The 71,900-nt window shown below is 45.4% G+C and overlaps 1 protein-coding gene and 2 pseudogenes across 3 annotated transcripts; 1 reads left to right on the forward strand and 2 right to left on the reverse strand.

Annotated features, from left to right (window-relative positions):
• Positions 1-3,096: 3,096 nt before the first annotated feature.
• Positions 3,097-35,548, forward strand: LOC309654054 (unconventional myosin-XVIIIb-like; the record flags this gene model as incomplete). Its single annotated transcript, XM_082478713.1, has 6 exons — positions 3,097-7,374; positions 29,815-29,957; positions 30,791-30,891; positions 31,946-32,009; positions 34,168-34,367; positions 35,476-35,548. Exons 1-6 carry the CDS (start codon positions 7,299-7,301, stop codon positions 35,546-35,548), a joined length of 657 nt encoding a protein of 218 aa, XP_082334839.1. The 5' UTR covers positions 3,097-7,298.
• LOC309654053 lies at positions 32,395-33,968 on the reverse strand (annotated as a pseudogene). Its single transcript has 2 exons — positions 33,932-33,968; positions 32,395-33,834 (listed from the first exon to the last, which is right to left on the reverse strand). The product of its transcript is annotated as an uncharacterized misc_RNA (transcript).
• On the reverse strand, positions 34,416-37,300 carry LOC309654055 (thimet oligopeptidase-like; annotated as a pseudogene). The gene is made up of 4 exons (XR_014268296.1): positions 36,975-37,300; positions 36,533-36,804; positions 35,957-36,332; positions 34,416-35,877 (listed from the first exon to the last, which is right to left on the reverse strand). The product of XR_014268296.1 is annotated as a thimet oligopeptidase-like (transcript).
• Between the last annotated feature and the right edge of the window lie 34,600 nt (positions 37,301-71,900).

Below are 71,900 nucleotides of genomic sequence, written 5' to 3' on the forward strand. Positions count from 1 at the left end.
AAGTTTGAAAATATCTGCATTGTCAGCTGGCCAAAGCGTCCACCAGCAGGTGAAGGGGAGTGGCGCCTGGAAAAGATAGGGACTAGCCAAGGTAAGTACAGTAGCATTTGCCATGGTAGTAATGGAGAATGCCTTTTCTCCACTGGTTGGCACAGACTAGTATCTGGGAGCAGTGGCAGGGTTATTTCGGATGCTTTACATTGCAATGTAGAGTGACCGCTGTCCTGGTTTGCCAGGGACTTCCCCTGTGTGAGCACTTAAAATCTCATCCTGGCAAACCCCTTAGCCTTGGGTTTGAAAAACTTAGGGAATAACATGAAACTTAGGGGAAACATGATCTAGGTTTTGGGCAAGTCACAAGTGCTAATTAAAGCTAAGCAAGTATGGACAACATCTAGCCTTCTTTACCCCTTTGCGGGGAGGTAAATCTTGATTGGGTGAGAGGACTTATTGTTAAGAGATCTTTGTAGAAACATCCCCTTCTGCTTAGTCCGCTGGTTCTCAGTTCTGGCTAGACATTGGCATCGTCTGAGGAGAGTTAAAATGATTGTATTGGTCTAGCATGACCAACCGTCGGTGTGAGGGTTTTTAAAAAGTGCTTCAGAGGATTCTAATGTGCAGCCAAATTTAGGTGCCACTGCTTAAGCTTTTGAACCGCTGCTACGTATTTTCACCTCATCTTGCTGTGAGAATATCCAACTGTAGTTGAGGTTTGTTTTTTTTCTTTTTCTTTTTTTAACTGTCTTATTATAAGATTTACTGTCTTAAATAAGATTGAATGTACAGAAACTCCTGCTAGTCCATCTGGTATAGCTGGATACCCAGAGTAATATCGTTAAGATATGTACCATTTAAGTATTGTGACTGGCCTTTTAAAAATTAACATATGCATTAAATTAGTATTGATAGTATAGATCTCTTTCGAAGTTGTCATGTTGGGGAGCTATACCTCTAATCTGCTGCCATTGCTAAATATCTGGACACCTCTTATTAGGAATTGCTTTTAAAAATCTTTAGGGATTAAAACCAAGATTGCTGTATTATTTGTACTGGGACCACAAAAACCTCACAGAGTTCCCCCGCTGTACCTTCTACCCCCATCTCTAACCCTTGGCAACTTCTAATCTGTTCTCCATCTCCACAGTTTTGTTATTTTAAGAATAATATGTAAACATAATCATGAATTACTTAATCTTCGGAGATTGGCTTTTAAAAAATTTTCCCTCGGCATCATTCCCTTGAAGTTCATTTCAATTTTTGCATATATTAATAATTTGTTCCTTGTTGTTGCTCAGTAGTATTCTATCATAAGATTTTATCACAATTTGTTTCAACATTCACCCATTGAAAGACATTTGGGTAGTTGCCAGTTTTTGGCTATTAGAAATAAAACTGCTATGAACATTTATGTGTAAGTTTCTGTGGGAACTTCATTAAGTTTTTGTTTCTTTTGGATAAATGCTCAAGAGTACAATTACTGCATTGTAGGGTGAATCTACTTTTAGGATTAAAAGAGACTGTCAAGCTGTTTCTCAGAGTGGCTAAACCATTTTATTTTCCCACCAGTGATGTGATATAATTTTTCTACGTACTCGCTAGCATTTGATGTTGTCACTATACTTTAATTTTAGTTATTCTCTGATATCTCATTATGGTCTTAATTTGCATTTCCCTGATGGCTAACGATGTTGAACATCTTTTCATGTGCTTCTTTGCCATGTGTATATTCTTTTCCATGAAATGTCTGTTCCTGTCTTCTGCCTATTTTCTAGTTGGATTTTTTTAAGTTGTTTGGAGAGTTCTTTGTATATTATAGATACAAGTCATTTGTCTCCTATGGGATTTTCAAATATGTTTTCCCACTGTGTAATTTGAGTTTTCATCCACTTAAAAGGATCTTCTATGAAGCATTTTAAACTCATTTTGATGAGATCCAATTTATCAGTTTTTGCTTTTATTGATCATACTTTCGGTGTCAAGTCTAAGAATTATTCACCTAGTTCTAGATGCCAAAGATTTTCTCCTATTTTTTTTTCTAAAACTGTCCTGCTTTTACATTTAAGATTATGATCCACTTTGATTTAATTTTTGTGTAAGATGTGTAAGGTTTAGGTTAAGGTTCATTGTTTGTTTGTTTGTTTTTGTCGAGGGATGTCCAACTGTTTCAGTACCATTTTTTGAAAAGTCTATTCTTCCTTGATAGCTTTTGCACTGCTGTCAAAACCAAGTTAAATGTATTTGTGTCGGTCTATTTCTGGGTTCTCTGTTCCATTCCATTGATCTATGTATCTACCCTCCATCATTACGGCGAAATCTTGAAATTGGGTAGATTAATTCCTCCCATTTTAATCTTCCTTTACAAATTGTTTTAGCTATTCTTCAGCCTCTTCCTACCATATAAATCTTAGAATAAGCTTGTCTATATCCACAAAAACCTTGAGGGCATTTTAAGAGTAATTGTGTTAAGCCTGTTAACTTGGGGAGAATTGACATCTTTATTATGTTGTGTTTTCTAATCCATGAACAAGGTATGTCTCCCTATTTGTTTGGGACTTTTAAAATTTTCTTCATCAGCATTTTGTAATTTTCAGTATAGAGGTCCTATAAATGTCTTATTGGGCTTCTATTTAAGTATTTATTTAGGTCAGTTGTAAATGGCATCACATATTTTTATTTAAGCTTCTACACATTTGTTATTAATATATAATTTGATAAAATTGTGTGGATCTTGTACTCTAAAACATTTACAAACTAATATTATTTCTCAAGCTTTTTGTGGATTCCTTGGTATTTTCTCCATTTAGATTATCATCTCATCTTCAGATATAGACAGTTTTAGTTTTCCTTATTCAATATAATAAGATATATTACTATTCAACATTCAGTAGGATTTATTCCTTCCTATTCAACATAGTAGGAATAGTTCTTTCATCTTTTAAATAAACTTTTTAAAAATTTAACTGTTAAATTTATCTATTTATTTATTTTTGCTTTATTTTCTTACTAGAACCTCCAGTAATATATTTAATAAAATTGGTGAGAGCAGATATCGGTGCCTTGTTTCTGATCTTACAGAGAAAGCGTTCAGTCTTTCACAGTTAAATATAATGTCAGTATAGGTTGTTTGTAGATCATCTTTATGAGTTTCAGTATGTTCCTTTTCTATTCCTAGTTTGCTTGGAGTTTTTTTTCTTCTTTTTTTAAAATCATGAATGGGATTGGATTTTGTCAAATGCTTTCTCTGCATTAATGGATAGGATCACATGACTTTTCCCCCTTAATCTATTGGATATGGTAGATTACATTGTTTGATTTTCAAATATTTAACCAACTTTGCATAACTGGAATAAATACCACTTGGTCACGGTATATTATTCTTTTTATATATTTCTGGATTTAATTTGCTAATATTTGGCTGAGGATTTTTACAGCCAATTTCATAAAAAATACTGGTCTGTAGTTTTCTTCTTTCTATACTATCCCAGTCTGGTTTTGGTATCAAGGTAATACTGGCTTCATAAAATTAATTAGGAACTGTTCCCTCTACTTCTGTTTCTTATCAAGTCATGTAAAATTGGTGTTAATGCTTTAAGTCTTGGGTAAAAGTGAAACATGTAAGCCTGAATATTTCTTTTGGGAGTTTTTAAATGAAAAATCAGTGTTTCTCATAGTTACAGGAAAATTGAGATTGTCTCTTTCATCTTGGCTGAGTTTTGGTAGTTTTGGGTGTAGAAGCATTGGTCCATTTCATCCACATTTTTGAATTTATAGTGTAGACTTGTTCATAATAACGTGTCCCTTATTAACCTGCAGGATATGTCATGGTATCCCTGGTTGCATTTCTGATATCTGTGATTTGTGCCATCTCTCTTTTTATCTTTATCAGTCTTGCTACATCTTTCTTGATTAGATTGTTTATTTCGAAGAACCAGCCTTTTGTTTCATTGATTTCCTCCCCCCCCCCATTTTCCTGTTTTCAGTTTCATGGATTTTTGTTTCATCTTTATTATTTCCTTCTTTCTGCTTGTTTAGTGTTTTTTCCTCTTCCGTTTTTACTATTTTAATATAGAAAATTAGACTATTTCTTTGAAATATTTTCTTTCCCAATTTAGTGCTATAAACTTCCCTTTCAGCATTGCTTTCACTTCATTCCACAAACGTTGATCTGTTATATCTCCATTTTCTTTTATTCTATGCATTTAAAATTTTTTCCTTGACTTTTTACCCATGAGTTATTTGGAATTGTGATGTTTAGTTTTCATGTGATTGAAGATTTTCCTGTTGTCTTTCTGTTATTGATTTCTAGTCTGGTTCCATTATGGCTAGAGAACATACTCTCTCTGATTTTAATTCTTTTAAATCTGCTAATGTTTTTTTATCACCCAGTGTATGGTATATGAGTGAATGTTCCATGGACACTTGAATATGTATTCTGCTTTTATTGAGTGTGTTCTTTAAATGTCAGTTATATCCTGTTGATTGATGATGTTTTCAGTTCTTCCATACCCTTGCTGATTTTTCTCTCTGGGAGTTCTATAAATTGCTGTGTTGAAGTCTCAAATAATAATTGTGGATTTGAAATTTTCTCCTTTTACCTTTTTCAGTGTTTGCTTCATGTGTTTTGAAGTTCTGTTGTTTGGTGCACACACATTTAGTATCACTAGGTCATCTAGGTGGATTATTCCTGTTATCTTTATGTAATGACCCTCTTTGCCCCTAATAATTTCCTTTGCTCTGAAATCTACTTTATCTGACATTAATATAGCCATTCCTGCTTTTTCTGATGAATGTTCATATGATATACCTTTTTCATCCTTTTACTTTGAACTACCTATATCATGATGTTTAAAGTAAGTTTCTTATAGACAGTATATAGTTGGATCATGCTTGTGATCTTTTCATCTACTCTTCCAATGTCTGTCTTTGACTTGGTTATTTAGATCATTTACAGTTTATGTAATTATTGCTATGTTAAACATTAGGTCTAGCATTTTATTTTTTGTTTTGTCTTTTACCTTAGTTTCTCAATCCTGTGTTTCTCTTATTTTGCCTTCTTGTGGGTTACTTAAACATTTTTTGATAAGTCCATTTTAATCTAATTTATTTATAATCATTTGTGTATACTGTTTGTATAGTTTTCTTAGTGGTTGCTTTTGGCATTACACTATACATATGTAACTTATCATAGCCTACTGGAATCTGTCTTTGATTACTTCAAGTGAAGTTTCAAAATTTTACTTCCATTTAGGTCTCTTAATAGTCCCCAGTTTTAAAGTATGATTTTCTGTAGTATTTCCTTTATATACATTGAGAACCACATCAGATGGTGTCATAATTTTTGCTTTGACCATCATACGGAATTTAAGAAACTCATGAGGCTAATGATAGTCTCTTATATTTATCCCACTTGTTTTCACCCATTCCATTGTTCCCCTTTTCTTTCTGAAGTTGCCAGTCTTCTGTTATTTTTTTTTATGTTTGCATAACAGTAGGTGATATCTGGGCTTTCCAGTGCCATTGGATATGAGTTTCAGGAAACACTGAGCCTGGCTCACTTAATGCTACTGAGTTGGAGGGTTTGTATACGTTGGGCCTGTTGGCACAGCAGATGCTAGCAGATTAGACTAATGCTGATGGGACTAGTGCCACAGGAGGATGCATTCCCATTCAGGCTATGCTGCTGCTACAGTAGATCAAATCCCCCTCTACCCCAAGTGTGGGGCAGTGACCTGCTGCTGTCACTGCTTCTTTATTAGGCTGCTTTCGCCTCAGGTGTGTGGTGGGATCCCTTGGAAGCTGCTGCTGCTGTCAATCACAGGGTTAAATTCATTTTAGAAATACTTAAATGTAAATATATAGCCTGGCTCTTGTAGGACCTCTGTATTTGTTTTTTATTGCTTTCATACGAATTACCACAAATTGAGTGACTCAAAACATCGTAAATTTATTACCTTAGAAGTCTGACATTGGTCTCAATTGAGTAAAGTAAAAGTGTTGGCAGGATCGACAGATGAATGGATAAAGCTGTGGCACATATATACAATGGAATATTACTCAGCCATAAAAAGAAATGAAATTGAGTTATTTGTAGTGAGGGGGATTGACCTAGAGACTGTCATACAGAGTGAAGTAAGTCAGAAAGAGAAAAACAAATACCGTATGCTAACACATATATATGGAATCTAAAAAAAAATGGTTATGAAGAACCTAGGGGCAGGAGAGGAATAAAGACTCAGCCATAGAGAATGGACTTGAGGACACAGGGAGGGGGAAGGGTAATCTGGGATGAAGTGAGAGAGTGGCATGGACATATATACACTACCAAATGTAAAATAAATAGCTAGTGGGAAGCAGCCACAAAGCACAGGAGGAGTGGAATCCTGCAGTGTTTGCTGATGGTCATTTGACTGGTGTGAGCTGAAACCTTTTTGACGTTGGATTTGCATGTGGCTAATAATTCCTTATACTGAGCTTTAGGCATGTCCTTTTTTTTCTTTTCCTTTTTTTTAAAGAGTGACTACAACTTCCCTCTTCATATTGACTTCTTGATAAATTTGTCATGTGTTGAATTTTCTTGCCTATTCCCTACTCCAGGGCATTTTTTGAGGTCAGGCGTCATTTACAACCCAGCAGTCCTTGTGACTATTAAGCAACCATTAGCACTGGGTTTAAAGCTGCTGTTATGGGAAACAGCCACAAGGTGGCAGCATTATTTCGTTCTCAACTCTTGTTACTAGGGCAACAGAGTCTTCCTGGAGGTAGTGTTCCAAGGTTGTAAATTAGAGTGGAATGTGCTGGGACAAGCCCCCAGAAGTTTATGTCTCCTTACTTATGTTTGTTTTTTAAATTTAATTTCTATTTCTTATTGGAGTAAATTTGATTAGAGTGTTGTGATTGTCTGGCTGTACAGAATCTGCTCAATGATTCATACATACGTCTGTTCATCTTCAGATCCTGTTACCATGTATGTTACTACAGAATGTTGAGTAGACCTCCCTTGGTATTTGGTAGGTGTTTTGTCATTATATATTTTCTATGTATTAGTTATTATATAATTCATATAGTTTATATGTTATATGTTTATATACATTTAACATACATTAATCTATGTATGTTAGCCCCTTAGTCCTAAATTATCCATCCTCCCACCTTTCATTTTGGTTAACCATTAGTTTGTTTTATAAGTCTGTGAGTGTCTTTTTCTGTGGAAATATGTTCATTGGTAGCAATCTTAGGATAACATGTATAAATGATATCATAGGATATTTGTCATTCCCTTTTGACTGACTTAACCTAATATGATTATTTCTAGGCTCATCTGTAGTCCTGTAAACGGCATTGTTCATTTTTTTCCCGAGGCTACTATTCCATTCGGTACGTATACCACTTCTTCTTTGTCCATTTATCTGTTGATGGGCATTTTGTTTGCTTCCATGTCTTGCCTATTGTAAATACTGCTGCAGTATACGATTTTCCATCCCGTGTCTTTTGGATTCTGGCTTTCACCGGTGACAGGCCCAATAGTGGGCCTTCCAGATCATATGGTGACTCACTTTTTACCTTTAAACGCACTGCCATTCTGTTCCTATTATTGGCCGTTACCAGTTTACATCCCACTTAGACCGAGAGGTTATGCTGTTCTCCACAACTTCTTCAACATCTATTGTTTGTTGACTTTTTGCTGATGGTCATTCTGACTGGTGTGAGGTGATACCTTTGTGTAGATTGGGTTTGCATGTGTCTAATAATTCCTGATGTTTTGCGTTTATCAATGTCCTTTTCATTTTTCTTTAAGATTGAGCTAAACTTACAACTTCTAATTGCCTTCTTGAAAAATTTGCCGCGTTTGGATTTTTTTGGCCATTCCCTACCCCAGGACATTTTTTGAGGGCATGAGTCATTTACATCCCTGCAGTCCTTGTGAATATTTGTGACCATTAACAGTAGATTTGAAGCTGCTGTTTGAGGAAACGGCCTTAGGGTGGCAACACTTCTACGCTGCCAACTTTGCTTGCTAGGGAAACAGCACCTTGCTGCAAGTTGCGCTTTTAGGTTGCAGATTAGAGTGGAATGTGCCAGGGCAAACTCCCATAAGTTTTAGCCTCCTTAATTCTTGTTTGTGTCTTTAAGTTGTAGTTTTTATCAGAGCAAATTTGATTGAAAAATGTCTTTTTTTCTAGGTGTACAGAATCTTGTTCATTTACACATATACATATATCTATTGATCTTTCGGTCCTTTTCCATGTAGGTTGTTACAGAGTGTGGAGTAGACCACTCTTGGTATTCCATAGGTCTTTGGGGATTGTATATTTTATATGTATTAGTATATGTGTGTTAACCCCAATATCCTAATTTATCCATTCCTCACACCTTTTCTTTGGCTTAACCATAAGTTTGTCTTTTCAATCTGAGATTCCCTTTCTCTGTGGAAATATGTTCATTTTTATGAATTTTCAGATAACATAAGGGACATCATAGGGCATTTGTCTTTCGCATTCTGACTTACTTCACGTTGTGTGATTATCACTAGGCTCCTCTGTGGTGCTGCATATGCCACTCTTTTATTTTTTTTCGTGACTGATATTCCATTCTGTCCATTAACCACTTCTTCTTTGTCCATTCATGTGTTTATGGACCTTTTTTTTGCTTCCATGTCTTGGCTATTTCAATATTGCTGCAGTGCACATTTGCCTGCTTCTGTCTTTCCGATTCTGGTGGTCTTAGCTTATAGGCCCAAAAGGTGCCCTGCCGCATCATATGGTAGCTCAATTTTTACCTTTTAAAGCAGCTCCATTCAGTTTGTGTTAGTGCTGTTACCACTTTACATCCCACCAGCAGCTAGAAGGTACACAGTTCTGTAAGACCCCTTCAGCATTTATACTTTATAGACTTTTTGCTGATGGTCATTTGACTGGTGTGAGCTGGAACCTTTTTGGATGTTGGATTTGCACGTGGCTAATAATTCCTTATAGTGAACTTTAGGCATGTCCTTATTTTTCTTTTCCTTTTTTTTTTAAAGAGTGACTACAACTTCCCTGTTCCTATTGAGTTCTTGAAAAATTTGTCATGTGTTGAATTTTCTTGCCTATTCCCTACCCCAGGGCATTTTTTGAGGGCAGGCGTCATTTACAGTTTTTTTTTAATTTATTTTATTTTATTTTTTATTTTATTTTATTTTTGGCTGTGTTGGGTCTTCATTGCTGCGCACTGGCTTTCTCTAGTTGCGGTGAGCGGGGGCTACTCTTTGTTACAGTGCGCAGGCCTCTCATTGTGGTGGCTTCTCTTATTGTGGAGCACGGGCTCTAGGGTGCGCGGGCTTCAGTAGTTGTGGCACGCGGGCTCAGTAGTTGTGGCTCGCGGGCTCTAGAGCACAGTCTCAGTAGTTGTGGCGCACGAGCTTAGTTGCTCCGCGGCATGTGGGATCTTCCTGGACCAGGGCTCGAACCCGTGTCCCCTGCGTTGGCAGGCGGATTCGTAACCACTGCGCCACCAGGGAAGGCCAAGAAGGTGTTTTTTAACGTGTAATTTGAGCAAGTGGTTCCGTGTTATTAACATGCCCGGGGCGGGGGGGGGGGGGCGGTGTGACAGGCCTGCCCTCCCCTGCAGGTCTAGCTCCAGTCTCTGAAAGGCATTGAGGATTCTGTTTGAGGATTCTGTCTTCCTTTGTGTTTTCTGCTCCCCACTCTCCCTCCTGTAACCCCTTTCTGCCATCCCCACTCCCCCCACCCCCCCAGTCACACGTTGCAAGCCCCAGACCTGTTTTTTCCGTTGTGATTAAACCGTCACCTGAAGCCGCCTCCAGGAGCCTCTGATCTGAACCCCCTAGTGGCATTAACGTGGCCCTCGTGCTATTAACTTCAGCCTCACAGACTTTCCCCGCTGAGAACAGCTTTGCTGGGCACTGAGGGTCTGTGACTTTTATCTCAGTTAGGCCATTAAAAAACTGAAACATGGTTTAGATAAATAAATAACTCCTCCTTCCCTTCCTCCTGACTCTGAGCTTGGAGCTGGTGAGCTGTCTGGGGAGAAGGTCACGGGATGGGGGCTGGGGGATGGGGAGAGAGGACAAGGTAACCGTGCCTGACACGGATCTGTAACTACACGTGGACAGAGCTCTATACTGAACGGTGTCTGGTCCCTCCTTTGCTCCGAGGCATTCCCGTTTTCTGGTTGGTGTGAGGGGTGGGGCAGAGTGGAAGGTGGACCAAGGTTGCAGTAGCTTTGTCTGACTCTCTAGGTCTGTGACATCCCCCTTCAAGCACATCCCTCTTCCCCACTGTCTCCCCATCTCTTCCCTCCGCCCCTTTCCGTGACTGTCTCCCTGTGTTTCCACCTTGTTGCTTTTCTGTGGTCCCTCTGTTTCTCTTTCACCCTCTACCTGTCTCCGCCTTTTGTCTCCTTCCGAACCTTCCAGCATCCCCTGTGCTGCGGTTGGTGCATGGTTTGGGGGATCGCCCTCCAACGCGGGCTGCAGCCGACTTGTCAAACTGCTTTGTGAAACAAAAAAATGTAGAAATCTTTCATTTACTTGGCCTCTGAGGCTTCGCTGGGGTGGCGGGCAATTGGCAGGCCTGCCAGCTACACCCCACACTGGTCGTTGTTTCATATTCTTAGCTATAAAAGTGGGGATACAAATGGTACCTGCTTCATAAGGCCGTAGTGAGGATCCAGCAGGAAGTGGATGCGAAGCCCTGAACATAGTGATTGATTCTCAGCAGATGCTCAATGAATGAAATCTCTTAAATGAAATTGTTTATTATAAAAATTTTTAGTCCGGGGTAAAAATGGACCAGAACAATGAGCCCCCATGCATATACATCACCCAGATTCGATATGTTTCAACATTTTGTGTACCTGCTTTGTCCATCCCCTCTTTTTGTGGTTGCCGGAATATTTTAAAGCAATTAGCAAACCCCTCGTAGCATTTCAGCCCTATGTGCGTCTCTAAAAAATCTGAATGTTTTCTCATACAACCTTAAGACCTTTATGCCGACCAATGAAAATGGTGATTCTTACTTTAATACTGAGTCCATATTCAGGATTTTCTGATTAACTTTAAAATGTCCTTTTACTCTTGTGTTTTTTGAATCAGGATCCAAATATTGTTCTTGTATTGTAATTGGTAATAACATCCCATTAATCCAGAACAGCCCCCCACCCCACCCCCACCCCCAGGTAATTGACGTATTGAAGAAACTGGGCCGGCTGTAGAGTGTTCCACATTCTGGATTTCTCTGTTTGCTTTTTCGTGGTGTCATTTAAATTGCACTTCTGCTTCCTAAATTTCCTGTGAGCTGAAAGCCAGCTCCAACAGCTGGATTAGCGTGTTAGGTTCGGACTTTGTAGCAAGAGGCACGTGACACGTAGGGGCCGCTCTGCCGTCCGTCACTTCTCTAAAGTGGGCTCAGGTGCGCTCAGCTCTCCGGCTCCTCATTCAGCTGTCATCTGCCATTCGTTTCATTTTCACTGACGATCTCTGCATAAATCGATTATTTTATTAGGAAGTTAGGAAGCGGTGAGTTTGCTAATCATGCCATTCCTTCCACGTTGACTGCTTTTTACTCATCCACTTGAGCTATATATTTGCCTGTAAAGACAGTCAGGTGCAGTTGGCAGATTTCTACGACGTCTCCCGTGACTTTTAAAAGCCTCCAGGGGTTACTCCCAGGGGTAACCCGCTGAAAGAGATTTTGCAGATATAATTAAGGTTGTGTTCTGGGTGGGTTGAATTTGCTCACACCAGCCCTTTAAAAGCAGAGAATGTCCTCAGGCCGGCAGCAGAAGTCAGAGAGATTGAAGCAGGAGAAAGGTGGGACGCACCCTTGCCGACTTTGCAGGTGGAGGGGGCCCCATGAGAAGGATTGTGAGTGTGTCGAGGAGCTGAGGGTGACCCCTCCTCCTTGGCAGGCAGCAAGGGAACAGGGACCTCAGTCCTACAGCCCTCGGAACTGCATTCTGCCAACAGCATGAATGAGTTTGGGAGCAGATTCCTCCCTGGAGCCTCTAGATAAGAACCCAGGTTGCCACCACCTTGATTCTGGCTTTGTGAGCCCCTAGGCAGAAAACCCAGCAGAGCCAGCCAGGACTTCTGACCTCCAGAACTGGGAGGTATTTATTAGTGGTGTTTTTAAGTCACTGAGTTTGTGGATATTTGTTACACAGCAATAGAAGACTAATAGAGCAGGATCAATGCTTAACTTCTTTGTTTTTAATTGCCGGTTTCCAGAATAAAAAAGGTTAAGTAAATGACAGCTGCCTTTATCTTCCTCATCCTTACATAGAAATCATACGTCTTAACGGACATCAATGAAGTGGATTCCTAATTTGCTGTCAGTAAAACTTACTCATTTAGAGATTGACAAATGTCCTGGGTTTGGCTCATTGAAAGAATGGTTTTAAAGGGATACTGGTTAACAAATAGACAGTAAAATCAATTTGTCGGTTAAAATCAATTTGTATGGTTAAGATGTTTTGCTACCATTTTCTTCTGTGATATACTGAAATAATTTCATCATATGCAAGTGGGGCACATAACATTTGATAAATTCCATCTGTCTGTTGACAATCTACTCACTTCTCTGACTGCATACCCTCTCCTGTTAGAGAAGGATGTTTCCGATTATAAGGAGACTCCAAAATAGATGCTTAATTCATAAAGTATGCAAATGTTACTCTCATATATAAAGAACATCATGGTTAAAGTACTATGACGTCACATCATTATTGCCACGGAAGACATTTCATTTTCTCACACTGACTTCAGAGCTTAATCCAGAGTCTGAATATTAATCTTTTTGAATTCGTGTGAGAATTGGTGTCTTTGAAACATGGTTTTGGTCAAAACAAAATTTTGCAACTTTTACTCTTTTAAAAACAGCTTTATCGAGGCATGATATTACATGTTATAAAATTCACTCACTATGAGTGTAAATTTGATGAGTTTTAGTAAACTCTGAGTTGTGCAGCCAGCACCACAGTCTAATTTTAAAACATTTCCATGTCTCAAAGAGGCACCCTGTGCCCACTTGTAGTCACTTCCTGCTCCCATCCCCAGGCGACCAGTAATCTGCTTTCTGTCTCTATAGTAATTTTCCTTTTCTGAACATTTCATATGAGTGGAATCTTACAGGCTGTAGACTGTTAGTCTTTTGCACATGGCTTCTTTCATTTAACACCAGGTTTTGGAGGTTGATCCACGTTGTGTGTTCCGGTCTCTCATTCCCTTTTGTTGCTGAATAATATTCCATTACGTGGATAGACCACATTTTGTTTATCCCTTCGCCAGTTGATGGACATTTGAATTATTCCCACTTTTGGTCTATTACAGATGATGCTGCTGTGTTCACATTCACGTACAAGTGTGGATGTATGTTTTCATTTCTCCTGGGTATGTAACTAGGAGTGGAATTGCTGGGCTGTATGGTGAATTCATGTTTAACTTTCTAAGGAATCACTAATTGCTTTCTAAATTATACTACATTTACATTCTCACCATCATTTTATGAGAGTTCCAGGTTTGCCATAGCCTCATCAACACTTGCTGTTGTCTTTGATTCTAGCCTTCCTAGTGGGTGTGAAGTGGTGCTTCATTGGGGTCTTGATTTGCATTTCCCTAACAGTTAGTGATATTGGACATGTTTGTGGTGATTAGCCATTCTTATATCTTCTTTGGTGAAATATCTATTTAAATCTTATGCCCATTTAAAAAATTGATTGTCTTTATTTATGTTATTTATCATGTGTATAATTCACAAATACTTCCTCCCAGTCAGTGGCTTCTTTTTCATTTTCTTCATAGTGACTTTTGAAGTACAGAAGGTTTTAATTTTGAAGTCCAGTTTACAAATTTTTAGAATGAATTTTAGTGTCTTATCTAAGAACTTTTTGCCTAACTGAATTCCCCAAAGATTTTTTTCTCTTTTTCTTCTAGAAGTGTTTTAGCATTTTAGCTCTTAGATCTTTGTTTGATTTTTGAGTTGTCATGTATAATGTGAGGTAAGGGTCTAAATTCATCTTTTTTTGCATGTGGCTATCTAGTTGTCTGAAAAAAGTTTGTTTTTTTGTTTGAAGATAAAAACGTTTTCTTCCCCCATTGGATTGTCTTGGCACCTTTGTTGAAAATTAATTGACCATAAACTTAAGGACTTATTTCTGGACTCTTAGTTTTGTTCTGTTGATGTATATGTCTGTCCTTATGCTGGTCCCACAGTGTCTTGATTACTGTAGCTTTATAGTAAGTTTTGAAATCAGGAAATAAAAATCTTCTCACTTTATTCTTTTCTTTCTTTTTTTTTTCAAACTTGTTTTTGGCTCTTCTGGATCCTTTGCATTTCCATATGAATTTTAGCATCAGTTTTTCAATTTCTGCCCCCCCTCCAAAAAAAAGCCTACTCAGATTTTGGTAGGGATTTTGTTGAACGTATAGATTTGGAGACAACTGTCATTTTAACAACATTAAGTCTTCCAATCCATGAATGAAATGTCTCTACAGTTGTTTACGTCGTCCCTAATTTCTCTCAGCAGTGCTTTGTAGTTTTCAGTCTTATGTGTCTTCTTAAATTTATTCACAAATATTTTAATGTTTTTGATGCTATTATGGGTGAAATTGTTTCTTTAATTTCATTTTTGGTTGTTCATTGCTAGTACATGGAAATAGAATTGGTTTTTGTATGGTGATCTTGTATCCTACAATCTTGCTGAACTAATTTATTAGTTCTAGTAGATTTGTGTATGTGTGTATGTGTGTGAGTTCTTTAGGATTTTCTACATGTAAGATCCTGTCTCTGAATAAAAACAAATGTACTCCTTTCTTTCCAGTCTGGTGCCTTTTCTTTTCGATTTTTACTTTTCACTTTAATTTCTTAAATATTTATTAACGTTGGTCTCAAACATATTTAGCATGCTTTCAAAGAACATTCGGGTTGAAAGAATGCATAAATTATATTTGGCGTTTGGGGCTAAGGCATAAGAAATATACTTGCCATGGACTTTGAAAAAAAAAGTATGTTTCATTATAAAAAGGATACATTGGAAAGACAGAAATTGCTACCTTACAAAGTTCTTTTTTTTTTAAATTATTATTTATTTATTTATTTTTGGCTGTGTTGGGTCTTCGTTTCTGTGCAAGGGCTTCCTCTAGCTGCGGCAAGTGGGGGCCACTCTTCATCGCGGTGCGCGGGCCTCACTATCGTGGCCTTTCGTTGCGGAGCACAGGCTCCAGACGCGCAGGCTCAGTAGTTGTGGCTCACGGGCCTAGTTGCTCTGCGGCATGCGGGATCTTCCCAGACCAGGGCTCGAACCCGTGTCCCCTGCATTAGCAGGCAGAGTCTCAACCACTGCGCCACCAAGGAAGCCCCAAAGTTCTTTTTAAAAGGATTTTCTAAGCAGGCCTGTAGAAAGAAAGATGGACACAGACATGACATAGAGACCTCTTTTTTTAATTTGGTAATTATATGCAAAATACAGGACCACAGAATTACTGAAAAAAAAATAAGCGACACAGAGGAAAACATTTTAGGATTACTTTTTTGTCAGTTTCAAGGAACAAAGTTACCAGCCTATTTTATGATTATAAAATTATTGCTCGAAGTGCTCTGTGCTTCAAAACATGGTAGGTGGCTAAAATCTGCAAATACTTAACCTCTGTGCAACTTCTGACTTGAAGAGCAGAGTTAAATGATAGAACATCGAGCCCTTTTGCTTGTGGTCGTAGAGAGGGAAATCTTAACCTGGGAACCCCCCTTCAGGCTTTGTTTTCTCTTTTGTTTCCACCTTTGTTTGGAAGAGTTTGTTTGTGTCCCTGTGCAGGGCCTTCCCCAGACAAACAGCCTCCCTGATTGACAGTCACAGATGGCCCCCGTCCCACCCTGTCTGACGTGTAAAACTTCCTCCAGCTGAGAGCCACCAGCCCCAAAAGAGAAGAAAACCTGAGGCCCCATTCAACCCTGCATCAATTATCCACGGCTTTGTGGAGACTTCTAGTGAGGGAAAGAGTTAAAGATCCATTTAAACTTTCAAACAGCAGAGGTAAACACTTGACTAAGCACAGCTGATTGGATTTTCAATTGAAGAGGCCAGGCAGCCACAGGCAACGGGTGGTGAGGAACCCACAGAAATGATGGACACAGATTCTGCACTTTCAACTTGCATCTCTAGACAGAAATGCCGCCTAGAGAGGAAAGACACTGAAGAAGAGGGAAAGGCTGTTAGTCCAAACCCCACTGGTAGGCAGTCCTTTGGGCTGACTCCTTATCTGTGTTGGCTCCCACAAGCCTGGGTATTGGCGCCCCGGGTTGGAGACGCCACCTGCCCTGCCACGCAGCCTCTGCGTCTCTGAAAACTGGGGACATCTGAGAAAATTGTGGCAGCTTTCAAAGAGAGTAAAAAGGCTTAAACCAGTCCTATGAGAAATTTCGTTGTCTTTTTTGTGCGTTTATTTTAAACCAGTTTATTTGGGCCGGTTTTCCTCTTACAAGACATCATTCAGGTTCTAAGATCAGCCATGATTATCTCTTCCCAGAAAAATTCAGAAGAGCTACACTTCTGCTGGAATGGCACAATCCTTTAACATCTGCTAATCACTAGAACTATAGGAACCCTGGCATGTGACCACCAGACCCCTGATCTGCAGGCTGGCAACTCTCTCTTTGATCTTGTAGGTGGTTGCTATTTAATTTTCCCTGAGCTCTTCTGAGCCCGTGGTTGATGGGAATTACTATTGGTTTAAGACAGTGATGGCCACCTGTGTACTAAACACAGCACTAGTGTTTTCTATGCTAGTTAAAATAATGTGACCAAGCTTGCCCATCCCCCAAAAAGCAGAGCCTGAATAGGAGGTAGGCACTTCACAACTGCTATTTTCTGTCTGTCACCAGGAAAAGTTAGTGGGGAAATGAGCACGCCTCGGGGTTTTTTTTTTAATTTTTTTCTTTAAATTTATTTATTTATATTTATTTTTGGCTGTGTTGGGTCTTTGTTTCTACGCGAGGGCTTTTCTCTAGTTGCAGCAAGCGGGGGCCACTCTTCATCGCGGTGCGCGGGCCTCTCACTCTCGCGGCCTCTCTTGTTGCGGAGCACAGGCTCCAGACGCGCAGGCTCAGTAGTTGTGGCTCACGGGCCTAGTTGCTTCGCGGCATGTGGGATCTTCCCAGACCAGGGCTCGAACCCGTGTCCCCTGCATTGGCAGGCAGATTCTCAACCACTGCGCCACCAGGGAAGCCCTGGGTTTTATTTAATTGAAGTATAGTTGATAGAATGTTGTGTTAGTTTCAGGTGTACAGCAAAGTGATTCAGTTATACATATATATATATTCTTTTTCAGATTCTTTTCCATTATAGGTTATTACATGTTGTTCCCTGTGCCATACAGTAGGTCCTTGTGTTTTATCTATTTTATATATAATGGTGTGTATCTGTTAATCCCAAACTCCTAATTTATCCCTCCCCACGTTTCTCCTTCGGTAGCCATAAGTTTGTTTTCTATGTCTGTGAGTCTATTTCTGTTCTGTAAATCAGTTCATTTGTATCATTTTTTTAGATTCCATGTATAAGTGATATCATGTAATATTTGTCTTTCTCTGTCTGACTCACTTCACTTAGTATGATCATCTCTAGGTCCGTCCATGTTGCTGCAAATGGCATTATTTCATTCTTTTTTATGGCTGCATAATATACCATTGTGTATATATTGATATATACCACATCATCTTTATCCATTCATCTGTGGACGGACATTTAGGCTGCTTCCATGTCTTGGCTATTGTAACTAGTGCTGGAGTTTGTTTTTAAAAAAAGCATATAAACTATACAATTCCTAGTTAATATATCATGATACTAAAATCCAGAATTTGGGGGCAGTGCACAGGTCTCTGCTTTATGTGCTTTGTTGAATGAGACATTGAGAATCTAATATATTTTAAGTGCTCCACTGGAAATGTCTTATTAAATAAAATGGCACATAGGGGAGACTAGAACAGCGTCAGGCCACAGAGGACTTTCCACCTGCCACCAGCTCACTCTGCAAAAGGATGGATGTGAAACCCACAGACCTCTGGCATGCCAGGATCAGACAGCTGTAAGGAGTGTTTACTACTGCCCAGAAGTCTCTGAAATTCTTGGAAGGGGCTACAGGTGATGTTTCAGAGCCATGAGTTTAGATCCCACGGCAAGTGTGGGGAAACCACTCTTAGCCAAAAGGAAAGTCTAGCCAATCAGCCAACATCTGCAACTGACTCAACTTTGTAGCTGTCTCGTTGCCTGGGTCCACATAATTAAGGGAAAATACTACATGCTCTAGCAATATTAGCAAAGCTGGGGTCTTAATATATATTCCTGGAGAGTTCTAAGGACCCAGGAAACATCACCTCTACTGGAAAAGTTGACCGTCAGCTTTTTGAACTGACAGTAGAGGGATGATTGGGCGGGTTTAGGACTTTAGGAGCCCCAAACGCCTGAAATTCCAGGTGGCAGTGCACTGTCATTAATATCCCCTGGTTTTAGCTCTTTGGGAGGTACCTTTTCTGAGGGTTTTATACATTATTTTTGATTTATTTTAGTATTCCTACTTCTAGTCAAAGTCAAGACCAGGAAATGTAGAGATATGCTATGAGGTGGTTCTCGGGCTTTGTTTGAAATCTACGAAAAGTTCCGTCATTCATTCAGTAAATTTCACTGTGTACCATGCATCTGTGAATAGTACTGCTATGGGTGCCCCTATGGAGCTAACATTCTTTGTTTAATATATTTATTTAATTATTTATTTGGCTGCGCTGGGTCTTAGTTGTGGCACGCGGGATCTTTTAGTTGCAGCATGCGAACTCTTAGTTGTGGCATGTGGGATCTAGTGCCCTGACCAGGGATCGAACCCGGGCCCCCCTGCACTTAGCCACTGGACCACCAGGGAAGTTCCTGGAGCTAACATTCTACCGGGGGATTGGCGGGGGCGGGAGACAGACCAACGAATACACACTGTCCGCACAGTAGTAAATGTTGTGGAGAATTGTAGAGGCCAGAGGGGGGCAGGGCTTGCCGGTATGTGCGGCAGTTTCAAATAGGGTGTTTGGAGAAGGCACCACTTATAAAGGGATGGTTGAACAGCGTCCTGGGGAGGTGTGAGGGCTGAGCCCCTGTGTACTGGGGGGAAGTGGGTCCAGGCAGAGGGCTCAGCAGGGCAGAGACCCTAAGACTGGAACCACGTGGTGGAGGAAGAGCAAGGAGGCTGCAGCCAAGGGGCTGAGTGCGAGGGACCGCGAGACAGGTGGGGGGTGGTTGGCGAGGCTTTTTAGGCAATCACGAGGATCTCCACTTTTACTGGTCCTGGGGTGGGGCACAGGAAAGTTTGAGCACTGGGGCGGCGCACCCTGACTCAAGTGCTCATGCAGCATCGTCTCGGTGCTGTGGAAGCAAGAAGCAGGAGATGCTGCAGCGCTCAGCAAGAGATGATCCCGGCTTTGGGACCAGCGGCCAGCAGTGGAGGTGGTGAGAAGTCATCTGAAGATGGGAGGATAGATTTGCAGTGAATTGTGCTGTGGTACAAAAGCGGGTGGGAGGCACAGGGGCTTGCAGGGTACCATGTGCTTGGGTTCAGTTGGGGTCAGAAGGTGAAAGAAAGGCTCAGGCAAGAGCCTGAGGGTGTAGGGCGATGACTGTGTTCATGCATCTCGGAATTAAGGTGACTTGCTTGCTTTGCACAGTGGGCCGTCTGCTGAAGAGTATTGTCACACCCGCTCTGTGTTCTGCATGATGCTTTTAGGTCAGCCTTAGAGTTCAGAGCTTTGTCCCAACTCTGCTCGCTGATGAACAGAGAAGATTCTTGTGATTTGGTGGTTTCCAAGAGAAATCCCAGCAAAGTGTGGATGGAGGTGGGGGCAGAGAGAATTGCTTTAGTCCCTCAAAGAGACTGTTTATAACAGTAGAACACAGTGAGAGCAACTAGGACAGCTTCTTCAAGAAGCACATATTCTTTCTTCCCTTGTAAGATGCACTTACTCTCCAAAGAAATCTTTTTTTTTTTTCCTTACTGGAAATATTTCACTGCTTTGATTTTATTTTTTAATTCATTGTCTTCAAAGTTTGCTCTTTCAGAATTCATTTGCTTACCATATAATCTATGACTATTTCAGAAGATTGAAATTAGGTTTGTTTTGTGGCTTCTACTTTTAAACCAAGAAGTGGGTTCAGAATTGGTGATGGAAGAGAACTTGAAATAGGATAGCTTATTGGGAACATTGATTTGGGCCCTTTTCTTCTATTGTTACTTTTTAGCTTATCTCTTTCAGAATATGCCTGATTTCCTTCTCGTGAGATACCACATATCTAAGGATCCAGTTGTTACTTAATTTTTCTTTGTTTACTGATAAATATGCTGTATGCTTTTGTTCTTTTAAAAAGCAATTTTATTGAGGTATAAAACACTCACAATAAAATACATCCAATTTAAGTATAGAGTTTGAGTTTTGACAAAAGTGTGCACCCGCGTACCTGTTACCACGATCCATATATGGACCATTTCCATCACCTTAAAAAGTACACTCTTGGCCCGTTTCTAAATAGCTCATCCCACCCAGTCCCAGGCAAACACTGATCTGCTTCTGCTTCCAGTCACAATAGATTATATTTGCCTTTTCTAGAACATCCTATCAATAGAATCAAATCCTATGCACTCTTTTGGGTCTGGCCCCTTTGCCTCAGCACCATGTTCTTCCTTGAGGTTCATTATCATGTTGCTTGTGTTGGGATTTTTGTTTCTTTTATTGCTGAATAGTATTCCAATGTATGGACTTACTAACACACTTCACTTTTCATGGACATCGGGTTGTTTCCAGTTCAGGGAAATTATGAGTAAAGCTGCTATGGATATTTTTCATCAAGTCTTGTTGTGAACAAATGCTGTCACTTCTCTTTGGTAAGTGCCTAGGAGAGGCATTGTTGCATCTCCTGTGATAGGTACACACAGTATTTTTTTGTTTTTTGGTCGTACCATGCAGCTTGCGGGATCTTAGTCCCCCAACCAGAGATTGAACCTGTGCCCCCTGCAGTGGAAGCATGGACGCCTAACCACTTACCGCCAGGGAATTCCCAGTACACACACATTATGATTGTTATGTCATCTTGATGAATCTACCACTTTTATCATGGTGAGAAGTCTGTCCTGGTAATAATATATTTGTTCTGACGTCTATTTTGTCTAATATTGTTATAATCACTCGAGCTTTCTTGATATTAGTGTTTGCATGGTATGTCTATTCTCTGATCTCTGCCTTGTAATTAGACTATTTAGACCATTTACACTTGAATAATTACCAATTTAGTTGGATTTAAATCTCGCATGTATTATTTGTTTCCTTGTTGCTTTTTTCTTCTCCAGTCTTCTTTTGGATTGAGTATATCCTAGTAAGTTGTCATCACCACTGGCTTATAATAGCTATATAGCTCTTCATTTCATTTATTTTTCTGGTGTTTCCAGGCACCTCGTCTTCCGTGAACTCCTGGTGCCTTTGCCTCGGCAGGACCACCATGGTCTGCTTGGGTCCCCCTCCCAGCACCACATTTCAGAAAGTGCCTCCAGGCCAAGAGCTGACGCAGCCTGGGGTCCTCCTAGTTTGCTTCCCTTCTTTCAGGGACTCTAGCCCCTTCTGTGTCTGAAAACAGTTACTTTATATATTTTGTCCAGTTTTCTGGTTGTTATTGTGGGAGCTTAGGTCCGGCTCTGGTTACCATATTATGTTCTGAAGTGTAATTTTATTTTTGAAATAAAGTATTTGGTTCTTGGCAGGAAAATGTGTTAAATATGTGAAATTGGGACTACCTGTAAAACCCTAGATGCATAACACCATTGTTATGACTTCACAAAGTGATGTAAAGATGGTGATGATCAGTTTCCGGCTTACACATAGCAGCACGTGTAAACCTCAGAAGCAGAAGCTTTGAAAAGTTCTGTATCAGTCCCGTTTGAATGATAACAGCCCATAATCGAGCCCTTAGGTGCTCAGTGTTCTACATACAGATCTTTTTTTAAAAAAATCATCTTACGTGTGTGTTTTTAAAATTATTTATTTATTTATTTATTTTTGGCTGCGTTGAGTCTTCGTTGCTGTGCACGGGTTTTCTCTAGTTGTGGGGAGCCGGGGCTGCTCTTCGTTGTGGTGTGAGGGCTTCTCACTGTGGTAGCTTCTCTTGTTGCAGAGCACGGGCTGTAGGCACGTGGGCTTCAGTAGTTGTGGTGCGTGGGCTTCAGTAGTTGTGGCTCACCGGCTCTAGAGCGCAGGCTCAGTAGTTGTAGTGCACGGGCTTAGTTGCTCCGAGGCATGTGGGATCTTCCCGGACCAGGGCTTAAACCCGTGTCCCCTGCATTGACAGGCGGATTCTTAACCACTGTGCCACCAGGGAAGCCCCTGAGGTTTTAATTTAATTTCAATTAATTTAAATTGAAATAGCCCCATGTGGCTAGTGGCTGCCGTATGAGACAGCAAAACTCCAGGTAGCAAGGGAGCAGGGGTAGAAAGACAGCCCTGTGATGGAGCAGTCAGGGGAGCCTCCCAGCAAAAGACTGACCAACCTCTTGCCTCACTGTGGCAGGGGAAGCCCCAGGCTGGAAATGGCAAACACTTGGCACAGGCACCACTCCTAACCATTCCTGCGCCCATGGCAGACATTGCTAGTCAATCACCACACACTTTCTTGCTAGTTCAGCCATAGCTCAGGATCCTTCTCAATACAACACTCCAGGCAGTCCCCAACTACAGATCAGTAGATGCTAGCATTTGAGAGAAATATTACTGGTCATCCCTAGGCCAGGAGGCCCATCTGGGAGGTCCAGGATCTCACCAGGCTGTAAGGTGGCTGGCAAGGGACGTGTGGCCAACCTGGGTCAGTGAGGCAACCACAAATATGGAGAGTGGAGAGGCAATGTGCTGGAGGAGCCAAGATTTTTCTATTTCTTCAAGAAACACTCAGAGCATGATTTAGGGAGAGAGGAAGGGGGTGGGGGGAGAGGTGAAGACTTGTCAAAGCCAGCTGATGTGCAAAGCATTTGAAGATTTTTATTGAGCTGGGTGCAATATTGTGATTTATGAAGAAAAATACATATTTGGTCATTCAGACCAAAAATATATATTTGGCCATCTCCCACGTGGCCCAAAGCTTAAAATATTTACATTTTCGCCCTTTTTGGAAAAAAAAAATTTGCTGACCCATATTCTAGAGAGCGTTCTGAATTGCCCACAAAAGTGGACTTGCTGGATTAAAGGAAATATGCATTGAAAATTTCAGCAGATGCTGCCCTTCATACTTGCACTAGCAGTGTATGAGATTGCCTGTTCCCCAGTATCCTCACCAACACAGAGTAATATCAAACTTTTCCATGTGGCCAATTTGATAGGTGAAAATGGTATTTCACTATAGTTTTAATTGTACTTACCTTATTAGCAGTAAGATTTAGTATTAGGGAGTAGGTATAATAAAATATATATTTGGTCTTTGTCCCTCATTCCTGGCACAAAACTTCTAAACCCCGTGGAATTTCCAGATAGGAGTGTCTTTTGATATTCATAACAAAACCCTTTCAACCACACCTGAGTTTGTGTTAATGAGGTGACTTTTGGAAAGCCCCTAAGGAAGGGGCTGGTTGCCAGGGGAACCAACCAGAATTAGAGGATTGGAACTTTCAGTCTCTTTCACCCTCCCCCCCACCCCTTGAAGGGTAGAGGGGCTTGAGGTTGAATCAGTTAATCCTGTCTACATAACGAAGCTTCAGTGAAATTAAAAGAATGGAGTTTGGAGAGCTTCTGGATTGGTGTACACAGGGAGGTGCCAGGTGGGACAGCATGGAAGCTTTGCACCCCTTTCCCCATACCTTGCCCTGTGCGTCTCTTCCATATGGCTGTTCCTGAGTTAGATCCTTTTATAATAAACTGGTAATCTAGAAAGGAAAAAATATATATATATATACATATATATATATATATATTTGGTCATCTCATATATATTTGGCTTTCCAAAAGTCACCTCATTAACATAACAAAAGGCACCTTTTTAAAAAAATTAATTTTTATGCGAGCGTAGTTCTGCTGTACAGCAAAGTGAATCAGCTATACATATACATATATCCCCTCTTTTTTGGATTTCCTTCCCATTTAGGTCACCACAGAGCACTGAGTAGAGTTCCCTTTGCTATAACAGTAGGTTCTCATTAGCCTGGAAGGGCGACGCTGCACTCTCCCCTCCCTTGCCAGGCAGGCTGTGCTTCTGTTACTGCAGCCCAAGGCCCCGAGAGCCTGCTCTGGTTCCTTAGGGGCCCCTGGGAGGGGTGTTTGTCACCGGTCTCTCCGCAAGCCCCGTTCTCTCGACCGTGACTGTCCTCGTTTGCGGCGTCTGCTACACGGCCTGGGTCAAAGAGCCTAAAAGTGCGGGGATTGGGACCCAACCTGGTAGGAGGAACTTGAGTCCCGTGATCCCCCTAAGCCCCTGTAACCCTGCGGTGGGCGTGGGTTCCCCTCAAGTCACGCTGCCTCCCACACCCACAGCTGCCTTCTGTCTTTGGCTGAGTCCCCTCTGGTTCCTCAAATGGCCACCAGGTGGGAGCAGAGACCTGCGGTGAGGCTGGGACTGAGGCCTCCTTGAAGATGGGCTAGAAGGGGTCCAGGCAGGGCTGGGGGCCTCTCTCACTGGGGGTCTGGGCTTGCCGGGTGGCTGGGAGCTGGGTGCGTGCCTGGGGGTGCAGGCCTCTTTTGGGGTGAGTGTGCTGTGACTGCGTGGGGTGTAGATGGGCACACCTGTGTGCAGAGGCCTCTGCAGCTGTTGGGTGCGTGTGCCCTTGAGCGTGCCCGTGTGCAAGCATGCAGGGGTACCTGTGTGTGACTGCGGGGCCTGGGTCTGCAGAATCCTCCCTGTTCCCCTGCAGCCTAAGAAGGCTGACGATTGGGATAGCCTGGCCCTTGAACTTTATGTTTCCAAAGCGGGAGGTGGCTCCGAGGCTCGGACCTCAGGACCCCCTGCCCGCTGCGTTCCCTTAGGCTGTGTCCAGCCAGTGTGGCGGCCTGTCCTACTTTGCCAGGTTTGGGGTCCTGCTGAGCCTTTTTTATTTATTGATTGATTTTAACATCTTTATTGGAGTATAATTGCTTTACAATGGTGTGTTAGTTTCTGCTGTGTAACAAAGTGAATCAGTTATACATATACGTATGTTCCCATATTCTCTTCCCTCTTGCATCTCCCTCCCTCCCACCCTCCCTATCCCACCCCTCTAGGTGGTCACAAAGCACCAAGCTGATCTCCCTGTGCTCTGCGGCTGCTTCCCACTAGCTATCTATTTCACGTTTGATAGTGTATATATGTCCATGCCACTCTCTCACTTTGTCACATCTTACCCTTCCCCCTCCCCATATCCTCAGGTCCATTCTCTAGTAGGTCTGTGAGCCTTTTGATTTGTGTCAGGATGGGGACTCATTGCTGTTCCTGGGGGCCTTGGGGTAGGAAAGGCCAACAGTGCACTGGGGGTGCTCCTTAGCTCCAGGCTGGGGGTTCGGGGAGGGGGGAGGGCCGCCACACTGGAGTTTGTGCCCCTGGTCCTGCCAAGCCACTGGGAGGGTGGATGCTAGCCCACTTGTCACCCGCTTAGCATCCTGGGCTTCCAAGGTCCTCCTCCAGCCAGGCCCGTTTCCCTGCTCCCTTTGGTGCCTTTCTACTGCCCTCACTACCTCCACCGCCCTCTTCCGTTCTCCCTGAAAACCACGCTAAGCAGACATTTGTCAAGGTCACAGTGACCTCCATGCTGCCAAGCCCAGTGGACAATTCTCCGGCCTCCTCTGACTTGACCCTCAGCAGCACTTCAGGGGCTGGTCCTTCCCTCCTCCTGCCATCACTCCCTTCCGCAGCTCAGGAATTCCGCTCTCCTGGTTTTCCTTCTGTCCCGCTGGCCCTCCCTCTCAGCCTCCTTTGCTGGTCCCTGATCTCTCCAAGTCTGGGTGCCCCATCCCTACACCTCTTCTGTCTCCCTCTTTAAACGCCCGCTTCCTTGGTGATCTCATCCAAGCTCATGGCTTTCAAATGACTCCCGTTCAGTATAATTTAATTAGTTGGTTTTTTATCATCTGTCTTCTCCCAAAGGAAAGCAAGCTCTACAGGCAGGGCTTTTTTTGTCTTAAGTCAGGTTTATTAAGGTATAATTTACATACAGTTAATGTCACCCTTTTTAGTGTTCACTTCTGTAAGTTTTTGACAAACACGTATAGTTGTGAAACTGTCTCTGCCATCAATTACAGGACAGTTCCCATCACCCCCAAAAGTTCTCCATACCCTTGTGGTCATCCCCTCCCCCATGTCCCGCCCTGGGCAGCCACTAATCTGTTCTTTTGTCCCTTTTCCCTAGTTGTGCCTTTTCTGAAAAGTCATATAAATGGAATTGTACTGCATGTAACCTTTGGAATCGGCTTCTTCCACTTATCACAATGCACAGCGCATTTGAGATTCACCCATATTGTTGCAGCTGTGAGCCGTTAGTTCTTTTATTCTATTGTATTTTATTGCACAGCTTTGTTTATCTGTTCGGAGGGGGACCAGTTGTCCTGGTTTCCGTGGGAGGGAATGGTTTTTCTGGGACATGGGACTTTCAGTGCTAAAACCAGGGTGGTTGGTTATCTTAGTTCTTTAGTTGAGGGACATTTGGGTTGTTTCTAGTTTGTTGATGAGTTTGAATACCTACTCCATATAACCAGTGACAGAGGGTTTTTTGGTGAACACAAATGTCCATTTCTCTTGGGTAAATACCTAGGAGTGGGGTTGCTCAGTTGTATGACGGGTGTACGTATCACTGTAAAAGAGGCTGCCAAGCTGTTCTGCAGAGTGGCTGTATTGTGTAGCATTGTGGGAGAATTCCACTTGCTCTGCATCTTAACCAGAACTTGGTAGTGCGTCAAAAAAAATTAAAAACAGGTTTTTTAGCCATCTTAATAGGTGTATAATGATATCTCCTCACGGTTGGCAGAGATTTCCTTTATTCGCCTTGAGTAGTGTTGTGCCCCCAGTGCCTGGGTTAGTGCCTGCTATGTAGTAGACACTCAATGAATTTTTTTTTTTACTGAGTGAATGAATGTATGGATGGATGAATGAATGAAGTCAAAGGGGCTTCCGGTATCTAAATCTGTTATAGCAAATACATAGCACACGTACCGCCAATTCCCCCATGCCCCATTCTGTTTCCATGGCAGACGTCACTCATCAATTGAGCCATTTTATCCACCTGCTTCATTTCAGACAGGTACGATCCAGTCCTTTGTGTAGCAAGTGAGATGAGCCCCATGAGCTAATGCCGCTTTAGTTCAAGCCTCTCATTGGCTGAAGAAGAGGCCAGGCTCAGAGCAGGGTCCAAGGCTGCCCAAGGACTCACAGCGAGCCAGTGGCAGGACTAGATCTCCAGGCTGGGCTCTCTCCAGAAAAATGCACGACGTCTCTGACAAGGCTGGAGTAGGATGGGAGGCATGGACGTGGATCTGGGCTTGAGGCCGGGTTGGAGCATTGTGGAGTGCTCCCTGGGCCCCGGCTGGGTGGGAAGGCTGATGCCGGTGCTCTTCCTGCAGGTGCCCAGGAGCTGCCGGGATGGCCTACCCACCCACGTTGGCTCCCTGGCCCAGCGGGTGTACTGGGCTCTGCTGAGCCAGCAGAGGGACCAGAGCATCGTGGCCCTGGGCCAGAGCGGTGCTGGCAAGACCACCTGCTGCGAGCAGGTCCTGGAGCACCTGGTGGGGATGGCAGGCAGTGTGGATGGCAGGGTCTCGGGTACAGTGGTCTCCAGGTGACGTGCAGCTGGGACGTGGTGGGGGCGGTGGCATGGGGGAAGGGAAGGGAGAGTCAGAGGGGGTGCTGGGCGGCTCTTTCTTATATCTGCTCAGCTAGCGTTCACTGAGCACCTGTGTGCAGACCCTGTGCTGGCTTCTGGGCAGGGCCACCCCTAGTCTGTTGGGTACTTTTGTGTGAATTAGAAACAGGTACTCCTTGCCTAAGACACTCACTGCCACATGTGGAACAGTCGTCACGCATTGACATTGTTAGAACCAAACACTTGACCACCACGTTCTGGGCCATCATCCTAATAAGTATACAGGCCTATGGCTATCTGATATAAATGCTGTGCCCTTAGGTGTGGTGTCCTTGTGCAGCGCACAGCCCACTGGACTGTGCAGAGGACCCGATAAGTAAAAACAGAGACAAGGAGGCACTGACAGCCGGAAGGGAGACTCAGCTGCACATCTGTGCCAGACTCCGATGCTCTGCACCGCTTGCTGGCCGAGCTGGGGAGGGGAGAGGCGGAGGGAGCACAGAGAAGGGGCCGGGGGGCTTCCTTGAGGAAATGATGTTTGAGCTGGGCATTAAAGAAAGAGTTTCAACATTGTAAATCAACTATACTTCAATAAAAAATAGTGTCAGTTGGTGATAATAATTACAATATTGATGGTGATCGTGGTAAATGCTTGCTGAGGACTTACGCGCCAGGCTCTATTCCAAGCAGGTTAACTTATTTATTATTTAAAACATCCCTATAAGGTAGACGTTATTATTATTTGAATTTTATAGATGAGGCCATTAAAACGCAGGGAGGTTAACCAGCTTGCCCAAGGCCACACAGCTCATACATCCTAGCACCGAGATTCAAACACAGACAGTTTGGCTCCAGAGCTGTTACCCCTGGGCCAGTGTTCTCAATGTATTGTTGCCCCTCTGAGGAGCCTTTTTAGTTGTTCTTTCTCCTAATCGTCTCCCACCATGAAAAGTTAATGCCATAGATTCACCATATATTTGCTTATGCAGTGTGTGTGTATGTGTGTATATATATACAGACACACACAGACGTGTGTGTGTGTGTGTGTGTGTGTGTGTGTGTGTGTATCTGTGCTCTATTCTATACATAAGAAAGGAAAACTGCCCCCATCCTCAAGAATCAGTTTCTGCCCTCTTGGGGGCAGTATTCCCCCTGCTGAGAATATATGGCCCAGGCAGTATTGCTTTTCTAATAATAACAAACAATACTAACACCACCACATTTGGAGCATGTTCTGAGCACTTTACATTATTAAATCTTTTAGTCTTTGTGGCAACCACATGAGGTAAGTAAGTACTATTATTACCCCCATCTTATAGATGGGGTATCTGAGGCACAGGGAGGTTAATTTATTCGCTCCAAATCAGGTGACTAACAACGGGGAGAGGCCATATTCAAGCTTGTTTAACCATTGTACTATCCTGCTTCTCCACTGGGGTTATTCCAATGCTTTATTGATCACCTGTTCTGCACCTGGCCCAGGTTAGAGCCCTGTTAGGAGGAGCTGGGGATACAGCAAGGAGAGGCCCTCCCAGAATGTAGTTCTGCTGAAAGTGTGTGTTGGGGGAGTGGGAGTCAGGCTAGGCTGTATCCAGGTGCCTAGCACATAGTGGGTGCTTGTTAAATAGTTATGTTAAAAAGCTTGGGACTGCTGGGCTTTTTGAGCTGGCTGTGATGGGCGTTCCCCGAGAGCAGGTCCAAGAATGTTAATGCTCTGCCCTCCTCCTAGACTCCACCAGGCCCAGGAGGCCATAGGGCAGCCCTTGTCACTCAGATCGTACCAATCCTAGGTGTGTGTATGTCCCCTTCTGGGCTCACTCTTGCTCACCCCACGCCCCTGCTTGCAGCACAGGGCCAGCCCAGCAGCGGAAGAGGTGTGGCTTAGAGCTGAGTTGGGGGAGTGGAGGGGCCCCTGCTGGGGCCTGGGGCCAGAATGGGGTCCTGTGAGAGGTGGGGGTGGCAGCACCCGGGCCACGGGTGATGCCCTGTCTGTGCCCCACCAGTGGAGAAGATTCGAGCCACCTTCACTGTCCTCCGGGCCTTTGGCTCCGTGTTCACCGGCCACAGCCGCCGTGCCACCCGGTGCTCCATGGTGATGTCACTGGACTTGAACGCCACAGGCCGAGTCACGGCCACCCAGCTCCAGGTGAGGCCTCTGGGTGGGAGGGAGAGGGGGCTCTTTGGGGCTGCAGTAGCCTCAGCCCCACTCAGCAGGGCCCACGCCTCCAGCTGGGACCCTGGAATGTGTCTAAATGGTCATCGCTCCCCAGGCCAAGGCCAGCTCCTCCCCACCTCACTCAGTGCCCAGACATCTCCTCCCGGAGCAGGCCGGCTCGTCTGTGCCTCGGAGTATCACAGGGATGAAATATTCATGAGTAGATACATAATTCAGCCGCTCATTAGCTGGGTCTTAAAAGCGTAAGCTGAAATTAAACAGGCGCTCGCTGGCCTTCTGCGGCAGCCCGTGTGTGACAGGCACATGGCCTGTTTGTTCCTCTCTCTGAAATCACCTGGCTCCTCCCCTTCCCCCCCCCCCCCGCCCCCGCAAACATTCTGTTTGAACAGAAAACAGGATTAGGTTATTAGAAGGGTTGTTTGTATGTGGAGCTAGGAGAATACCCAGACTCGCTGGTGCACGATAAATCCCTTTCTGTCCCGGCCCTGAAAGTCTACCGTGCATCACCATGTGGGTCAAGTTATTAAGGGCTTCGGTTGCATAAGAGTGTGTTGGAGGGCGGCTCTGGGTTAATTGTTAGTACCCTTGGATTCCTTCATCGGAATGAGCCCGTTGCATTCGTTGATTGCCTGCGTGGACTCTGAATCAGTGAGACAAAGGCCTGGCACGTTTTGATTTGGAGGCGTCCAGCCAAGTTGGGGCCTGAGGTGCTGCCTCGAAGAGTGGGCCTGGGGGTTGGTGGGGGTGTGCGGGCAGCCTAGCGGGGCCTCGTGCTGACCGGCGCCTGTCCTCTCCCCTGGCAGACGATGCTGTTGGAGAAGAGCCACGTGGCCCGGCAGCTGGAAGGGGAAGGCAATTTCGAGGTTTTCTCCCAGATGCTATCCGGATTGGACCTGGCTCTCAGGTGAGCGACTGGGCTGAGCAGGGACGGCCGAGGGCAGTGAGACAAAGGGCCTCCGCTCTCCAGGGCCCCAGCCCTGCCTCTGCCCAGAGCTGAGAGTCAGTGGAGCCCAGTGGTTAGGAATCTGGCCTCTGATTCTTGCTGCCTGGTACTGCTCCTGGGCTGGGTGAACCTGGCCAGGTGTCACCTGCTCTGAACCTCCGTTTCTTCCTCTGTAAAGTGGAAATAGTACCTTGACTGCTGACCTTACAGGATTAAGTGAGATAAGTCACATATGGCTCTTTATACACGCTGGGGGGTGGTGGTGGATGTCTGCTGTGACGGTGACATTTTGGTACAGGTTCTGACAGCAGCGTGGGAGGTGGGCAAGGAACAGCAGACCCCAAATCTTCCAGAAGCTCCTAAACTCTGTGAGAGCCTTGGGTGCACCTGAGGGTAGCTCAGGGCGAGGAGGCACCAGGTGGAACAGCAGAGAAGCCACAAGACTCATCTGGGAGGGCCTTCTGGGGGAGGTGGCCCAGGGAGTCATCTCTGCCCCTCGCTGACTCCTGGGAATTCTTGGACATGTGGCTCCCTGTCTCTGAGCCTTGGTTTCCTCATCTGTTGAACGAATGAGTAAGGTTCTATCTAGTGAAGCTCCAGGGAGTGCTCACCCCAGGCGAGGGGTGATAATTTTCAATTTGCCTCTGCGTCCCCCATCATTTGTCTCCTGCCTTCCACCCCCATCTGAAGGGCAGGCCCAACCTGTCCTGAGCCTCCTGGCTAAGGCCAGAGGGGCACCTTACCCTTTGGAGAGAGGGCAGATTAGAGAGGAAACTCCCAGTTTTCAGAGCAGGGTAACTGAGGAGTAAGGAAGCTTCTGGAAGGCCTTCACTTAAGAAGGGCCCATTGAGGGCAGCAAGTGAGGAATATTCGGGAGGCAGGGCCAGGGCCTGAGGCAGACCCCGGGGCCACCTGGGGCACTCTGTGGAGCCCCGTGCCATGATGCCCACCTGCCCTGCCAGGCCACTGGTGTGGGTGGGTCCTCCCTTACTTCTGGTCCCTTCTCTGTTTCCAGGACAGAACTGTACCTGCACCAGCTGGCAGACAGCAGCTCCTTCGGCATGGGCGTGTGGCCTAAGGTAAAGAGGAGGTCCTTCTGGGTGTGAGTGGGTGTCTGTGTCCCCATGGCCAAGATGGGCGGGTCCCCTGTGTGGCTCGTCCCTCTGCCACTGGGGTGAGTAGTTGGCAAGGGCTGGTCACGTGGGGGAGGCAGGGTTGCCTTTATGGGGCCTGGGCTTGTCAGGGAAATGAGTCTTGTGCTAATAAAGGGAACCAGGAGGTGGTTTGTGTAGAGGTAAGGGCGCGGTCTCCGGGACAGGCTGTCTGGGTTCAAACCCCGGCTCTGACACTTACTGGATGTGAGACCTCAGGCATGGACCCTAGCCTCTCTGAATGTCTGTGTCCTCTTCGGTAAAATAACAACAGAACGAGCGGGCAGGCTGAGGGGAGGACAGAGCACTCCGCTGCCTGGCGTCCTTTGTGGGGGCGAAGGGCCGGAGGCAGGGCTCCCGAGGAGCTCAAAGGCCAGGGAAGGACACACGGGACGGTCCAGAGCCACCCTACCGCTCCAGTAGTGCAGCACCCTCTCTGAATTCCTACTGCCACCAAAACACATCCCTAAGGCCTTTGGGAAGAATCGCTAGGACCCAGGAAGGTGGCCCCTTGCTGTGGTCCAGACTTCAGCAGCTGCCGATGACCAGAGGGAGCCAGCCGGCCGGCCGTGAGCAGGAGGACAGGACACGGGGACAGGGACAGCCACAGCCGGGCTTCCCGCAGCTGTGCCCACCGCCAGAACCAGCTCCAGCCAGTCACAGCCCCCGAGATGCCAAACAGTGACGGGCGAGAGGCTGGCAGGAAACTGACACCCCCTCACTGGAGAGCCTGCCCGGTCGGGGTGCGGGGCACCATCCCCGTCTGAACTCACCCCACAGCTCAGCCGTCTCCCAGTGACCCAGACGCGTCACCACGGCCCCAGGGCTGATCCCCGACCAAGGTCAGAACTCCCCCCAGTGTGACGGCCCCCATGCCACTCCTGTGGTGGAAGGGACGGCAGGCAGAGACCAGGAGTAGAGTCTTTTTTATTAATGGCTGCGTTTTCAAAGAACCGTTTTGTTACCAGGAAAGCTCCCCAGGAAGGGATTGCATTAGTGCAACAAGGGGGAGCCTTGATGCCAGGCTTTCCAGACACTTCCAGATGGAGACTTTTGGCCTAGGCCGGCCACCGGGGACTCGGGGGCTGGGAGGACACGCGGCCCCTCCCCTGCCCCGACGGGGCGCTAAGGCACCCGGCCCGCCTCGGGGGGCAAAACCCCGTGCCGTCAGCAGGCCGGCGGCTTGCAGCCCTCAACCTGCAGCCCTTTGCTCAGGAGGAAGGCGTCCTGCGTGGGGTCACAACCCAGGAAGAGCTTCACCATGCCCTTGGCATCCTCGGAGCCCCCTGGCCTCAGAATGCAGCTTCTGTAGTCCCTGGCAACCTGAGGAGAGGGGGCGGGGCTGCAGGAGGGTGGAGCACCCCCTTCACGGAGGGCGTGGGTGTGGCCACCTCTGCTGTGACTCAACAAAGGGCAGGGGAGCAGGGGGTTCTGGGCAGGGCCCTCAGAGCCTGGCAGGCCCAGGCGGGCGGCACAAGCATCTAGGCCCAGGCCAAGGACCTCCGTGTTGGTCTGCACGGCAGGCTGGCCTCTCACCTTGCCACTCAGGACGCCCTCCTGCTTGAAACGAGTGTGTGGACCGTGTCCGCGGAGTACACCTCGCTGCACAGGTAGCCATAGGACTGGGCGTCGTAGCTTCCTGCCAGGTGGCCGAAGGTCGCAGGCAGGTGGGTCCCTGGGACACACGCGGAGAGGCTCCTGCCCGGCCCCCTGGCCGCTCTGTGCCCCTTCCCCAGAGCCCAGAGCTTGGGGCCTCAAAGCAGCCCTGTCTGAGTCCCCTGCCACTAGAGGGAGTATTGGCCCAACACTTCTAGAAAACGGGGACCTTGCGGGCAACTCAGTGGAGGGACACAAATCAATCTTTGCCGACTTTCTGCTGAAGCTCATGAGGGTTCACCCCTAAGCCTCTTACAAGGACAGCTGCCCGAGGCTCCAAGGGATGAGTCAGGGCTCGCCCTCCAGCACGGGGAGGGCGCGGATTAAAGTGCTCACGAGGGAGTGAACTGCGTCTCCGCACCGACACGCACGGGCAAACCTCGTCGACGCGTTCCGTCTGGGGTATGAAGCCCTCTCCTGCCTCTTCCAGGCTCTCGAGAAAGCACGTGCAGATACGCCCAGCCCACCTTCGGACTCCGCGGGCCACAGCTGGAGGGACCAGCCCAGGAACCCAGGCAGGAAGAGGCCAGAGGTCAGCGGGCCTCAACCAGAGCCCGTCAGTCGGTCCCCCTTCACACACCACCAGAGGATCCTCTTGACCTGGGCAGTAGCCGCCAACCGACCGCTAAGGTGGGCCCGGTGTGCGCTTGGCTACCTGGCGTGGCTGGGACCCCGAGGATCTCCTGGCAGAGGCGGGCATTGTCCTAGGCCGGGTCCGAGGGCGTCTGCATGTGCAGGGCCTGGTCCACCTTGGCCAGGACGATCTGGCGCAGGTTGAAGAGGCCTGGAGGGCGGGAGGAAGGAGACGGGGGTGCTGGCACTGTGTCCAGGCCGCGCTTTCCAGCCGGGCGGTCCGGGAGCCCCTTTCCTTTCCCTCGGCCCAGCCGCACGGGGGTTGGCCAGCCGGGACTTGATGAGCTTGTCCAGCAGCTCCTGGGGGACGGCGCTGCCCGTGCCCCGCCAAGACTGGCAGCAGCGCCAGGGCTTCACAGGGCGTGGCGTTCCCGGCCCCAGAGCCTACCCTCTGGTTCTCATCACCGGCTGTTACCAGAGCCGCAGGCAACGTGCCTTTCTTTTCGTTTGTCTTTTTTCCGGCCCTCGACCATGCAAAGGTGTGAAGCCCTGCCACTTGCTGCCACGTGGATGCACCGTGAGAACATGATGCTCAGCGAGAGAAGTCAGACACAGAAGGACACACAGGGTGTGACCCCACTGAGGGGAAACGTCCAGAACAGGTAGATCCACAGAGTCAGAGTGGGTTCCTGGTTGTCAGGGGCAGGGGAGGGGAGGGAATGATAACTAAGGGCGTGAGGGACCTTTTTGGGGTGAGGGAAATGTTCCAGAACAGGGCAGTAGTGACGGCTGCACAGCTCAGTAAAGTGTCCCCACGCGCTCCGGTTGCAGTCTGTGAGAGCATCGCTCTCAGGACGAATGGCTGACCGCAGGAAGACTGAACTAGCACTGGGTCCTGGGCCCAGGCGCTCAGCTGGGGACCCCCCCCCATTGGGAAGTCACTGGGACTTGCTGAGCCTCCACCGAGACTGGCAGCAGCCCCAGGGCCTCACAGGGCGTGGCGCTCCCAGCCTCAGAGCCTACCCTCTGGTTCTCATCACCGCCTGTCACCAGCCTTGCATGCAACGTTCCTTTCTTCTATTTTGTCTTTTTTAAAGGCAACTCTTGAATACATGTATTTAACATGCAGGGAACCAGTCCTGACTCCTTGATCTGGGACTTCCAGCCTCCAGAGTCTCGAGGACATCCACTTCCGTTGTTTACGCGCCCAGTGCGTGGGGTTTGATGATGGAAACTGACACCGAGGGCGTCGCCTCGTGCGGGGTGACATCAGCGGAGGAATCCCGTGGCGAGGGCCTGCCTGAGGACCACGGGAGAGCCCGGGCCCTCCCCGCCCCCTGCCTTCAGCCCCTTGCCCGCACCCTCCTGGGAGCGGAGCTGGTGCATCGCTTGCCAGAACTCATGGAAGTAGGTCTCCAGCTCATCATACTGCAACAGGGAGGGCGGGTTGGGCGTAGGCTTGGTGAAGTTGGCCACCATGGCCGCAATGGCAATCTGGCGCCTCCCGTCCTGCTGCAGGCAGCCCGGCTGCAGGCCAAAGCAGGCCATGTGCCCGGACTTCCCTTCCCTGGGGAGGGACGCGGGTGAGGCCCCGCTACCACAGAGGAGCCCCGGCCCACGGCCGACAGGTTCCCCCACGCATGCACCGAGGGTAGAGGTCCAGGTAGAACTTGCTGATGGATGACCTTGCCCGAGGCCGCGTCCCGGACCCTGTAGAGCCTCACATCTTCATCTTCGTGACACATGTTGGCGCCTTCCTCCAGGTCGAAGGTCAGTCCCAGCAGCTCCTGGGAGATGCCCAGCCGCCCACGCGTGACCACCTGCATGGGGAAGGACTCATTGAGCAGGTACTGGCCCACGTGGTAGCGCGTCTCCTCCCCCTGGTTCATGTAGTAGCGCAGGTCCTAGACGTTGATGGGCCCGTCAAAGTGCAGGCCCCGCCTCTGGCACTCAGCCTTCTTTAGCTCCAGGATCACGGCCGCTCCTGCTCCCCGAGGGGCTTCAGCTTCTGGGCCAGCTCATCTGCGGGCGGAGGGGAGAGGCTCGGCTATGTCCCTGTGGCAGCCCCCCAGCCGCCCCCCACCCCACGCCCCTCGAGGCAGAATGAAGGGTTGGGGAAGGCGACCCCCAAGGGCTGACACAGTGGGGTCTCAGGCAGCACCACGTCCAGTCAAGGTCCACCTGATCCCCGTCCCCACTGGGACTCGGGGAGGCGGGGTTACCTAGGAAAGTGGCCACCACCTGGCTGGTCTTGGCCATGTTCATCTCCAGCACGGAGTCGGCACGCGTGCTGAATCCCAGCAGGCGGGACTTATGAGCCTGCAGCCTTACCAGCTCCCCGAGGATCGCGCAGTTCTCCTGGAACCCAGAGACAGCCAGCGCTGGGGACCGTGGGCCACGCCCTCCCCACAGGCCCCAGGCCAGGTCTCTGTGGGTGGGCAGGGCTCTCAGGCCACTGGCGGGCACAGCCAATCCCCCCCCTCCTCCTCCTGGCCTGGATTTCTAGACACTTTGGTGCTGTCCTAACATGTGGTCTTTATGAACACAGGTCCTTTTGGAACCAGAAACGGCGTGAACCATGACGAGCTCTAAGGCCAAGGGCAGGAAGAAATGTGACCAGGCTCTCCAGGAGCCACCCAGGGGCCTCCCCGGGCTCAACAATACAAATTTGGCTGCCGTGCAGACAGCAGCTCATCCCCACGGCGCCCGAACACCCAGCCCCTGGACGGCGAGAGACCTGTTGCTGCAGGTGGCCCGTGGTTGGCTGGTGAGGCCCGGCCCCAGGCGTACGCCACCTTCTCTGGGGCCACCTCTCCGGGTCTGCGGTGGGGTTTTCCTGGGAGCCCCCAGTCACCACAGGACCAACGTGGCCTGTCTGCAGCCCAAGAAGGTGGGGACACAGGTCTGTCCCCCGTGGACATCACCCGCGAGGCCGAGCAAGCACCAGTGGTGTCTGCGGGGAAGATGAAGGGCTCATGCACAGCCCCCATCTACTGAAGATGCTAAACGAGAGAAGCACAGACTGCAGCCACATGCGGTATGGACCAAACACAAGTGTCCTTGCAGGAACCGATGTCTGAATGTCAAGGCTGTTCCCGGGCCACAGTGAGAAGGCCCAGGCCCCACGCAAGGCACAGAGAGGGGATGGGGGGAACATCTGCGAATCTGAGCTCATCGGGCATCACCCCAGAAGGAGAGGGAGAGAGCCAGAAGGAGATACGGAGGGAGAGGGAGAGAGAGGGAGGTACAGACGTCTCTCCCTTCCCTGGGGGTTCTCTAGTGCAGCCAAGGCTGAAAACCACTGCATTTCGGGAGGTGGGTCCTCGTGGAAAAGTTAAATAGTAGCTCATGGCATTATCAACACATATTTAAAAGGAATATGGGAATCTTGGGGAGTCAGGGAGGGGAGCTGGCGGCTGCCTCGTAAACGAGGAGAGATTGGGCGTCAGAGGAGGTGCCTGCCTCCGCCGCCGCCGCCGCCGCCCCCCCCCCCCAGGGCCCCGCAGACTTCATATCCCAGCTGTGGTCCTGGGCTGGAAGGCAGTGGGGAGGTCAGGCCGTCCCAAGCATCAACGTTGACTTCAGGGCTGATCTAAAAGGCGCCTGGTGTTTGTTGAAGCAGAAAAAAGAGAAAGCAGTGGGCAGAGGATGGGAGGGGGAGGGAGCCCCCATCAGCCCTTCTCCCTGTCTCCCTCTCTGTCTCCTTCCCTCCCTCCCTCCCTCTACCTCCCTGCCTCTCACTCTCCCTCCATCTTTCCCTCTGCCTCTCTCCCTCCCTCTCTCCCTGTCCCTCTTGCCCTGTCCTGTCCCTCTCTCCCTCCCTCCATCCCTGTCTCTCTTTCCCTGTCCCTCTCTCCCTCTCCCTCTATCCGTCCCCCCTCCCTCTCCCCGTTTCCCTCTCCCTCTCTGCCTCCCTCTTTCCCTGTCCCTGTTTCCCTGCTCTGCTCTCCCTCTCCCTCTTTCCCTCTCCCTCCCTCCCTGTCCCCCTTTCCCTGTCCCTGTTTCCCTGTTCCGCTCTTCCTATACCTCTTTCCCTCTCCCTCTCTCCCTCTCGTGCTCCCTCTCCCTCTCCCTCCACCTCCTTCCCTCTCCAGAGAGGGAAGGAGGTGGAGGGAGAGGGACAGAGAGCAGGAGAGGGAGGGGGGAGAGGGAGAGAGGAATAGAGGGAGAGAGGGAAAAACAAAGACGTCTCTTCCTCCCTCCCTCTATCCCTCTCTCCCTCCCTCTCTCCCTCTCCCTCGCTCCCTCTCCTCCCTCTCCCTCCAACTCTCCCTCTCCCTCCGTCTCTCCATCTCCCTCACTCCCTCCCAGAGACAGAGAGACGGAGGAAGAGGCAGAGACAAGGGAGAGGGAGAGAGGGAGAGGGAGAGAGAGGGGGGAGAGAGGGAGAGACGGAGAGAGGGAGAGAGAGAGAGGTCTCTTCCTCCCTTTCCCTCTCTCCTCCTTCTCTCCCTCTCTCCCACTCTCCCTCTTCCCTCTCCCTCTCCCTCTCCCTCCCCCTCCCTCTCTCCCTCTCCCTCCCTTCCTCTCCCTCTCCCTCTCCTAGAGGGAGGGAGGGAGAGGGAGAGACAGAGGGAGAGGAGAGGGGGAGTCGGAGAAGGAGGTAGGGAGAGGGAGAAGGCGAGAGGGTGCCTGCTTCCCTCTCTGTCTCCCTCCCTCCCTCCCTCCCTCTCCGTGTCCCTGTCTTCCCCCTCTCCCTCTCCCTCTGTCTCTCCCTCTCTGGGAGGGAGAGAGGGAGAGGGAGAAGGAGGGAAAGTGATGGAGGGAGGGAGAGGGAGAGAGGGTGAGGGAGAGAGGGAGAGAAGGAGAGAGGGAGAGGGAGGGAGGAAGAGAGCTCTCCCTCTCTGCCCCCTCTCTCTCCCCCTCCCTCTCTCCCTCTCCCCCTCTCCCTTGTCTTTGCCTCTCCCTCCGTCTCTCCCTCTCTGAGAGGGAGTGAGGGAGACGGAGAGACGGAGGGAGAGGGAAAGGGAGGAGAGGGAGGGAGAGAGAGGAAGGGAGGGAGGGAGAGATGTCTCCTCCCTCCCTCTCCTCCCTCTTCTCCCTCTCCCTCCAACTCTCCCGCTCCCTTCATCTCTCCATCTCCCTCACTCCCTCCCAGAGGGAGAGACGGAGGGAGAGGCAGAGACAGGGGAGAGGGAGAGAGAGGGGGGAGAGAGGGGGAGGGAGAGAAGGAGAGGGAAAGAGGCAGAGGAAAGAGGCAGAGGGAAGAGGGAGAGGAAGAGGGAAGAGGGAGAGAGGGAAGAGGGAGAGAGGGAGAGGGAGAGAGGAAGAGACAGAGGGAGAGAGAGAGAGGGAGTGGGAAAGAGGTAGAGGGAGAGCGGAACAGGGAAAGAGGTACAGGGAGAGAGGGAGGCAGAGAGGGAGGAGAGGAAGCAGGGAGAAAAGAGAGAAAGAACACACCGTCTACATTTCTGTCAAATGACACCGGGGATCCTTACACAACCAGGAGAAAGTAACACAGGGAGGCTCTTTCTCAGCTGGAACTGGAACTGCAGACGGGGCCAAACACCACCAGGCTGGCCACAAGTGTCCAGCCGCCGCTCCAGCCCCGTCAGCCGTGAGTCCGGTCACCACGGCTCTGAGTGTCTGCTCCAGGGAGCTGGGGTTCACCCTCTCACCCGGGAGGCCGGGCCAAGACAGCAGGGCCCCGGGCTGGACACATAGGGGGAAACGCATGCCCACAGGACAGCTTGTGCGAGCAGATTCAGCTACCAGATTCTAGAGGCCCGGGACCACCCTGTGGCCCGTGAAACCCAGGAGCCACGAGGGTCTTGCAACGTGATTCCTGTCCGTTGGACTGTAAAGTTTATGTAGGGAATCTTGGAAACAGTGGTAACAAGGCTGAATTGGAACGAGCTTTAGGCTATTATGGACCACTCTGAAGTGTGTGGGGTGCTAAAAACCCTCCTGGCTTCGCTCTTGTTGAATGTGAAGATCCCCGAGATGCAGCTGATGCTGTCCGGAGAACTAGATGCGAGAACACTATGTGGCTGCCGAGTAAGAGTGGACCTGTCGAATGGGGAAAAGAGAAGTCGAAATCGTGACCGCCTCCTTCTTGGGGTCGTCGCCCTCGAGATGATTATCGGAGGAGGAGTCCTCCACCTCCCACACATCTCCAAGATGGAGAGCCTTCTCCGTCAGCCAGAGCAGGTCCCTTTCTAGATATAGGAGAGGAGAGAGATCCCTGTCCCAAGAGAGAAATCACAAGCCGTCCCGATCTTTCTCTAGGTCTCCTAGCCGATCTAGGTCAGATGAAAGGAAATAGAAGACCACTTTGCAAGAGGAGTGGTGTACAGGCAATAACTTCATTTGGCAGGAGTATGTACAGAATATTCAAGTTTTGTTTGAGACTTCCGAAGCTTGGTGCACTTTTTAAATGTTTTAGTTGTTCACATTTGTTTGTCTCTTGGGACAGTGACACATAAAGGTGTCATTCTCTATGGTTTGAAATGGGTCCTGTGAGGCATGTAATATGAAGAATTGTTACCTTACAATGTTCCCTTAAGCAAAATTGAATTTGCATTGAATTTTTGGTCTTGCCTAGACTGATAATAAAACTCTATCTCCTGCCCACCTAAGTGTGATGTTTACTATTATGGAAGCAACACTGGCAAACATTGAAAAGACTTTCTGTAGCTGGGATATGGTATGCAGCTGTAGTTAAGCAAGCAGTCTTTAAAAGGTGCTGTGAACCCAAGCCAGCAGGTAAACATGAAAGCCGCACCCTTACCCTAGATTAGAGGTTTAAAAATTCCACTAGTCTTCACACCGGATAAGAGGTTGTCCAGGGAGTTTAAAATCTAAGAAGTTTAAAGGAAGTTAGTTTACCTTTGAGTTAGGTCATACGTCCCCTCTGTGATTGCTGTACATGAATACATAGCTCTTTGTAATATTCTTTGGAAATTTGAGATTATCAAGATACCAATGTCCTGCCAGATTAAGAGTATATTGTAGAGCTGAACTTTGAGTTACTGTGCAATTTTTTTTTCATGCTGTCATTTGTAATATGTTTTGTGAGAATCCTTGGGATTAAAGTTTTGGTTGCAAAAGAAAAAAAAGAAAAGAATCTGCCTGCCAATGCAGGGGACACAGGTTTAAGCCCTGGTCCGGGAAGATCCCAGGTGCCGCAGATCAACTAAGCCCGTGGGCCACAACTACTGAGCCTGCACTCTAGATCCTGGGAGCCAGAACTACTGAGCCCCCGTGCCACAACTACAGAAGCCCACACGCAACGACGACCCAACGCAGCAAGAAAAAAAAGACGATACTGGCCAGGTGATCAAGGGTAAAATCGTTTGTCATAAGTCCCGTTGATGGTGTGTATCCTTGATGTGACCTGAGGAGAATGGCATTTTTATCTCTGTCTGGGTCTTCCGCCCCAAACCCCATAACTCCAGACCAACCATAAGAAAACATCCGAAAACAAACAGACAAACAAATTGAGAGACAAAATACCTGACCAGTCCTCCTCAAAACTTTCAAGGTATCAAAACCCAGCGACGTCTGAGAAATGTCACAGCCCAGAGGAGACTGGGACAGAAAAAGGATGTTAGGGGAACACTAGGGAAATGCTAATAAAGTTTGGACTTTAGTTAATAACAATGTATCCATCTTGGTTCCTTAGTTGGATAAACATGTCGTACTAAGGTACTAACCAGTTGGAAATAGGGGTACTGGGTCAGGGTCCACGGCACTCTGTACACTCTGTACAGATCTTTGCAACTTTTTTGTAACTCTAAGCTCTTCTAAAATGAAGCGAGTACTGAACAGAGCTAAGAATGTTGTTTCCCTGATTGGAACATGCCTGAGTTTCTTTTCATGGTCACATTTTTGTTATTTGGATGTGCCTTCGAATCAGTAGCAAAGGAGAGTTGCCAGCCCCTGGGAAGATGTGGGTGGTTTGCAGGTGGCTTGCTCTGGAGCTGAAGACCACGGTGGGAAGTCTGCAGCCTCGGGCTGCACTTAGAACCATGGGAGGGGATGGGCCAGCTCAGTTAGGGATGGAACCTATAAATAAAACTTTTTTCTTTTCCGTTATGGCTTATCACAGGATACTGAATATAGTTCCCTGTGCTAGACAGTAGGACGTTGTAGTTTATCCATCCTATATTTAATAGTTTGCATCTGCTAACCCCAAACTCCCAATCCAACCCTCCCTCACTGTTTCTCCCCCTTGGCAACCACAAGTCTGTTCTCTATGTCTGTGAGTCTGTTTTTGTTTCGTAGACGAGTTCATTTGTGTCGTATTTTAGATTTCACATATAAGTGAGACCATATGATATTTGTCTTTCTCTTCTGACTTACTTCACTTAGTATGATCATCTCTAGGTCCATCCACGTTGCTGCAAATAGCATTATTTCATTCTTTTTATGGCTGAATAATATTCCATTGTATATATGTACCACATCTTCTTTATCCATTCATCCATCAGTGGACATTTAGGTAGCTTCCATGTCTTGGCTACTGTAAATAGTGCTGCAATGAACATTGGGGTGCGTGTATCTTTTCTTTCTTTCTTTCTTCTTTCTTTCTTCCTTTCTTCCTTTCTTTCTTTCTCTCTCTTTCTCTCTTTCTTTCTTTCTTTCTTTCTCTCTCTCTCTTTCTCTCTTTCTTTCTTTTTTCTTTCTTCTTTTATTGTCACACGGCATGTGAGATCTTAGTTCCCTGACCAGAGATGGAACCCACGCCCCCTGCACTGGAAGCATGGATTCTTAACCACTGGACCACCAGGGAAATGCCAGGGGTGTATGTATAGTTTTGAATTAGAGTTTTCTCCGGATCTATGACCAGGAGTGGAATTGTGGGACCCTATGGCAGCTGTATCTGTTCCTGCACGCCTCACATCAACCACCTGCACTCCAATCCTTGCTCTCAACGTCATCTTCGGGGAACCCAACCTGCGACAGGGACCTTGACAAGAAGAAATGGCTTAGGGGAAAGCTACCTGCACAGGGAGGGGATAGAGACCATCGCCCCTGGGGTGCGGAGGGGAGAGTCGGTGCAGAGGTTTGTCATTTCACCCCCGATACTCATCTCAGCCCTCCTGGCTGCCCCACTCTAAGTCACCTCGGGATACAGAGGTGACCCGGTTAGAGTCCCTGCCTGTGCAGGAATCTGGGGGCACCAGCGGGTCTGAATAATATTAGTGCAGGGTCTCCCCCGTGGCACTGGGGTTATTCGGGGCGGGTCATCCTCTGCTGAGGGCCTCTCCTGGTCACTGTGTGGGGTTTAGCAGCATCCCTGGCCTCACCCATTTGATTCCAGGGGCCCTCCCTCCCAGTTGTGACAACCACAGATTTTCCCCACACATCACGGAAGAACTGGGTGAGGCGGGGGCAGGATGGCTCTGGGCGAGGACAGCTGTGTTGAAGCAACCAGCCTGGCCCAGGGCAAGGTCTGCCCCAATCCCGTCAGTGCCTGCATTTAGAACTGCCCCTTTCCTCTCCCACCTCCCCTGCCCTGCAGTGGTCTCCAAGACATCATCCCCATGTAATAAATCACACCTTCTCAGTTTACTGTTTGCTGCCCTCGCTAGAACGTGAGCTCTTTGAGGACAGGGATGCTGTTATGTCCCCAGCACCTAGAAGAGTGTCTGCTGTGTAGTAGATGCTTCATAAATACTTGCTGAATAAAGGAGTTGAATAAAGGGATGAGTGGATGAATGAATGAAGGTTACAATGGAAGGAGGGGGGAGATTCCCTTTCTGGCTCTCGGGGGTTGGGAGATCAAGTGAAAGATCTGTCCTAAATAGGCTGACCAGCCTTCTGGGGTCCCCCGGGACTGAGGGTTTCCCCAGAGTTCCAGCGCTCAAACCTGAGCGGTCCTGGGCAAACTGGGGGCGGGTGTTGGTCACCCTATCTAAACACAGTAACAATTCCAGCTGCAATAGCAATGGCCAATGACCTCTACGGTCTTATTGACCATGCACAGTTCTCTACCTGGCGGGGAAGGGTGGGCCGGGATTGGAATTCTGGTGATCCAGGGCGGGTGAGGGCACACACCGGGCTTGTGGAGGGGAGTCCAGGAAGGTTCTGGAGGAAGTGACAGTGACACAGGAGGGAGGGAGGAGTCTAAGGAAGAACGTCCCACATGACAACGTGTGCCAATGGCCCAGGGCCCAAGGTCACACCTGACCAGGGCTTGCTTTTTTTTATTTTCTAATTTACTTTTTCCCACATGGATATGCAATTGTCCTAATGCCATTTATTGAAAACTCCTTAATTTCCCCACTTTCTATCATATCAAGTTCTCATATATCTGTTTCTGGACCTTTTTTCTATACCATAGAGCTATACGTCCCATCCTTGCACCACTAGGGCTGTTTCATCACTATAACTTTATTTATTCATTTTTTTTTGGCCGTGCCGTGCGGCATGTGGGATCTTATTTCCCTGACCAGGGATCGAACCCGCGTCCCCTGCAGTGGAAGCTCGGAGTCTTAATCACTGGACCTCCAGGGAAGTCCCCAGGGCTTGCTTTGACATCCATGGAATGGTGGCAGGTGGGCACAGGGAGCAGCTGTCTGTGAGCCATCCTGTGTAGAAATGCAGGGTGGAGGGGAGGACAGATGGAGCTGGAGGGGGAGAAGCGGAGGAGGGAGGGAGGAAGGGAGGGAGGCCGGGCGAGAGACAGACAGAGAGTTTCCTGAGACAATAGCTCTGGCCGTGTCCTAGGGCATGAAAGCTGAAAATAGCTCCTAGTGCTGGGAGCCTTGGAGCCGGAGCCTGGGAGCCAGGGTGACTGGCTCTCCTCCCTGGTGTGTGTGTGTTGCAGCGGCGGGGGTGTGTGGCTCTTGGCTTCTCAGGCTGGGAATGGGGTGCACAGAGCAGGGATGGAGCAGGGACCCTTCTCTCTGGAACCTCGTGGGCCATCCTCAGCTCACAAAGCTGAGCCACTCCTTGCCCTACGAGTGGGGGGCTTATCCTCCCTGTCCCCTGGATCATACCCCCTCACACACAACTTCCCCGTGTGTGTTCCCAGCAACCAAGAGAATCTGTTTTTAAAAGATTTGGGGGAGGGGGGTAACCATACAAACAAGAGCAGAATGGATACTTTTTCAGAATATGAATGGCTCTGTGTAAGCCCACCCCCAGGGTAACCACAGTCCTGACCTCTAACACTCTTGACGAGTCAGCCTTGGTCTGGGCTTGCGGACCCATGGAAGCTTCCTCATTCCCTCCTTCAGATCCCGACTCTCCCTCAGCGTCTTTGTGAGAAGCACCCGGGGAAGTGGGACTGCTAGGCTGTACTGCTGCTAGAACTCCACCTGGGCTCCACCAGGCTCCAGCCCCCCGCCCTGTCCACCTAACTGACCCTGAGGCACCTCAACTGGTAGGAGCAGCATCACCTTCCCTCCTGGGACTTGTGACACTTAAGGGAGACACCGAAAGACAAGCCTTTGGCTCCCTGGCTGGCAAAGAGCAGGTACTCAATTGTCATAAGTGTCCGTATCAGTGAGGGTTCTCCAGACAAACAGAATCCATACGGGGTGTGTGTGTATATACACACACACGTACATATGTACAAGCATACAAAAATATACAGCTGTGTACATATGCAGTATGCGTACACACATATACACATATAGTATATACAATACACACATACATATATACACACATATAAAATGCAGTTTGTATATATACAGTATGTATACACACATATACACACAATATAGACAATACACACATACATATACACTATACATACACACATATAAAATGCATAGTTTGTATATATACAGTATGTACACATACATATAACATATGCAATATACACACCTAGGTACATATATATCATACATATATTCACACATACAAAGATATTTAGGTGTGCATATAGACAGTATACATACATACACATATAATATATGCAATACATACACGTACATACATACAGACACACATATACACCTACATATAAAAGCATATAGCATAAAAATATATATGTACTGTATATAGAAATTCATCGTATATATACATACATATATCATATATATAAGATATATACACATACATATATACAATGTATACACACACACACCCCTATATGTAAATATGCGCATGGACATACACATATAAATTCATACGCAAGTGTGTATATAATAGTATATTCATATATACATATAATACCTAGAAACATATACACATGCAGGTATACAACATATATACACACCTATATATAAATATACACTGTATACATACATACATACAGTGTACACCCACTGTATATATACACACACCCATATATCAATATATGGGTGTGTGTATATATACAGCATGTTCACATTTATAATATGTATACTATATATATATACACATACATACATGTATACAATATATACACACAAATATATAGGCTTGTATGTATACTGTATATAGTACTTACACATATACTACAAACGCACGCACATATAAACATATGTGTATACATATATATAATATGTATACACACGTATACAAATTAATAGGCTTGTATATATTCAGTATTTTTACATATATAGTTTTGTTTTAAGGAGTTGACTCATGTGACCGTGAGGCAGGCAAGTCAGGGCAGGACTCTGGGCTGGAGACACAGGGAAGAGCTGATGTGCCAAGGCCATTGGAGGAACAGTTCCCTCTTTCTACGGAACCTCATTTTTCTCTCCAGTCCTTCAACTGATGGACAAGGCCCACCCACGCCGCGGCATTGACAATCTCCTTTATGCAAAGTGAACCAATTTCAGTGTTCATCTCTTCTGAAAAATACCTTCCTGGCCACATCTGGAATGATGTTTGTGGTTGCCGGGGCCCCACGCAGTGCGCACATGAGATTAACCATCCCCGTGGCGATGATGACACTTTATTTTCTCCCTTGACCATTGTCACTACTATTCCAATTAAAATGGCAGCGCCATGAGGGCAGGGCATTTCCTTTTTTGCCAGTACTGAGCGTCCAGGTCTGGTGCCTAGCATAGACTAAATACACAGCATTTTTGTGAACAGAAGCCAGGATTCCGGCTGCCATATTTAATGAGGAATTATAGTCTTATTATTGGGGGGGAGGTGTCACGTTACATCAAGGGCGGGAGTCGAGCCCGCCACCCCAGGCCCCGAGGGGTCTCCCCAGTCTCCACTTCGGGCCGGTGGGTGTGGCCGGGGGCAGCTGAAGACGTGCGTGCGTGCTTGCGTGCGTACGTGCGTGCGTGTGTTCAAACGTGCGTACGTGCGTGCGTGCGAGGGGGCGGGTCCACGGGGCGGGAGGCGCTTGCTGCGAGTGAGTGGTTCAGCCGGGCACTAGCTCATTGTGCTTGCCTCACGCCGGCCCCAGTTGGCAGCAGCGCTGGAGGCCCCGGGCCTGTGACCACAAAGAGGGTTCCGGGGGCCGGATGGGAGCAGGCCGGCGGCGGCGGCGGCGCCGGCGCCGGCGCTGGCTGAGGCCCAGGCCAGGCTCCCTCCCCTCAGCCTCCCGCCCGCCCGCCTCGCCCGCCCCCGCCGGCGGCGCCCCGCCCCTCCCCCAACCGCCAGACTAGCCTGGTGCGGGGGCCGCGCGCGAAAACGTGGGGGATAAGCTGAGGCTGGAGTCGCCCGTGGTGGCCTAGCCCGCCGTGTACTCGTGGCTGCTGCTGGTCTACGTGAGTGCCGCCCGTCCCCTCTTCCCGGTCCTCCATCTCTCTTCCCCCACGGCGCGCGCTGAGCCCACCGAGAAACGGAGCGACTCGAGTCGCCAGACCCTCTTTGGAGCCCCCCTTCCCGCCCTGCCTGCTTCTCCGCGGCCGTTTCCAGCCCCCGCGCGCAGGGTGGGCAGAGGGGAGCCGGGGCCGGCCGGGGGCACAGACTCGGCCGCGGGGACCCCGCGCTTCCGAGGGGCGCCCGAGCCGGTCTGCCGTTGGCCCTGTAGGGCTGGGGACCCCGGTCCCCCCCCCCCCCCCGGCCTGGACTGCCAGCGGGCTTGCCCTTCCGTACTTTATGATCTGACACGTCGGGTTTCGTTTTCCTGGCCAGCTTTACCATTACCTGCCCAGCTTTCCCAGCATCCCCTGATAATGTGTTAGATATTCAAGTTTTAGGGCCCGGTCCCAGCCCTATGGAATCAGCAACTCTGGTGGGGCTCAGTGATCTCTGTTACAACAGGCCCTCCAGATGATTTTTATTCACCTTAAAGTTTGAAAATATCTGCATTGTCAGCTGGCCAAAGCGTCCACCAGCAGGTGAAGGGGAGTGGCGCCTGGAAAAGATAGGGACTAGCCAAAGTAAGTACAGTAGCATTTGCCACGGTAGTAATGGAGAATGCCTTTTCTCCACTGGTTGGCACAGACTAGTATCTGGGAGCAATGGCAGGGTTATTTCGGATGCTTTACATTGCAATGTAGAGTGACCGCTGTCCTGGTTTGCCAGGGACTTCCCCTGTGTGAGCACTTAAAATCTCATCCTGGCAAACCCCTTAGCCTTGGGTTTGAAAAACTTAGGGAATAACATGAAATTTAGGGGAAACATGATCTAGGTTTTGGGCAAGTCACAAGTGCTAATTAAAGCTAAGCAAGTATGGACAACATCTAGCTTTCTTTACCCCTTTGCGGGGAGGTAAATCTTGATTGGGTGAGAGGACTTATTGTTAAGAGATCTTTGTAGAAACATCCCCTTCTGCTTAGTCCGCTGGTTCTCAGTTCTGGCTAGACATTGGCATCGTCTGAGGAGAGTTAAAATGATTGTATTGGTCTAGCATGACCAACCGTCGGTGTGAGGGTTTTTAAAAAGTGCTTCAGAGGATTCTAATGTGCAGCCAAATTTAGGTGCCACTGCTTAAGCTTTTGAACCGCTGCTACGTTTTTCACCTCATCTTGCTGTGAGAATATCCAACTGTAGTTGAGGTTTGTTTTTTTTTCTTTTTCTTTTTTTAACTGTCTTATTATAAGATTTATTGTCTTAAATAAGATTGAATGTACAGAAACTCCTGCTAGTCCATCTGGTATAGCTGGATACCCAGAGTAATATCGTTAAGATACGTACCATTTAAGTATTGTGACTGGCCTTTTAAAAATTAACATATGCATTAAATTAGTATTGATAGTATAGATCTCTTTCGAAGTTGTCATGTTGGGGAGCTATACCTCTAATCTGCTGCCATTGCTAAATATCTGGACACCTCTTATTAGGAATTGCTTTAAAAAGTCTTTAGGGATTAAAACCAAGATTGCTGTATTATTTGTACTGGGTCCACAAAAACCTCACAAAGTTCCCCTGCTGTACCTTCTACCCCCATCTCTAACCCTTGGCAACTTCTAATCTGTTCTCCATCTCCACAGTTTTGTTATTTTAAGAATAATATGTAAACATAATCATGAATTACTTAATCTTCGGAGATTGGCTTTTAAAAAATTTTCCCTCGGCATCATTCCCTTGAAGTTCATTTCAATTTTTGCATATACTTATAATTTGTTCCTTGTTGTTGCTCGGTAGTATTCTATCATAAGATTTTATCACAATTTGTTTCAACATTCACCCATTGAAAGACATTTGGGTAGTTGCCAGTTTTTGGCTATTAGAAATAAAACTGCTATGAACATTTATGTGTAAGTTTCTGTGGGAACTTCATTAAGTTTTGTTTCTTTCGGATAAATGCTCAAGAGTACAATTACTGCATTGTAGGGTGAATCTACTTTTAGGATTAAAAGAGACTGTCAAGCTGCTTCTCAGAGGGGTAAACCATTTTATTTTCCCACCAGTGATGTTATATAATTTTTCTACATACTCGCCAGCATTTGATGTTGTCACTATACTTTAATTTTAGTTATTCTCTGATATCTCATTATGGTCTTAATTTGCATTTCCCTGATGGCTAACGATGTTGAACATCTTTTCATGTGCTTCTTTGCCATGTGTATATTCTCTTCCATGAAATGTCTGTTCCTGTCTTCTGCCTATTTTCTAGTTGGATTTTTTTAAGTTGTTTGGAGAGTTCTTTGTATATTATAGATACAAGTCACTTGTCTCCTGTGGGATTTTCAAATATGTTTTCCCACTGTGTAATTTGAGTTTTCATCCACTTAAAAGGATCTTCTATGAAGCATTTTAAACTCATTTTGATGAGATCCAATTTATCAGTTTTTGCTTTTATTGATCATACTTTCGGTGTCAAGTCTAAGAATTATTCACCTAGTTCTAGATGCCAAAGATTTTCTCCTATTTTTTTTTCTAAAACTGTCCTGCTTTTACATTTAAGATTATGATCCACTTTGATTTAATTTTTGTGTAAGATGTGTAAGGTTTAGGTTAAGGTTCATTGTTTGTTTGTTTGTTTTTGTCGAGGGATGTCCAACTGTTTCAGTACCATTTTTTGAAAAGTCTATTCTTCCTTGATAGCTTTTGCACTGCTGTCAAAACCAAGTGAAATGTATTTGTGTCAGTCTGTTTCTGGGTTCTCTGTTCCATTCCATTGATCTATGTATCTATCTACCCTCCATCATTACGGCGAAATCTTGAAATTGGGTAGATTAATTCCTCCCATTTTAATCTTCCTTTACAAATTGTTTTAGCTATTCTTCAGCCTCTTCCTACCATATAAATCTTAGAATAAGCTTGTCTATATCCACAAAAACCTTGAGGGCATTTTAAGAGTAATTGTGTTAAGCCTCTTAACTTGGGGAGAATTGACATCTTTATTATGTTGTGTTTTCTAATCCATGAACAAGGTATGTCTCCCTATTTGTTTGGGACTTTTAAAATTTTCTTCATCAGCATTTTGTAATTTTCAGTATAGAGGTCCTATAAATGTCTTATTGGGCTTCTATTTAAGTATTTATTTAGGTCAGTTGTAAATGGCATCACATATTTTTATTTAAGCTTCTACACATTTGTTATTAATATATAATTTGATAAAATTGTGTGGATCTTGTACTCTAAAACATTTACAAACTAATATTATTTCTCAAGCTTTTTGTGGATTCCTTGGTATTTTCTCCATTTAGATTATCATCTCATCTTCAGATATAGACAGTTTTAGTTTTCCTTATTCAATATAATAGGATATATTACTATTCAACATTCAGTAGGATATATTCCTTCCTATTCAACATAGTAGGAATAGTTCTTTCATCTTTTAAATAAACTTTTTAAAAATTTAACTGTTAAATTTATCTATTTATTTATTTTTGCTTTATTTTCTTACTAGAACCTCCAGTAATATATTTAATAAAATTGGTGAGAGCAGATATCGGTGCCTTGTTTCTGATCTTACAGAGAAAGCGTTCAGTCTTTCACAGTTAAATATAATGTCGGTATAGGTTGTTTGTAGATCATCTTTATGAGTTTCAGTATGTTCCTTTTCTATTCCTAGTTTGCTTGGAGTTTTTTTTCTTCTTTTTTTAAAAACATGAATGGGATTGGATTTTATCAAATGCTTTCTCTGCATTAATGATTAGGATCACATGACTTTTCCCCCTTAATCTATTGGATATGGTAGATTACATTGTTTGATTTTCAAATATTTAACCAACTTTGCATAACTGGAATAAATACCACTTGGTCATAGTATATTATTCTTTTTATATATTTCTGGATTTAATTTGCTAATATTTGGCTGAGGATTTTTACAGCCAATTTCATAAAAAATACTGGCTTGTAGTTTTCTTCTTTCTATACTATCCCAGTCTGGTTTTGGTATCAAGGTAATACTGGCTTCATAAAATTAATTAGGAACTGTTCCCTCTACTTCCGTTTCTTATCAAGTCATGTAAAATTGGTGTTAATGCTTTAAGTCTTGGGTAAAAGTGAAACATCTAAGCCTGAATATTTCTTTTGGGAGTTTTTAAATGAAAAATCAGTGTTTCTCACAGTTACAGGAAAATTGAGATTGTCTCTTTCATCTTGGCTGAGTTTTGGTAGTTTTGGGTGTAGACGCATTGGTCCATTTCATCCACATTTTTGAATTTATAGTGTAGACTTGTTCATAATAACTTGTCCCTTATTAACCTGCAGGATATGTCATGGTATCCCTGGTTGCATTTCGATATCTGCGATTTGTGCCATCTCTCTTTTTATCTTTATCAGTCTTGCTACATCTTTCTTGATTAGATTGTTTATTTTGAAGAACCAGCCTTTTGTTTCATTGATTTCCTCCCCCCCCCCCCATTTTCCTGTTTTCAGTTTCATGGATTTTTGTTTCATCTTTATTATTTCCTTCTTTCTGCTTGTTTAGTGTTTTTTCCTCTTCCGTTTTTACTATTTTAATATAGAAAATTAGACTATTTCTTTGAAATATTTTCTTTCCCAATTTAGTGCTATAAACTTCCCTTTCAGCATTGCTTTCACTTCATTCCACAAACGTTGATCTGTTATATCTCCATTTTCTTTTATTCTATGCATTTAAAAATTTTTCCTTGACTTTTTACCCATGAGTTATTTGGAATTGTGATGTTTAGTTTTCATGTGATTGAAGATTTTCCTGTTGTCTTTCTGTTATTGATTTCTAGTCTGGTTCCATTATGGCTAGAGAACATACTCTCTCTGATTTTAATTCTTTTAAATCTGCTAATGTTTTTTTATCACCCAGTGTATGGTATATGAGTGAATGTTCCATGGACACTTGAATATGTATTCTGCTTTTATTGAGTGTGTTCTTTAAATGTCAGTTATATCCTGTTGATTGATGATGTTTTCAGTTCTTCCATACCCTTGCTGATTTTTCTCTCCGGGAGTTCTATAAATTGCTGTGTTGAAGTCTCAAATAATAATTGTGGATTTGAAATTTTCTCCTTTTACCTTTTTCAGTGTTTGCTTCATGTGTTTTGAAGTTCTGTTGTTTGGTGCACACGCATTTAGTATCACTAGGTCATCTAGGTGGATTATTCCTGTTATCTTTATGTAATGACCCTCTTTGCCCCTAATAATTTCCTTTGCTCTGAAATCTACTTTATCTGATATTAATATAGCCATTCCTGCTTTTTCTGATGAATGTTCACAGGATATACCTTTTTCATCCTTTTACTTTGAACTACCTATATCATGATGTTTAAAGTAAGCTTCTTATAGACAGTATATAGTTGGATCATGCTTGTGATCTTTTCATCTACTCTTCCAATGTCTGTCTTTGACTTGGTTATTTAGATCATTTACAGTTAATGTAATTATTGCTATGTTAAACATTAGGTCTAGCATTTTATTTTTTGTTTTGTCTTTTACCTTAGTTTCTCAATCCTGTGTTTCTCTTATTTTGCCTTCTTGTGGGTTACTTAAACATTTTTTGATAAGTCCATTTTAATCTAATTTATTTATAATCATTTGTGTATACTGTTTGTATAGTTTTCTTAGTGGTTGCTTTTGGCATTACACTATACATATGTAACTTATCATAGCCTACTGGAATCTGTCTTTGATTACTTCAAGTGAAGTTTCAAAATTTTACTTCCATTTAGGTCTCTTAATAGTCCCCAGTTTTAAAGTATGATTTTTCTGTAGTATTTCCTTTATATACATTGAGAACCACATCAGATGGTGTCATAATTTTTGCTTTGACCATCATACGGAATTTAAGAAACTCATGAGGCTAATGATAGTCTCTTATATTTATCCCACTTGTTTTCACCCATTCCATTGTTCCCCTTTTCTTTCTGAAGTTGCCAGTCTTCTGTTATTTTTTTTTATGTTTGCATAACAGTAGGTGATATCTGGGCTTTCCAGTGCCATTGGATATGAGTTTCAGGAAACACTGAGCCTGGCTCACTTAATGCTACTGAGTTGGAGGGTTTGTATACGTTGGGCCTGTTGGCACAGCAGATGCTAGCAGATTAGACTAATGCTGATGGGACTAGTGCCACAGGAGGATGCATTCCCATTCAGGCTATGCTGCTGCTACAGTAGATCAAATCCCCCTCTACCCCAAGTGTGGGGCAGTGACCTGCTGCTGTCACTGCTTCTTTATTAGGCTGCTTTCGCCTCAGGTGTGTGGTGGGATCCCTTGGAAGCTGCTGCTGCTGTCAATCACAGGGTTAAATTCATTTTAGAAATACTTAAATGTAAATATATAGCCTGGCTCTTGTAGGACCTCTGTATTTGTTTTTTATTGCTTTCATACGAATTACCACAAATTGAGTGACTCAAAACATCGTAAATTTATTACCTTAGAAGTCTGACATTGGTCTCAATTGAGTAAAGTAAAAGTGTTGGCAGGATCGACAGATGAATGGATAAAGCTGTGGCACATATATACAATGGAATATTACTCAGCCATAAAAAGAAATGAAATTGAGTTATTTGTAGTGAGGGGGATTGACCTAGAGACTGTCATACAGAGTGAAGTAAGTCAGAAAGAGAAAAACAAATACCGTATGCTAACACATATATATGGAATCTAAAAAAAAAAGAAAAAAATGGTTATGAAGAACCTAGGGGCAGGAGAGGAATAAAGACTCAGCCATAGAGAATGGACTTGAGGACATAGGGAGGGGGAAGGGTAATCTGGGATGAAGTGAGAGAGTGGCATGGACATATATACACTACCAAATGTAAAATAAATAGCTAGTGGGAAGCAGCCACAAAGCACAGGAGGAGTGGAATCCTGCAGTGTTTGCTGATGGGTCATTTTGGAAGAGCTGACTTTCAGTCTGAAGCTCTGCCTGTTTGCATCTGAAGAATCTGCATTTAAGGAGAGGGTGTATGAGGAAGGGGGTGTATGAGGGACAAAGGTGTCCTGGGTGCAGATGAGCCAGGACCTGACCAGCTGCCTTTTGGGTCCTCTGGTCCCATCTCTTGGTCTGTGCCTCATCTGCATCATCACTGTCCCCGCTGGCACCCCTGGGGTGTTGTTGTCTGAGTGAGATTCCCCTGGTGCCCCTGCTCTCCTCCCCTCCTCCTGCTGGTTGTGGAGGGAACTGCTTGTTGTGTGGTCTGTACTCCTGAGGCACGAAGGACCCTGTAGCATGGACCTGCAGAGTGTGGGATGTGGTCCCAAGAGCATGGGGCCCACATAGGACACAACATCGGGGCATGACCAGTATTAGGGCTGCCTCATCACTGACAGGGAATGTTGTCCAGATCGTGCTCGGGAGGGTGTGGTGGGTGGCCTGGGACCCTAGAGGCCCCATTCCTATCCTGGAGCTTGGAGAGTGCATCCCCATGGGCTCCAGATTCACCCCATATCTCAGCCATATCCCTCTGTCCTGTCTTTGAACTCAGGAAAACGAGCTCTCTTGTCCACAACATAGGCCTGGTCCTGTTGGTATTAGGATTCTTTAAGTTAGGCATCCTGGGATAGCTCTTTTTAGGCCTGAGAAGGAACAACTCAGGAGTGTACAACAATTTCAGATGAAACTAATATTCAATGACTATGTCTAACTACTCGGTTGTTGACTTCTATTAGTCATTATTCTCCTGGTTTTAGCTCTGATGTGGGGATTACAGAGGAGTCAACATTTAAATCTTCATAATCTGTGTATTTGTAGCTTCAGTATCATTACTGACCCATAGTTTTTTATGGTTTGGGAAGAGTTATTGATTTCATGTGTCATGTAAAGGATTCACAATGATGATAGGGCAATTAAGATTACAATAATGGCTAGTAAATTGTTCACATTTTCTCTACCTGTGCATCTATTGTATGCAAGTGAGTTAGTTTAGATGTCAATATTAGTGAAATGATATAGAGGACTAGAGAACTTATTTTAAAAATCACTATTCATGTGTGATGATGAAAATGTAAAAGTTCTTCCATAATCGGTGATGTTGTATCTTGAGAGCCTAGATGAAAGTGATATGCCTTAGTAATATACAGGATTTTAGCCTATGATTTAACTTTGACAAAGCTACATCACTTTTTACTTTTATCTCATTTATTGAGAAAGACATAATTGTTATGGTGTTGGCTTGAAACTGGTTGAAAAGGACTTGAGTCCTTCCTTATTTCACATTTACATAGGTAGGATCTTGAAACATAGGATATGGTGGAGGGCATTCGTGTAACCATTCTAGGTTAGGAGTAGCAATTTCCACTGCTAAGACTTCTTGTTTAGACGCAAATGCTTTTCAAAGTATGAAGATTATTAGCATTACTGCTGCTACTGAGATGAATGAGCCTAAAGATAAAATATTTCATGTTGTGTGTGCCTCAGGGTACTCAGACTAACGTAGTGACATCCCTGAGAGGCCAAGAAAGTGCTGCAGGAAGTCATATTTACTACTACAAATATACTTGTGAAGTGAATTTTTGCTCATGCTGAGTTAACTGTATAACCTGAGAATAGTGGGAATCAGTGTAGGAAGCCTCCTATAATAGTGAAGACTGCTCCCATGGACATTAGGTCATGGAAGTGTGCTACTACATAGTATGTATCCTGGAGGACAATGTCTGGGGATGAGTTGGCTAAGATGATTCCTGTCAAACCACCTACTGTAAAAAGAAAAACTAAAGCCTAAAACTCATAGTATAGTGGGAGGTCATATAATATTACCTCCGTGAACAGTTGCTAACCAGGGACTTCCCTGGTGACGCAGTGGTTATGAATTCGCCTGCCAATGCAGGGGACATGGGTTCGAGCCCTCGTCTGGGAAGATTCCGCATGGCGCTGAGCAAAAAGCCCATGCACCACAACTACTGAGCTGCCCTCTAGAGCCCGCAAGCCACAACTACTGAAGCCCACGCGCCTAGAGGCCGTGCTCTGCAACAAGAGAAGCCACTGCAATGAAAAGGCCGTGCACCGCAACCAGAGAAAGCCCACGTGCAGCAACCAAGACCCAACGCAGCCAAAAAAAAAAAGAAACGAGAAAGAAAACTTAAATAAAGAGTTGCTAATCAGCTAGATACTTTTACTACTGTAGGGATAGAAGTAATTACGGTAGCTGATGCAAAGTATGCTCCTGAGTCGACAGCTATCCCTATGGTAAACATATGATGGGCCCACAAGAGAAATCCTAAAAAGCCAGTGGACATGACTCATACTAGTCCCAAATAGCTGAAAGGCACTTTTTGTCCTAAATAGTATGTAATGATATGTGAGATTATAACAAAGCCTGGTAGGCCATGAATACAGACTTCAGGGTGACCAAAGAGTCAGAATAGGTGTTGGTATAGGATTCAGTCTCCTCCTGCAGGGTCAAAGAAAGTAGTGTTTAGATTTCTATCTCTTAACAATATGGCAATTCTGGCTGCTCAGACTGAGAGTGGTAATTATAGTAATATGGCTATAGTTGGGAAAGATTAAACAAATACTGGTGTTTGGTATTGGGATATGAGTGCTAGTTTTGTATTAAAGACTATAGTAATAAAAGTAATAGCACCAAGAATTGAAGAGACACCTGCTAAATGTAAGGAGAAAATGGTTAGATCGACAGAGGCTCCTTCATGGGCCAGATTGCAGGCTAGAGCTGAATATAGGGTTCCACTTGTACCAGAACCAGCTTCTACTATTGGTGATATGAGTAAGAGTAAGAATGATGGGGGAAGTAGTCAAAAGTTTATATGATGTACTGGGGGAAATGCTACCTCAGGTGCCCCAGTTATTAGTGGCCCAAGTCAGTTTTCAAACCCTGAAATCATAATGGGTACAACTATAAAGAAAATTATTACAAGTGCAGGGACTGTTATGACTACCTTACAGATTTGGGCATCTCCAAGTAGCGCTCCAGGTTAGCATAGGTCAGCCAGGATTAATATACATAAGGCGCTGCCTGCTACTCCAGCTCAAGCACCAAATAGTAAAGATAAAATACCGATATCTTTGTGATTTATTGAAAATAATCAGCAGTGTATGAACAGAGGTAAAATGACTGAGCTAGCATTCGACTGTAAATCTAAAGACTGAGATTGAGCCCTCTTTCTGGCAAACCCTGTGGTGAATCAACAGATTGAATTGTAACTTGAGAGAAGCAGCTTCAATTCTGCCGGTGATTTTCCTGCCTTTTTTTTTCTTCTTTTTTCTTTCTCAAAGGGAGGAGAAGTAGATTGAAGCCAGTTGACTAGAGGATTTGCCTGTTAACTAAAATTTCCTGGGGTTAAAACTCATCAATCTCGTAAGGATTTGGCTTAATTACAGGGTTTGCTTTGCATTCAATTGATATAGGAGAAAGTCCTGCAGTCCTTATTTTTAGAAATTAAGTAAATTGTACTTGTTTAGGGTTTTGAAAGCTCTTGGTCTAAACTAACCTAAATTCCTAGTCCAGCACTGATAGGATGGGTGTTATGGGTAGTAATCGTGTGGCTATTATGATGAGTAATGATAGGAAAGTTATTTGTTTTGTATGTTCAAATTGTTGTACTTTTGTGTTGTTTAATGAAGGGAATATAGTTAGTGATGTGGATTATGTTAGCTGCAAGTAGAAATATATGCTGAGGACTGCTGTGATGGCTATTAGTGTTGGTAGAATGATGTTATCATTTTTGTTATCTCTTGGATAATTATTCCTTTGGGTCAAAACCCTATAATGGTGGGCGACCTCCTAATGACACTATAATGCTGAGGATAAGGATCCTGATGGGAGGTGTTTTATCTCATGTGTGTGATAATGATACCCTTGTAGTACATGATCTGGGTATAAATAGGAAGAAGATAGTGTTGTTATGATATAAATTAGTATGTTTAGGATTGTTATACTTGGAATATACATTATAATAGCTGTTATTCATCCTATATGGGCAACTGATGAGGAGGCTGTAATTTTTTCCAGGTGAGTATGGCTAAGTCTGCCTCAGCGTCCAACTATGATTTATAATATCACTATGATTAACAGTATGTTTAGGTTGATGGATGGTGACATGTAGTATAAAACTGATAGGGGTGCAATTTTGTCATGTTGATAGCATCAGGCCTGCTGTTCATGGAATGCCTTGAGTTACTTCGGGCACTCAGAAGTGAAATGGGGAATGTCCTACTTTTGTGACAAGGACGATTGTCATGATAGTGGATGCTGCTGGATTAAAGATTTTTGTAATTCATTGTGTTCTTTGACCAGAGTATATTAGATTAATGATAATAGCCATTATAAGTAGTATTGATGTGGTGGATTGTTTTAGAAAATATTTGTTGGATGCTTCTGTAGCTTATGGGTTCATGTTTTTTATTAGAATGGGGATACCATTAACCAGTGTGAGCTTGTTACTACAATTATATTTCCTGAAATAATGGTCAGTAGAATGATAGTAAAAAACAATGAGAGTTTATTAGTACAGGAAGGATATACAACAATATTTTGGGGGTATGGGCCTTGAAGCTTTCTTAGAGAACCTTACTATATAGCATTGTGGTGTAATGTGGTAGCATGGAGAAAGTAAAATTCTTAGAAATAAGTTCAATTCCAGGAATAAGCGCATTTAAACCTCTATCATTTACTTTATCAAAGTAACTCTTTAGTCAAACATATTTCTTAAGTTTGCTGTGGGTTGCCTGGTATGATGACAGGTAGTGAAAACTCTCATATACATAGGGCTAACGTTAGTAGTAAAAAGATTTTTTATAAGAGATGTATACGTTGATCATATCAAAATTGTGGGTAGGATGCTCGAATTCATCGAAAGGAGATTGTTAGATGTGTTTTAATGATGACTTGGGCTGTATATAATTCTGGCACGTAGGGATTGTCGAATGCTCCTAAAAATAGAATGTTGTGGAAATGTTTATTATAAGGAAATTGACATATTCTCTAGGAAGGACGGGGTGAATGGGCCTGCTACATTTTCTACATTGAAGACATATACAGGTTTTGATTCTACTTCTGTTAAATCAAGTGGGGCTTCATTGGATTTCTGCTACTGCGGAGATAATCAAATTCTGGGTAGGGGTCAGGAGAAAATTAGTCATAGGTGTTCTTGTGTAATAATTACTGTTGAAAGTGTAAATGATCCATTTAGCATTAGGACTGAGAATAGAATAACTGCCAGCAAGACTTCATATGAGATTGTCTGTGCTACTGTCCGTAGAGCTCCAGTGAGTGAGTATTTTGAATCTGAAGCTCAACCAGATCAGAGGATGGAATAAATGGCTAGGCTTGATATGGCTAATATAAATAGTATGCCTACATTTATATCAATTAGTGGATAAGATATGGGAAGAGGAATTCATGTTGTGAGAGCCAGGGTTAAGGCTAGCATTGGGGCAATAATATATAAATTGATGATATTGATGGTCATGGTGGTTCTTTAATAAATAATTTGAATGTCTCAGTAATGGGTTGTAATAATCCATAGGGGCTGATGACTTTTGGCCCTTTCTGGATTTGTATATAGCCTAGGATTCTCCATTTAGTTAATATGAGGAATGCTATGGTGAATTAAATTGGGTACTTTGTGAAAGAATGTTGATTATAAACATATTCTTAGGAAGAGAACTTGAACCACTGCAGATAAATGTTTCAGTTTTACCTAATTACCGGGCTCTGCCACCGTAACAAACCCTGTTCTACAGTAGGGTATGTATAAATTAACTGAATGTAGATTATATCATCATTTAGTTTGAAGACATTTTGTAAAGTAAGCCGTATTGCTCTTGTCCTTTCATACTGGAAGAAATCTGCAATAGACAGAAACCAACCAGGATGACTCCAGTCTGAACTCAGATCACGTGAGACTTTAATCGTTGAACAAACAGACAATTAATAGCAGTTATACCATTGAAATGTCGTGATCCAGCATCAAGGTCATAAACCATATTGCTGATATGAACTCCAGAATACAATTACTCTGTTATCCCTAGTAAAACTTGTTCCGTTGATCAGTGGTTTAGAAGAACAGGTGATAAAGCATTTTGACTAACTGGTCTAGATTTTAATCACTCAGAGGCAGTTTTATTCTCCAAAAAATAAATGGCGCACGGGCTCAAGGCACACCGGCTTCAGTACTTGTGGCACGCAGGCTCAGTAGTTGTGGCCCACTGGCTTAGTTGCTCCGTGGCACGTGGGAAATTCCCAGACCGGGGATCGAACCGGGTCCCCTGCATTGGCAGGCGAATTCCTAACCACTGCATCACCAGGGAAGTCCCAGAATCACAGTCTCCCTTTTAATATACCTTAAGCCCAAAGAATCCATGGAAAATTGTTACAGAAAATAAGACAAAAAAATATTGTAAGGACTATAACAGAAGCATATAATACACAGTTCATATAGACACATCCCAAGCAGTTACAAAGTATATTAAAAGGGAGGCTGCGATTTTAAAAGAATAAGATAAATTATACCCACAAACTCCCAGTCTTTCCTGAAACATTGCAATCTGAAACCCTATTGTAGGAAGCAGAAGATTCCAGGAGACATTCTACAAATGAAGGACTCTAAACCCTGTGGTTGGAAAAGGAATTCTGGAAGGAAGGTATCCTCACCCAAGGAGAGCAGGTTCCTATACTTCTCTAACATCACACCCCTGTAGAATTCCCATTGATCTTGGTCCAGGCATTGTCACTCCTCTTGAGAGAAATCTATGGCCACATCCTGGAATGGCAGCTGTCCCTGAAATTAAAAGTACACATGCCATGTGGCCACGGGAAGAGTTCATAATGTGACCCAAGAAGAAAACAGCAAGTTAAGAGAACTGGTTTTAATTATAGAAGACTGTCTTCAATTATCCACTAATATATATATATTTACAAAGTAACTTTCTCTACCTTATTTGTAACTACAAGAAAAGAGTATGGCATGTGATCCACAAAACCAGTGTAGAGACTATACTTATCTGGAAAAGAAATGATAGAATGATGGTTTCAACACAGGCATATGCATTTTTGAGTGTTTTATTTATATCAAACTGGATAAAATGTGTGTATTTCTCAGACAGAAAAGACATGTCGAGGTAGAAATGTACCTTTCAACTATTCATGGGTACACAAGTACACTGGGGAGATTGTAAAAGTGCAGATCGTGATTCAGTAGGTCTGGTGGGCCTGAGTTCTGTTTTTTCCTCAAGCTCATTTTTAACTAGTGATGCCACAGTCTCTGATTCATTAACCACAGTTGGGAATAGCAGAGACATAATTAGAAAGGTAAAAATTCATATTTAATTTTGAACTTAAAGTGTTTTATGGATTTTACACCTTTAATAGAATAGTAAGCACAGCAGCAACAATCATTTGGGAATATTTACTATAGACTGTGTATCTTTCTTTCTTGTGTAGGATTCCAGGAAAAAGGCCTGGGCTGCGGCCACAGTGGGCGGGGCCCCCAGGCCGGGCCGCCCCTCCAGGACCCCCAGAAGGGCTCCTGGAGGCTCCAGGCGGCTCCTCCCCCGGCACCGCCCTCACTCCCGGAAGGCCTGGGGGCAGAGCGGTCCCACCTCCTCGTCCAGAACGGATCCCGCGTTTCCGCAGAGCTGGAACTCCTGGCTCGGGGTCTCTTCCCTCCGCCGTCACTGAAGTGCCCCGGAGCCCGAGGGGAGGGCGGCCTCACTGAGGCTGCTGGCTCTGGAGGGGCCCTGGCGGCCAAAGCCGTGACAGTCCTGGGGACCGCGGGCCGGGTAAGTGGGCGCCAACCCTCCTCCTGGTTTGGTGCCCGGGCGTCAGTGCAAGACCAGCTTCTGAGGGGCAGGGGTTCGCTGCCACCCGCCGCTGCTGTGCAGAAAGAGCGGCCCCCAGCGTTCTGGTCCCGGGGAACTTCGGTCCCTCCTCTCGCCCCTGCCCTCGGCCTGGCTCGCGGGGCCTGGTGGGCGTGGGGAGTGGGTCGGCCTGAGCGTCCTGAGGGGAAACGGGGAAAGGGAGGCGCAGGGTCCGGTTGGAGCGTCAGCGCCCCTCCTCCTGACTGCGGGGAAAGTGGCTGAAAACGCATCCCCAGGCTCGGAGGTCCCTTGTTCAGCCGAGTCTCTCTGCGCTCCTTCCTCCCTGAGCTAAAGTACTGGGGGGAGGGGACAGGGGAGGGGAATGGCGCAGGTAATGGGGAACATCAAAAGGTGATTGTTAACTAAGGAAAACCAGCTCTCCCAAGGTGAGGAATGTAGCGCTTTTCTTTGTATGGGAAGATGCAAGCGTCTGGGCTCACTGAAATCCTTCCTTTGATATGCACCTCAGGTCTCTGGGGCCAGCATTCTGTATTTGCATATCCTGAGTTCCTCAGGGCCTGCCGGCTCACACTGGAGGGCTGCAAGTGCTGATGTCTGTGACATCCTTTTTTTACTGATATGGCAAGAAATATTCCATTTCTTACAGGCTTGAGGGGCAGAGAGTGAAAAAGAGTAGGAGAATCTCACTCAGCATGTAATTTGGCTTATAAATATATATATATATAATATTCATATTTAAGTGTGCTAATGGAGGCTCTCAATTCCAATCAATTTGTACTACTGCCCTCTATGTATTAATTTCATCAATATCATATGATAAATGCCTATAAAATTGATGTAATCCATTTAAACAGGATAATTATTTTTAAAGGAAACATAATAGAAATATAACAACAAAACCCTTACCACCAAAGGCTGTGTGTGGAACAACCTAAATATATGTGCCATTGTTAAAATATTGAAAGATGTATTCAGTAGAAATATCAACAAAATGAAAAATAATAAGGGCAGCGGAATGCTGAAATGTTGTATCTTTATCATTAAAGTGGCAGAAAATCATTTAGTAGGCACTGAGGGCAGAGGATGCCTGATTTTATATCTTTTTCATATTTGTGCAGTTGTTTCAGCAAGTAACTTAAAGACAAAATGGAAAAACAAGGAGGTTTGTGCCTGAGATCATGTTGATGTGAAACCAGGGATGGCCACCTTGTGCCAGGTGCGTGAAGTTTACCTGCCCAGGTAGACCGCACAGCTCCTGAGAAGCCAGGGTTGGAATTCTTCTGCTGGGTGCCCCTTAGCTTCTGTGACTTGACTGATTGTGAGTCATGTTGGGGGAAAGACCTGATCACAGGAAATGGGTGGAAATAGAGTGATTTGGGGAGCAGCTAACGACATTCATCACAGCTCATGGCCTGATTGAATTTTAAAGAAACAGGAAAACAGATGCTTCTTATGGAATCAGAGAATATGAGGGCGGGACAATCCCAGAAAATGAGAAACACCCATCCCATTTTCCAGATGAGAAAACAGAGGCCCAGCAAGGTGAAATCCCTCACCCAAGTTGCACCTGTCTCTCCTCCCCACTACATGGTTCATGAAAGCAGGACTCTTCCTGCCTTGATCACTGCTGAACTCCAAACAGGGCCAGGCATCTAGCAGCTGCTTCAAAAATTTTGGTTGGGCTTCCCTGGTGGTGCGGTGGTTGAGAATCTGCCTGCCAATGCAGGGGACACGGGTTCGAGCCCTGGTCTGGGAAGATCCCACATGCCGCGGAGCAACTCGGCCTGTGAGCCACAATTACTGAGCCTGCGTGTCTGGAGCCTGTGCTTGGCAACGAGAGGCCACGATAGTGAGAGGCCCGCGCACCGCGATGAAGAGTGGCCCCCGCTTGCCACAACTAGAGAAAGCCCTCGCACAGAAACGAAGACCCAACACAGCCATACATACATACATACATAAATAAAAAGAATGTAAGCAGACAAGAATAGCATTAAAAAAAAATTTGGTTGACTGGATGAACAGCGCTATTTCTTTCTTTCTCACTCTTATTCAGGACTGTGCCAAGAACTCCCCAGGTTGCAATGTAATTCGATAAATGTAAATATTAATTGAGTTTTGGTGTGATGAGGGCTTAGGCTTTGAAGGTTACAGACTTGGTTCAGATCCTGGTTCTGCCACTCAATAGCTGTTTGGCTTTGGGAAAATTACTAAACCTCTCTGAGCTTATTACTTCCTCCTTTGTAAAGTGGGGATAAAACTATCTGAGCCAGCAGAACACCTGCATCAGGGATGTGCACTAAGTATTGGTCTTTCTCACTCTCCCACTCCTTCCCTCTGTTCTTCCCCAAGAAGATGTATAGAAGGATATAGTAGTTTTAAAAAAAAATTAATTTAATTAGTTTTGGCTGCGTTTGGTCTTCGTTGCTGCGTGTGGGCTTTCTCTAGTTGCAGGGAGCGGGGGTTATTGTTTGTTGCGGTGCGTGGGCTTCTCATTGTGGTGGATTCTCTTGTTACGCTTGTTGTGGAGCACCGGATTTAGGCGCGCAGGCTTCAGTAGTTGTGGCCTCCAGGCTCAGTAGTTGTGGCACATGGGCTTAGCTGCTCCGCAGCATTTGGGATCTTCCCTGACCAGGACTCGAGCCCAGGTCCCCTGCCTTGGCAGGCAGATTCTTAATCACTGCGCCACCAGGGAAGTCTGATATAGTACTTTTTAAAAAGGGGTTTTAATTTATTTCAGAAAATATACATTTTTCTTGTAGAAAAGATTATTCCCCTATAGAAACATAAACACGCAAACCACTCCAAATGCTGTATTCTATGGGTTAGATATTATCAGTCACATTTTATAAGTAATTGGGCAAATGCCAAAGCACTAGCTACTGGGGAGTAAGAAGACTCAAATCTGGGGTGCCCCCCACCCCAATTTCAAGAGCATGGTGTGTTTTTCAAATCCATGTTTCATCTGGTCTTTGTTTCTCATCCATATTCTGTGTCTGCCTTTCACCAGAAGGCTCAGATCCTCCGCTTTCACACCCTCCCGGCTGGCTGTGCCCCAGCTCCCGCCCTGGAACCTCTGCATGCTTGGGTGTGCCTGCTCCCCCTGTGCATCACCAGCTTTGCCAGGGAGCTGCTGTATCGTGCACTGCTTGCTGTGCCCAGAGTACCTGGACCCTTCTGGTACATGAAGTACACCCTCATCACCATGTGTGCACGCCCATCCCCTTACCTTATATCCTGCCTCTAAGCCAGGGTTGGGGGTGACTACAGTGTGCATTCAGCTGTGTGAGGTGCTGGGATCAAAGTGAAGTTCCCAACTTTTGAAGTTGCAGGCTTGAGGGGCACACAGTGATTTAAAATCAGGTCACCTGACTTCAAGGGGGGACTGATTGATTTAAAGCCAAGGCAGCTGACTTAAAGCCTGTGTCCCTCAGCTGCAGGACGACACCAGCTTTGGCGGTGCATGGGTTCTCTCCAAGCCAACAATGCTGTTCAGGAAGAGCTTCCAGCAGTGCCTTAGTGCAGGGGGACTTGGTCCGTGGTCTTGCCCCTGCCCTCAGAGGGGGGCCACCTGCTCTTCTGGAGCATCAGGGGTGGGGGGGGAAGTGCAGAGTCCCAGCTGGAGTTGCGGCACCCTTGTCTGATGGCAGGGAAAGGGGGGCGGGGCTGTTTGGTATCCTGGGGCTGGACTCACCAGGTCGACTCAGCCTCTCAGCCTCCTAACCTACCCCCCACACACCCCACAAGAGTTTCCAGTAATATGTAATTGCGCCTTAGGTTCTCGGTCTTCAAACTCATACCCAGGCTCCCAGGTCCCTTGATTCAGCCTATTCCTCTGTGCTCTTTCTTCTACTACATACAGTCCGAGAGGGAGGGGCTGGGGGATGGGACTGGAGGGATCCCGGCAGCACTGGCCTCAGCTGACTAAAGAGATCCGGGGCCTGCGCTATCACACATGTGCGAGGACCCTTAAGGCGGAATCGAGGGGGCCAGTTAGAGGCAGTGCTTGCTGCCTCAAGTGAGTATGGATCACCGTCGGGTGGGGAGCACGCTGACCCCTGAGAAGTACTGTTAGGAGAATGTGTTCCTCCCTCGGCTTCAAGGACGTGGGTGGGCTTCAGGGCTCCAGTTCCTCTCCAGGCCTCCAGGTCCGACTGCACCGCAGCGGGCTTGCAGACCTGTCTTCCTGTCCCAGAACTTGCCAGGCTCCAGGAAGAATCCAGATTGCAGAAATGGTGCCTGAGCACTCCAGCGTAAGAAGTGCTGTCCCTGGGGACCCAACAGTGGAGGGAGGAAGGGTGAAGGGACTGGGGGTTAGGGTAGGGAGGGGTGGCTGCCCTGGGAGACATTGAGAGAAATATCGCCCCCCACACCCCTGCCCCTGCAACTGACCCATTGATGCCATAGGATCTCAGCGCCTTTTAGTCAGAGATGCCTCTGCTTCTTTACTCCTGTGTTCAAAACTATGCAAAACCAACTCTTCATCCTCTTGCTGCCTTGCCAGGACTTTTAAAGCACTGTTCTTTTGAAGCACTCGTTCCCTAAACTGCAGTTTGGAGCTGTCCCAGCTATTTAAAAGTGTTCTCCTTAAACTGAGACTAAATCCTACTCTTTTGGAAAAATGTCCTTAACTTCATTGGAGATCATCTTTTCTGCCCATTCCTTCCTTCTACTGCCCTCTTAAGAACCCCTGTGCTCAAAGAGCTTGGTGATTTATTTTTTGCTTGATGTCTAAAAGAAACCTTCCCCATGCACCCCAAAAAGCTTTCCTGGATCATAGGTGTTTCAAAACCATGACAGTGTTTTGCAGTTAGTATACACTGGGTAGACTGCCTATCAATCCCTCCAAGAGCCAGAGGTGAGCAACACCTTTGCTTATTTGATTGGATGTCCTTCAAGTTTAGGAAGGTACCATTCTTATGACCCAGGAGATAAGACAGAGCCCTGGATGGCTGTGGCTGTGATTAGATAACTTCTGATGATTTTATTTCCCTTACTGAGCTGCTGCTTCTAGGTTAATTTCATTTCATTACCTGTCCATTTTTAAAGAAAGACTGACAAAGTCACTGGAATAGGTCAGGAGTCTGAGCTCAGGGTTGGTCAAAGGTACTCACAGGGAGGAAGGTGGATAAAAATAGGTAGGTAAATAGGAGGGTTGGCAAGTACAGCCAGGACACCCGTGTTCATCGTGCATACTAATAAAGGCCAGAATCTCCTCATTTATCTCTGGTGGGAAGTTCTGATGGTTTCACAGGATCAAACTCAAATCATATTCAAACTAGGGGATTTCCCTGAGCATAAAAGGAAGTGTCCATCCCTAGCAGGAGTCGCTGCAGAGGAATAAAGACGTAGATGTAGAGAATGGACTTAAGGACACAGGGAGGGGCAAGGGTAAGCTGGGATGAAGTGAGAGAGTGGCATGGACATATATACACTACCAAAGGTGAAATAGATAGCTATTGGGAAGCAGCTGCATATAGCACAGGGAGATCAGCTCAGTGCTTTGTGACCACCTAGAGGGGTGGGTTAGGGAAGGTGGGAGGGAGACACAAGAGGGAGAGGATATGGGAATATATGTGTACGAATAGTTGATTCACTTTGTTATACAGCAGAAGCTAAGACAACAAGGTAAAGTAATTATACTCCAAGAAATATGTTAACAATAGCAACAGCAAAAAAACCCGAATCTAAGTCAATGAAGCCAACGGAGACATTGTATGTGTTTACAGTTCAAGAAATCCACAAGAGAATCCTTTATTCTGTAGGCAATGAATGGTCCATTCGAAAAGAAAAAAACTTTCTAAAATGTTGTTTTTCCATTTATTGTTCAGAACATCCTTTTTATACCTCTGAATTTCTTACTATTCAAAGCCAAGTCACGTGAGTTACCGGGAAGCAGCTGATTGATTTAAAGTTGGGTCATGTGATTTAAAAACCAGTGGCAGTTGATTGATTTAAATCCCAGTTAAATGACATGAGGAAGGGGTGCTAGAAACTGCTTTTTCATCTCTGGCTCAGAATATCATATATACCTACCTTGGTTTTTCTTATGATTTAGAAAACTTGAGCTGTCTCTCCTTGGAATCATCAGGAGAAAAATACAGTATTTCAGGTTCATTCTTGATACCAACTTCTCACAGTTAAGGTGTATTGACTAAAAGATCTTCCTTCTTCAAGAGATTCCAAACTTCTGTAAGACACTTCATTGTAATTGGAGAAAAAAGAAGAATGAAATCAGGCCAGCAGCTGCAGGAGACCAAGGCAGCCCCCATGACTAGGGAAGGAGAAGGAAGGGCTGAGAGTTGGCTTTAGAGCAGACAACCTCCAGAGGGCGCTGAAGCACGGGCAGAGCCCACCTGCCACTCCCAGTTTGGCACTCCAGGGTCAGATTTGGGTTTGGAGATGGGGTTGCTGTAACCCCAAGGAGGTGAGCAGAGAGGAGGAGTTGATTACCTCTGATTATCCTCTGACTCTCTGATTTGATTATCCTCTGACTCTCTGGCCCAAATTGCCTGACGTCACAGGGGGGGACAGAGTTTTGCTTTCAGCAACTGATGGGACACTTCCAGGCTGGTCGGGTCGTCCAGGGGCCCGACAGCCTGACAGGCTGACTGCGGTATGATCGCCCTTCTTTTCTCCAGAATCTGTACATCAGGAGGTGCATGGGTGTGGGAGCCCATTCACCGCCACCCCCCACCCCCAGGGGGCATGGCACCTTCCCTGGCTGTACCCTATGATCACCAGGTGCTTGAAATGAATGCAAGATTTTTGACTTGAAGGAAAAGCTCACGTAACCACTTCTGCCTCATAATGTGTGGGATTTACTATAATGGAAGGACATTATAAAGAACAGGTAGAAAACTCACCTGTTGGTCTCCATGTAGGAGTTAATTTTGCATGAATCCCTCCTACATGAGTAGATAGCAGAGGTTTATTTTTGTTCCCGTGTGTGTAGTTGTGTCAGAGGATGTAGGTATGGTGATTTGAAGCCGTCAAAGAAATATTCTCAGAACTCTCAAGACTTCTCTTGATTGGAACCGAAAGAGACCTGGAAAAGGAGGAAAAGAAAAGGAGGAGAGAGAACGAATGACTGTTTCTCAGTAAATTCACCTTCCTGGTTGATTGTTCTGTCTTCTCATTTCTTTTAACTTCCATGTATGTCTAGTGGTATAATGTAGAAAGGCTGATTTTTATGCTTTAAAAGATTTTACATCACAAAGAAACTAGAAGTGGCTAACAGAACTTATTCAAATCAATTTTACCTAGAGACTTTGATATTAAATTTGTATACTAAAATGGGTTTATCCAAATTTTCTCTTTCTTTTTGAGTGAATATTTGTAACATATTTTTGTAGATAATAATTTATCCTAGATATACAAAATTGTGAGAATGGGTACCATTTTTTACCACTTAAATGATTTCTTTTAAATGAATAGATTGTACACTTTAAATGCCAATGTTGTGTCTTACATGTTGTGTTTTAATTCCTGATTTCCAAAACTTGTGTTTATTTAATTGATTTCTATCTAATAATCTGTCTCCCCTTTATTGTTTCTTACTTTATATTTTATTGATCTATAGTTAATTTACATTATTATATTAGTTTCAGAGGTACAACAGTGATTCATAAATGTTTAGGTTCTTCTCCATTTATAGGTATTATAAAAGAGTGGCTATATTCCCCATGCTATACAGTACACCACTGTAGATTATTGATTTTATACATAGTGGATTGTACCTCAAAATCTCCTACCACTAATTTGCTCCTCCACCCTATCTCTCCCTGCTGGTAACCACTAGTCTGTTCTTTAATCTGTGAGTCTGTTTTTTTGTTGTTGTTGTTTGTGTTGTATTCAAATTTTTAGATGCCACGTGTAAGTGATAACATACCATGCTTGTTTTCTCATAACATACCATGCTTTTTTTCTCATAACATACCATGCTTGTTTTCTCTGCGGCTTATTTTACTAAGCATAATACCCTCCAAGTCCATCCATGTTCTTGCAAATGGCAAAATTTCATTTTTTGCTGGTCATCATAAAAAATCTTTTTTATCCACTAAGCTATTGATGAACACTTATTTTGACTCTATATCTTGGCTATGGCAAATAACACTGTTATGAACATTGGGGTGCAGTTATTTTTTTGAAATAGTGTTTTTGTTTTCTTCTGATATACCCAACAGTGAAATTGCTGGATATTATGGTAGTTCTATTTTTAGTTTTTTGTGGAACCTCCATTCTGCCTTCCACAGTAGCTGCACTACTTCACATTCACATCAAGAGTGTACAAGAGTTTCCCTTTCTCCACATCCTCACTAACCTTTGTTATTTGTGATCTTTTTGATGACAGCCTTTCTGACAAGACTGAGGTGATATATCTCGTAGTTTTGATTTGCATTTTACTGCCGATTAGCTATGTTTAGCATCTTTGTGAGTTCTGGCTGTCTATCTGTATTTTTTCCTTGGAAAAATGTCTATTTAGGTCTTCTCATTTTTTTAAAAAAGATTTTGGGTGTTTTTTTGATATTGAGTTGTATGTGCTGTTTCTGTAGTTTAGATATGAACCCTTGCTTGGTCATCTTTTTGGTGTTAACCTCTTATCATGTGCAAATATTGTGTCTCCTTCAGCAGGTTGTCTTTTCATTTTGTCTTTGGTTTCCTTTGCTGTGCAAAATCTTTTAAGTTTAGTGAAGTCCCATTTGTTTATTTTTGCTTTTGTTTCATTTGCCTTAGTAGACTGAACCTAAAACTGTTGCTATCATTTATGTTGAAGAATGTTGTATACTTTCCTCTAGGGGTTTTATGGTTTCTGGTCCTACATTTAGGTGTTTATTCAGTTTTGCATTTATTTTATATATGCTGTGCTAAAATAATCTAATTTTATTCTTCTCCATCTAGCTGTCCAGTTTTCCCAGTACCACTTATTGAAGAGACAGTTTTTTCTCCATATTGCCAGCTTTGTCATAAATCAATTAAATATAAGTGTGTGGGCTTATTTCTGGGATCTCTGTTCTCTTCCAGTGATCTTTGTGTCTGTTTTTGCTCCGGTACGATTCTCTCTGATTACTGTCACTTTGCAGTATAGTCTGAAGTCAAGGTGCGTGATGCCTCCAGCTCTGTTCTTTCTCAAGATTGTTTGGCTATTTGG

The sequence above is a fragment of the Balaenoptera physalus genome (genome assembly GCF_965194825.1).
Source record: "Balaenoptera physalus genome assembly, contig: HAP1_SCAFFOLD_1836, whole genome shotgun sequence".
Lineage (NCBI taxonomy): Eukaryota > Metazoa > Chordata > Mammalia > Artiodactyla > Balaenopteridae > Balaenoptera > Balaenoptera physalus.